The sequence below is a fragment of the Phyllostomus hastatus genome, unplaced genomic scaffold (genome assembly GCF_019186645.2).
Source record: "Phyllostomus hastatus isolate PE091 unplaced genomic scaffold, TTU_PhHast_1.1 phas_scaffold_21, whole genome shotgun sequence".
In the NCBI taxonomy this organism is placed as follows: domain Eukaryota; kingdom Metazoa; phylum Chordata; class Mammalia; order Chiroptera; family Phyllostomidae; genus Phyllostomus; species Phyllostomus hastatus.
The window spans coordinates 587,427-659,515 of NW_025334017.1; positions in this window are offsets into that span (position 1 = coordinate 587,427).

The following is a 72,089-nucleotide window of genomic DNA, read 5'->3' on the forward strand; positions in this document are numbered from 1 at the left end:
CATTATCTCACTATATCATAATTGTCTCCAAGCACTAAAAATCATGAAGAAAAGGAAAAATGCTTAATCCAAAGGAATACCCATGCCCAGAAGCTTCCCAGGATCATCATTTATCAACATATTTTAAGGCCAAGACTTCCTCTTTTCCTCTATGTCTTCCTTCCCTTTGGACAAAATGCAGCTGTGCTAATGTGCCATATTTCAGGTATCAGTGCTCCTGGTAATAGCCCCTGCTCCTGGCCTCTTTGCTGTAGCCCAGCCATGCAAATGCAGGCATAGTCATAAGATGAAAGTCTCTCTCCTGTCCACAGAGAGCCATGGGGTCAAATTGAACTGCTTATCTTGCACATTTCTCACACTGTGATTTGCATTTCCAGGAGTATATTATATTACAGCAGAAATGGGAAAAGAACTTTCTTCTTGGAACTGACCTCACTGGAGACCTCTGAGAATTAAGGGAAAAGAGGGTGATTGCCAGGTCTGGACAGTTTCAGGATATCCTGAGGGAAAGTTGAGGAAGAGCCTTCATGAATGCTGCATTTTTTGTCTTCTCCTGAGTTTTTAATATGTATCTGATCCAGGCCCCAATGACGACAGGATGTGCATGCTCTCAGCCAAGAAGGGCCTTTTTCATGCTTATTAGACCTACCATGATGACACATCTCAGTAAACACTAACCTGAGATATGGGTGGGAAACATGTAGAAGCTGGGATTGTCCAAGTCATTTTTTCATAAGCTCTCATTGTTCATAAGCTCAGGGCCAGTTTCTTTTAGAAGAATAGAACATCTATGAGCTATATATTATCCTCATTTTGATGATGTGAAGCTCAGAGGAGTTAAATATATTGCTCCTATGTCTCAGGCTTCAAGGGAAGTATTTACAAGGCTTTGGTCACAAATAGAGCAGTATAGCATCTTCCTTCAGTTGGGTCACAAACAGACATTTGAGGCATTGACAGTCTATCCCTGTCCTCTGCTCAGAGCCACCAAGTGCCTGCTGTACAAGTGTTTATACTTGAGGAACATGAGGAACATGAAGCTCACAAAGGAGTGTCAGGGAAGACTTCACAAGAGCATGGCTGTTTGTGCTAGACCTCCAAAGATGACGAGGAATGGACCACAGAGACTGAGAGGGAGGATGAGCTCATTGGCCAGTTGCAAGCCTCCTAAGAAGTAGCTAAGTCACCAATAATAATAGCAACAATAATATATTACATCATTTACTAAGCACTATATACCATTAATTTTAAATCTGTGACCTCATTTAGTTCTTACTAAATGGTTACTAAATAAATACTAAATTTTTACAAAACCATCTTCATTTCAGATACAACACAACTATAGTACCTTACTAAGTTACCAATTGCCCACATAGGCAGCTTGCTGGTGGCAAAGCCAGGATTTGAAGCTACATCTCTTCATCTAATGTTCATATCCTTCCTCTGAGCCAGGCTGCCTTCCCTTCTACTCCTCAGCCAATGGGGCCCCACCTGGCCTGGCCTCGGCATGCAGTGAGGCACAGCCACCAGGCGCATGATACGCATTTACAGTAGCCTCAAACATAGAGACCACCTGTTGAATCACTGATGATTGTTTTTTGGCATTATGTTTTATTTACAACCCTATAAGGTAACTATTATTATTCCCATTTAATAGGCAATTAAACTAAGATTTGGTAAGTTTAGTGAAAGGACAAGTTCCAACCGACTTTTAGCCACTATCCAAGTCTGTTTTGGAAAAAGTAGGTCTCACCTGCAGCTAGCTCATTTCATTCATTAGAATTTGTCCTTGTACACAATTCAAAACTTCCTAACATTCTGTTATTTGATTTAAAGTGTGCTCATGTTTTTCTTTCCAAAAAAGAAAACTACCTAGTCAACATTTTTTTTCTACTTCTCCCCTTCCCAGAAGCTGACCTAATTCTAAATTCTTGAGAATTTTAAATTGTTTTTACCTCTCAGTTCACCCTCAAAAACTTCCACTGAAGCAGTTGGTGAAGAAAGAGTTGGAACAAATGAAATAAACTTCCAAATTCTTTAATCCCATACTTCTGTTCTTGATTTGCTTCAAGGTCAAAGTGGTTATGACTGCCCACCAAAGCTATTCACAGGCCCACATGGCACAAGGGACTATGTGGGGGTCTCTTCAAAGGATGCAGGGGAGTACTGAAGACTTGGAATACATATGAAAGGATATCACAGTCAAACTTTTTTATACAGAATGTAAAATTGTTACTATTTTGTTTCATATTCCACTATTTCTTTTAAACTCTTACTTTCTGGTTTGTTGTTTCTGATCTTTTTTCAGTAAGCTGTTTTAGTTCAATAATTCACTGGACTTAAAAGTGATGTAATAGCCTCAATGTATTGATGAAAGAGAGATATGGTGTTATTACTAATAATGAAAAACTCATCCCATTATAATTCAACTTTGCCTTTCTTCAAGTGAATTGAAAACAGTGTATATTCATTTTTTTTGGTTTGTTCCCAGAGAGCTAAAGGATTACACAAGCATGTTTCTTATTGTTAGTTTATTTTTTTTGTCTCTTGCTCCCTTCCCCAATTTAATTCACTTTTTTTTTTTGGTGGTGGTGGGGGATGGGATTTGTATAAACATAGAGACAAGGTGGAAAAAATAAATGTTACATTTCAATGAAAAATGATGCATTGTTTATAGCACACTCTTCCAGATGGTCTGATTTTTACCTTGTTCATCATCAACCTATTTTGTGCCTCTTTGTAAATAACAAGAAAGAATAAATGTACAGATTTGTCTTATAGTATACTTCACTGTTCCTATGGAAAAGCCAGTTTTGCCTCCATTTGCATTTAATTCATTTACTCCATATAATTTTTTTTTTTATTTCATTTGGTTTGGTTTTAACATCTTTCTGGTTCCCTCACTGATTAAGTAGTAAAATAAAATTTTCAACATGCATTTATTTTTATATGTCTATAAGAATTATACTTTTACCTTTTCTGAAAAATTATCTTTTGACAGAGATATCCCCAGAAAGTGATCCATCTGATTGCTTTGTCTTTGCACAGTTTCCTAATGTGAAAATCTAACATGATGTTGCCAGTCACCAGTCTGGCTTCACAAACTCTTAGCGCCTTTTCATATAACCTAACTAAGACTCTCATAACATTCAACCCTCATGTCATTTAATGTCTCTTTGTAAGTGACTTTTCTTGATAATATTCTGCACTTCTGAGATTAATTACTCTGTGTTGGCAACATTAAGATGGAATGTGCTGGAGGACACTGGCCTGCAAGTATTCTTTGAATGAAAGAACTATAGGATCAATGGCTTTTTTTCTTAGTTAAAAAAAAAGACAGGTAAGAAAATAATATAAAATATTTTAGAGTTATTTGGAAAGTTATCTAGATTAGTGATATAGTTCAAGCAGTAGGTTTCAAGAAATGTCCTATTCTCAATGTCCTTTCAATAATAACACCAAAACTCCACTGGTGAAAAAAATCAATTGGTAGTGTTTTTTTAAAGAAAACACATTTATAGAGATAAGGTATGAAGCCCTTAATGAATACATTTGGGACATCATATTATTTATTAAAGGGTTTTGGAGCAAAATCAGTATCTCACTTGAGTACAAAGTAACAGAAAGCAATTTTAAGTCTGATAAATCAGAGGAGAACTAATTGAATTAAATACTCATCTCTAGATTAAATGGAAAATGGTACTGAAATAACTAAAGAAATAAGAAAAAAAATTAGTTGACACATCGATTCCCGCATTGGTTAGCCAAGAATTTTTTTATTAAAAATTAATACTAAAATAAAAATTGGAAAAATTATATTCCTAAAATAAAAATTGGAAAAATTATATTCTAAAAACTTTATAGCAGATACCAGAAAAAAGTAGTTCTTAAAATAACAACAATTTTTCTTCAGTGCATTTACTGAATGGTAAAGAAGACTTTTATCATCAACTTTATTAAAAACAATTTTATTAAAAAAAAAAAAAAAAAGCCCTGGCTGGCGTAGCTCAGTGGATTGAATGCGGGCTGCAAACTAAAGTGTCGCAGGTTCGATTCCCAGCCAGGGAACATGCCAGGGTTGCAGGCCACGACCCCCAGCAACCGCACATTCCTGTTTCTCTCTCTCTCTTTCTCCCTCCCTTCTCTCTCTAAAAATAAATAAATCTTAAAAAAATAATAATAATAATTTTATTTTTAAATTGCAGTTGACATACAATATTAATTTAAGTGTATAAGTCAGTGATTAGACATTTATATAACTTACAAAGTAATCATCTGGATAAATCTAGTGCCTATCTGACAACACACATAGTTATTACAATATTATTGACTGAATTCCTTTTGCTGTACTTTGTATCCCCATGACTATTCTGTAACTACCAATCTGTACTTCTTAATCCCTTCACCTTTTTCACCCATTCCTTCAAACCCTTTCCCATCTGGTCACTGTTAAAAGGTTCTCTATATCTATGAGTCTGTTTCTGTTCTGCATGTTTACTTTTTTGTTTGCTTTTTAGGTTCCACATATATGTGAAATCATATAGCATTTGTCTTTCCCTATCTGACCTATTTCATTCAGTGCAATACCTTTTAGGTCCATCCTTGCTGTTGTAAATGGATTTACAGAAGAATCCACATTGAGACTGGTAGGAAGGGCAGAGATGAACGGGCTGGTCCCACACCCATGTGTGGCAGTCAAAAATCAGGAGGGATACCTCAGTTGCTGAGGTCCTGCTTGAGGAGTGAGGGATCCCAGACGCACACCAAGCTCCTCAGCCCAGTCTTTCAGTGCCAGGAATAGAAGTCCCCATACATCCTGGCTATGAAAACCAGTGGAGATTGTGACTGAGTGATATAGACAGATTCTGAAGCCCAGGTGTTCCCAGATTTTAGGTGGCTCTGCATGATGGTTGTTCTGTAGTTCAGTTGTAAGTTTGTTGTGGTTGTCCATGATCAACTTTTTAAAATAGTATGCAGTAAACATGAACCTTGATAGAAACTAATGGTAAGTTTCCAGTAAATCTCCAAATATCCATACTTTTGGGAAATACAAATACAAACATCTTCACATAACTTCCATTGGCCCTTTTTAGCATGTCATTAAATTAACACAAAAATGTAATCAAGAAGCAAAGGAAAGCACACTAAAATGTTTCTGCTACTATTAAAATGACTGGATACTGGCTGGTGTGGCTCAGTGGATTGAATGTTGGCCTGTGAACCAAAGGGTCACTGATTCAATTCCCAGTCAGAGCACATGCCTGGTTTGTGGGCCAGATCCCCATTAGGGGGTGTGTGAGAGGCAACCACACATTGATGTTTCTCTCTCTCTCCTTCTCCCTCCCTTCCCCACTCTAAAACTAACTAAATAAAATCTTTTAAGAAATAAAATAAAATGTCTGGTTGCTAATTAAGCCAGCAACAGAACAAAATTCAAATTTTGCAAAAAGGAAACATTCAGAAATTGATTCATAACATGAAATCTTTTTTTCCAAACTACCTACTTCCAAGAACAGAGATGTAACTTGTTACTAAATTTGTTATAAAATATTATATAGCCTTAGAAAATATCACATATAAAACAAGATACAGCCTCCTATATTATCTCTCTTGTGTTTCTTCCTCATAACTCAACTCCTTCCCTCTCCACAATTAGTATACCAGGTTTTTCCCAACTCTCTCCAACATCCAGTTTCCTAAACTGAATTCTAGACTGAGGGTAAAGTGCCCCTGCTCTCTTCTCATCCAAGTGGCCCCTGAGGAAAAAGGCAGCCCCAGGAACAATAAATATGGTATGAAGTTAATGAAGAGAAATATCAAAACCAGAATACTGTGTTATCATGTTGTGCCATGATTCTCAGTTAAAAGTGACTCAGCCTTCCTGCATCTGTGTATCTACTTACTCACTGTCTGACCATCTCACCAGTGAATGTCAGACTCCCAGTTCTTACTCTTCAGGCTGGCTGGCACATGGATTTCTTCATGTAGGAAAATGAGTACCAGGGGTGCACCAAACAGTTCCCTTGACTCAAGTATGGAACGAAAGATGAGAACTTTCATTTACATTTATGTTTACTAAAATAGGGAAATAGAGATTTCTTAATAGTTAGTAACAGTTTAAATATAGGACATATATAACATAGTATATTATAGTTTTAAAGAAAAAACATACAATCATAGGTGACATTCATTGAGGTCTTACAATGTGCCAAGTGTTAGCTCTTTGATCCCTCATAACAGCATACCCATACCAAAGCCCTTTGGGGAGTTGAAGGGCACTGTTAACAATTGCACCAAGGCAGCAGCTATAAATCTGGACCAGCCCAGGGCATAGACATGTAGGGCACACTACCCCTGGTAGCAGTGTCCAAGCCCAAGAAATTATCATTCAGGGTCATGCCCACAGACCAATGGAGCCCCAGTCCTAGGCTGGGCTCTCAACCATACTGCTGCACTGCATGACAGAGACTCAAATCACCAAATTATTTTACTAATGAGCAGCTAGGATAAAAGTCATATGGAGGGATAAATGGAATAGACACATCCTCCCTGTCCCCCTACTAAGCACAGCTATGAACACTGGAATACTGTGCAAGGAAACATCAGAAAAACTTTGGAAAGAGGTACAAGAAAGGCATGTATGCCTACAGCCCAGAGCCATAGGAGTAGCACAGTGCCTGGACTCTGTCCCCACTCAGCTGGGTTCCTCCAACAACCAGCTGCTGATCTACCAACAGGTGCCCATTAGAGCCCCAACAGAAATCAGTGGCCAGAGAGCTCTCCTTTCTATTGGGCCTGAAAAGTCCTTTCCCTGCTTAAACACACCGAGTCACTTTTAACTGAGAATCATGGCACAACGTGAAGGAGTAGAACCAGAGAAGGGACACAGCACAGTAAGATTGGTAGGGATACCGTACCACAGAGGGTCTGGGGCTCTTCTGCCTGTCCAGACTCACCTGGGAAGCCTGGGACACAGGTACAAGGACCTCACCACAGTTATCTCCCCCACTGATAGACACCTGGCAGCCAGCCTGAAAAAACCCTTCTGCTCTTCAGGCTGCACCAGCAGGGACCAGAGGAAGCACCAGGGAACCAGAAAAACCCAACAGACCAAAACAACACTGTAAAGATTCTGAAAATTAAATTTCTATTAGAACCACAGTCCACAAAATAGTTCAAGACTCACACATTAAATCTAAACAAGATGGCTATCTGCTAAAATATAAGAATCTGAATAGGGCCCAGAGACCCCTGATATAATAGAATAAAGGTCCAGGATAAAACTGAAATTTACTTGTCATACCAATAACTAGAAAAATCATAATTTGGATGAAAAAAGACAATGAGCTGATGTCAACAATAATATTAATATAATGTTGGAATTATCTGACAAGGATTTTAAAGCAATAGTCCTAAAATTGTTCCAGTAATCAATTACAAGTTTTCTTGAAACAAATAAATAAATCACAGAAAATAGAAGTTTAAGAAGGAAGTGGAAATTATAGATCTGAAAAACAAAATAATAAAAATGAAAATTGACTAGACAAGGTTAATAGTAGAGCAGAGATGAAGAGGATTGAATCAGAGTCCTTTAGGATATAACAACATATATTCACCCAATAAAAGAACAGAGAGAAAATAGTTTTAAAAAGTTAACAGAGTCCCATACCCTGGAAGACAAAAGATTCAACATTTACATCACTAGAGTCCCAAAAGGAAAAGAGATGGCAAGAGTGGATGGCTGAAAGTATACTTAAAGAAATAATAGCTATAAGCTTTACAAATCTGTCAAAAATACAAACCTACAGATTCAAAAGGCTGAACAACCTCAAATAATATTTTTAAGTGCTGACATTCAAGAAATGTGAGCCATGAATTCTAGATCCAGCAAAACTTTCTTTCAGGAATAGAGGGGAAATAAATAACTTTCAAATGAAGAAAAACTAAATAACTTGTGATTAGCAGGGCTATCCTTAAAGACTGGCTTAAAAATTACTTGAAATAGAAAGAAAAAAATAGAAAAAATAGAAGAAAATAAATCAGGAAAGAAGAAACAACAGAAAGAATAGACGTGGGTACATTCAATACACTGTCCTTTTCCTTATGAACATTATAAAGTATATTTGCTAATTGAAACAAAAATCATAACACCTTCACATTCAAAAGACAATGACACTTAAAAGCGGCTAAATACAACTGAACTACTTGCAACTACTGATACAACTAAAAGCAAAGAAGATAAACAGAAAAGTGGAAGTGAGGTTTCAACACTTTACTGAAAATAATAAAATACTGATACCAGTCAACTGTTAAAGTCACATATGTATATGTTAATACCCAGTGCAACCACTACTAAAGCTATATAAGCAGATACACTAAAATAATAGACAAATCAAGTCAGAATCCTAAAATATGTCCAAGGAACACAGAAAAAAAGAAGAAAGAAACATAGAGGACAGATAATGAAATGGCACACTAACATAGTAATAATCACCTTAATTGTAAGTTGTCTAAATATACTAATCAAAACAAGGAGATTAATAGAGTGGATAAATAAACGTAATCCAACTATATGCTGCTAACAAAGGTAGATGGAAAGCAAAAGTACAGAAATAGACATCATATAAACATTTTATTTTTTAAAGATTTTATTTATTGATTTTTAGACAGAGGGGAAGGGAGGGAGAGAGGGAAAGAAACATCAATATGTGGTTTCCTCTTGTGGACCCCCTACTGGGCACCTGGTCTGCAACCCAGGCATATGCTCTGACTGGGAATTGAACCACCAACCCTTTGGTTCTTAGTTTGGCACTCAATCCACTGAGCCACACCAGCCAGGGCATGAAAACATTATTTTTAAATACAGCAGTAGTTCTATTACTATCTAATACACTTCAGAGCAACAAAAATTACTAAAGACCAAAATATAGGTATATATATACTGATGCATTGATAAAAAGATCAGTCCATTGGGAAGAAATAATGATCCTAATTGTGTATGCAGCAAACAACAGAATATCAAAGTATATGAAACTACTGATACAACTGAAAGGAGAAATACACAAAACCACAAATATAGTTAATGGTTTCAACAGCCCTTCTCAGTAACTGATAGTACCTCTAGGCAAAAACTCAGCAAGGATACAGAGGATCTGAAAAATAAGTCCATGAAAGGGATCTAATTGACTTATAGAAAACATAATATATAACAACAGTAGAAAACAAATTTTGTCAAATGTGCATGGATGATTATCCAAGACAATCCATGCATAGGGCAGTAAAACAAATTTAAAAGAATTAAAATCATACAGTACTGTTGTCTCACTGTAATAGAATCAAACTAGAGATCCATAACTAAAAGACAAAGGAAAATTTCTAAACAAACTTCTAAATAAGTCCATGGGTAAAAAAGAAAGTCTCAAAATAATTTATTTTTAAATACATAAAATACCATGAAAACAAAAATGTAATATATCAAAATAGGACACAAAGTGGTGACAAGAGGGAGATTTATAGCACTAAGTGCCTACATTAGTGTATTCTTTTTTAAAAAGATTGTATTTATTTATTTTTAGAGAGGGAAGGGTGGGAGGGAGGGAGAGAGAGAAAGAGAGAGAGAGACACATCAATGTGCAGTTGCTGGGGGCCGTGGTCTGCAACCCAGGTATGTGCCCTGACTGGGAATCATTACTGTATTCTTAATTAGAAACAAGGAAAGGTCTAATTAGTTTCCTATCTCAAGGAACTAACAAACGAGAACAAAATAAATCTAAAGCAGCCAGAAGAAAAGATATAATACAAAAAAGAAATCAATTAAATGAAAATAGGAAAGCAATATAGAAAATGAATAAAACATGGGGAGGGGAGAGGGGAAATGCAGAAAATTGTACCTGAACAAAAATTTTAAAAATGTTAAAAAATAAAAATAAAATATTTTTATTTTAAAATATTTTTATTTTAAAATATTTTTTATTTTAAAAAATAAAATATTTTTATTTTTTAAAAAGAAAATGAATAAAACACACAACTAGTTCAATGAAGAAACTTATAAAATTGACAAACCCGTAGCAAAAATGACAAAAAAGAATGAAGATACAAATCACAAACAGAATTATTGCCACAGGTTATACAGTCATTAAAAGATAAGAGAACACCATAAACAAATTTATATTCATAAATTCTACAACTTAGAAGAAATGGGCCAATTACTTGAAAACCACAAACCACCAAAATTCATCAAAGACAAAATAGACAATCTGAATAGTTTCATAACTATTAAGGCCAATTAAAAGCTGCAAAAAAAAAAGAATAAGGCTATCTCTAGCACAGATGGTTTCATAACAGGAGAATTCCACCAAACATTAAAAAAAAAAAAAAAGCTAATCTTACACAATCTCTTCCAGATAATGAAATAGAAGAGAATACTTTCCAACTCAATTTATCATGCTAGTATTATCCTGAAATCAAAACCAGACAGAGACAGTGGAAAAAAATAAAGCTGTAGTAGATCAATATACCTAATGAACTTAGCCGCAAAAATCCTCAATACAATGTCAGCAAATTAAATCCAATAATGTTTAAAAAGAATGATATAAATTGACTACATTGGATTCTTTCAGGTATTCAGGACTTGTTCAGTTTCTGAAAATCAATCAATACACTCCATTTCAACAAGTAAAGACAAAAAAATTATATCAGTTCATGCAGAGAACGCATCTGACTAAATACTATACTCATTCATAATAAAAATAGAACGAAATTAGAAACAAAGGGAATTATCTCAGCCTAACAAAGAACATCTAGCACCTACACAAACCCCTTAAACAAACATCATACTTAACGATGAAAGACTGAATGCTTCTCCCTAAGATTTGGAAAAGATGAGGCTCTGCTACTCTTATTCGACATAGTATTAGAAGTTCTAGCTAATGCAATAGCAAGAAGAAAAAAAAGACATACAGTTTAGAAAGGAGAAGATTAAATTCTCTGTATTTGTAAATGACATGATTGTCTACATAGAAATCCCAAAGATTTACCAAAAAAAAAAAAAAATCCTAGAGTAATATGTAAGTTAAGTAAGGTCACAGGATACAAGATTAGTCCACAAAAACAATTCACATTTCTGTGTATTAATAATGAACATTTATAACTGAAATAAAAACAAAGTACCATTTATAATTGCTCCAAAAATGAAAATTTAAATATATACTTCCAGCATGTACAGGAACTATGTGCTGAAAATTTTAAAGTGCTAAAATAAATGAAGATAATGAAATGAATGAAAATAAAGTGCTAAATTAAAAGAAGATGTAAATAAATGGGGACATATACTATGTTCATGAATTGGAAAATTCAACAGAAGACGTCAATTTTTTCCAAGTGAATCCATAGGCTTAATACAATTTCTATCCAAATCTAGCAAGTCTTTCTGTAGATAGACAAGCATATTCAAAAATTTTTAAAGAAAGGGACAGGCATAGCTAAAATAGTCTTGAAAAAGAATAAAACAGAGCCCTGGCTGGCGTAGCTCAGTGGATTGAGTGCAGGCTGTGAACCAAAGTGTTGCAGGTTCGATTCCCAACCAGGGCACATGCCTGGGTTGCAGGCCACGACCCCCAGCAACCACACACTGATGTTTCTCTCTCTCTCTCTATCTCCCTCCCTTCCCTCTCTAAAAATAAATAAATAAAATCTTAAAAAAAATAAAACGGGAGGATGCACTGTGTCTCCTATCAAGTCTTATAGCTACAGTAACAAGACAGTGTGGGACTGGCAGAGGGACAAACATTAGATTAATGGAAGGAAGCAGAGAACACAGGAATAAAACTAGATGAATATTTTCAATGGATCATTGACAGAGGTGAAAGGTAATTCAATGAAGGAATGTAAAGATACTTTTCAAGAAATGGTCCTGATGAAATTGAATGTTGGAGCAGGGGAGGGAATGAACCTCAAACTATACCTCTTCTACAGAAATTAATTCAAACTAGGTCATAGACTTAAGTGTGAAATGCACAGTTATACAACATTTAGAAAAAGACATAGAGAAATCTTCAAGATCTAAGGTTAGGCAGATAGACTTGACACCAAAAGCACATCTATAAAATGAAATACTGATAAATTGGGCCTTGTCAAAATTAAAAGCTTTTGCTCTGTAAAAGTTGCTGAGAAGAAAAGGAAAAGACCAGCTACATACAGGGATGTTGGCACACCACACATCTGACTAAAGATTAGCATCCAGAATATATATAGAGTTCTCAAAACTCAACAGTAATAATACCAATGATGATAATAATAATTCAATTAGAAAATCAGCAAAAAGCGTGAAGAAACAGCCTCTAAGGGGATATCCATATGGCAAATAAGCACATGAAAAGACAGTCAACATCATTAGGGAAATGGAAATTTGAACCACAATCAGATCACTACATACTTATCAGAATGGCCACCAAAGTAAATAAATAAATAAATAAATAATACCACCAAATCACCAAAGGTTGGTGAGGATGTAGGGTCACTCATACATTGCTGTGGGAATGTAAAATGGTATAGCCATTTCTGAAAACAATCTGGCAGTTTTTTAAGTGAAATTATACATTAATCTACCATATGACCTAGAAATGGTACTTTTGGACATTTATCCTAGAAAAATGAAAACTTATTTTCACACAAAAACCTATACACAGATGTCATGGCATATTAATTTGTAATAGCCCAAAACTAGAGTCAGCCCAAATATCCTTCAGCAAGTGAATGAATTAAAAATCTGTGCTACAGCAATACCATGAAATATTATCCAGCAATCAAATGGAACAAACTATTGATATATGCAACAACTTGAATGAATCTCCAAGAAACTATGCTAAGTGAAAAAAGCAATTCAGAAAGATTCATGCTGTGTGGTTCTGTTTATACAACATTTTGGTATGGCAAAATTTTAGAACTAGAGGACAAATTAGTGCTTGCCAAGGATAGGAACAGGAGGGAGAGGGAGGGCAAGGATGAAAGGGAAGTGGGCAACAGGAGGGATTCTTGTGGTAGTGGAACTGCTCAGTGTCTGGACTATGGTGGTGTGCATAGGAATCATCCATGTGACAAAACTGTATGGAGCAAGTAAGTATACCACAAATGAATGCAAATAAAACTGAATAAGGTAGGTGAACTGAGTCAATATCAAAATCATAGCTGAGATGTTGTGCTACAGTTTTGCAAATGCTTTGGGAAAAAACTGGATAAAGAGTGCATGGGATCTCTCACACTTTTTCTTTGGACTACATGTGAATCTACAACTATCTCAATAAAAATTTCAATTAATGTAAAATGATATGGCTATGACTGGCTCATTCGTGTTTGGTCCAGAGACACCTCCATGTCACCCCATACCAATACATACACACACAGGGGTTTCTGCTGGCCCAGGTGCAAAACAGGAGGATTTGATTAGCATGGCACCTTGGCCTCAGTGAGGATCTACTGCCACATCAGCTCTTGTTGATCTGCACAGATGAAGTTATATTTAGAGTGAACTTATTGTCCAGACTTAAAAAATTAAGATATGTGGCCTTACACAGAGTTTAGAACTAAGGAGCTTCTAGAAAATGCAAGATGTATGTTTGGAATGGATTTTGAAGAAATCTCATTAAGGACCAGCGTTCAAAATGTCTTCATATTCCTTTCATCTCTAATAGATGGGAAGTAAAAATACAAAAAGAAAAATCAAACTGTGAGATAAAAAACCTTCCACTGCAAACATTTTTCTATTAACTCTTCTGTAAGAGGCACTGATCTAAATTAGATAATATACATGATCTACTTTAACTTCTAGTAACCTGGAGAAGTAGGTATTGTTAGAGAAGAGAAAACAGGTTGGTGTAGTGAAGTGACCACGTAACCGTAACCATGTTTGTCTCTCCTGCAGCAAATTGAGAATTATATATTTAGAACCTGTTGCCTATTCACATAGCACTTATATAAAAATCCAATAATGTGTAAAGGTAAAGACAATTGTTTTGAAGTAAAGACTCCTGCATTCCTTGACAGCTCTCTGTGAGCTAGGACACTAGCGGTAATTGACAGCCATGGAGGATTCCTATTTCTTAGCATTTTAACATGTAAAGGGAGCACAGGAGTGGGAAAAATAGTACATTTGCCTTTGGAGGTAATTGCTTGAAACAAACCTCTTTTTAAGTATGGGTTTTAGCTTCATCTCCTTATCAAACCACTGGGCAATGTTGCTCACAGCCAATTTGCCAAATTAGACCTTGGTTCTGTCCCTAAGTCTCTGCCCAACTTCTGACAAATTGACCCAAATAAAGTCTGTGGGAAGAAAAGGAGTTCCCTAAAACCCATACAAAGTACATTGATGTACCCAGGGTTCTTTCAACATACAAGTGCTCCTGAAGTCCAAGCAGTGTTTGTGTCAGATGACTCAAAGGTTCTGACAGATCTTCACATGAAGCTGCATTACTGAAATCTTACCCCAGCGGCCTAGAGCTTCTCCCAAGCCTGCTTAAATCCTGCATATTGGCCAAATTCTGCCCTCAGATATGCACCATGGCTCCTTCTGATTTCCATTTAAAGACTTTTGCAAAGCTAGTCCCTGCTGAGGGTTAGGGAAGCTCTGCCAGTGTCTGAGAATGACTCTGGCCAGTTGAAATTTTCTAGACCCAATTGTTTAAGAGGCTTGTGACTGAACTAGAAATACATCTACATTTTATTTTAATTATTGGTGATGACAGCACAAGCTCTGCCATCATTTTGTATTTTCCCTCTCTACCATGATTTCAAAATGACTTTGTCATAGTTTATAGTTGGCTGGGCCTTAACATCTCATCCCCTGCCAGAGGTGAGAAGTGAAGCGACATGATTAAATGAGGAAAGGCAACAGCCCCAGCCAGACACACTAGGGCAGACAGCTAGGTAAGTAAGAATAGTTCCCATTCCTTGGAAAATGGGCAAGGAAGCACATCCCATGATGCAGAATAGAAAACCAGTCCTTTGAGCCCCAGGAGCTGAGCCGCTCTGGAAACTCAGGAAGGAAATACATTCTTGGTTGGGTCTCAGTGACAGAAAGCAACATACTTCTTTCAGAACCAGAGCAGTGGACTGCCCTCCAGGAAAATCAAAGTCTCTACACTTTTTGCTGACCGGTGAGGGGCTGCAGGGCCCTGAGAGCTGTAGGGCAGTTGGAACTTTCAACCCACTGCAAGAAACTCGCACATGCCTTTAGCACCATTGACAGAAACAGCACCTTGTTTCAAATTTGGCTGTAGATAATGAAATTAGTCTCCAAATTAGCATAAAGTGGAACAAGTAAACACAAAAGCAGGAGCTAAAGTTTTCAGGCATTCCTCCTCCCCTGTTACAGACTAGTAATGTCTATGGCTATTAGCTGTTTAAATTCAAAGCAAAGCTTCTGTTTTTCTAAGTCGCTATTTTGACCCCAAGCAGATAAAGAACACTAAATGACACATTCAGCAGAGTTGCTATGTTCTTGCAGGGCTGCTCTGTTTACATCAGGAAATCCAGCGGGGAGCAGACGGGGGTGGGGGGGGTGGGGGGGGGGCAGGGGGCGGCGGAGGCGGCCGGGCGCCGGCCTCCCTCGCGCTTGCCGCCGCGCTCTGCTGGCTCCGCCGCGCTGGCCCCTGGCGCTCAGCCGTTGACTCCATCCAGATGTGTGGTGGCTCCAGAGTGGCTGCCGGGCGCAGTAAATGGGCATCGGAGGCTCGTCAATCTGGGCCAGAGCAATTGCGGGCTCGGGGGCGGCCCCACTGGCACGCAGAAATGTACGTGCGGGAGGGAACCATGCGGGGTGATCCCTGGGCTCAGGGAGGCAAGCGCTAATGACCGACCCGGGAAATGTTCCTGATACATTAGTACATTTCCTTGTAAATGTTTTACACTTTAAAAGAAAGGGGAATGCTGTATATCATTTGGAAATGTTGGCTGTCTATAGATCCCTATGGATATTACTGGGTTAGTACGACTTGTAACCAGAGCAAGAGGAACATAAAAAAGCTGGGAAACGCTGCCAATTAGTCATTACAGGGAGATTGTAAAAACAAGAGAAAGAGGAGGGAACAGAAGGAATAAAGAGAATAAAATGACTCAGGAAATAAAAATTAAAGAAACTAGATGCCATTTTTTGTAGTGTTCCCAGAATAGAATGGGGAAGCAGGACAGCTGTCAGCCTTCTAACCAGGGGTGACCTGGGAACCAGCAAATTCCCAGTGCAGCCCAGGAAGGACCCCTGAGATTTCCCCAACTATACCGTGTTGCGCTCCCTGTAAAATTCAAGCTGGGTCAGTGGGCAGACTATGTGCTTTGAAGCAAGACCCGATTGTGCAAAAGCCAAGTTAGACATTTATTTCTGATCACTTGCCACCTAGTTGCTTGCTGAGTTATTAAAAAGACAGGAACCATTTCTTTAACAATCACCAGCAGCAGACTTCAAGCAGACTGAGGCCATGCTGGCTGAAAATTGTTTTTAACATTATGATAATTGTTACTGAAATCTCCCCCCTGTCCCCGCTTTTTGCCGTATTCCAGAATCAAGAACCTGTAACATCATAAACTGAAATGAATCTGGGTGAACCTCGCAGTCCTTCTGCAGTAACTTTACTGACCCTGTTCAGAACTTGATAGTCAGTGAAGGGATACGGCCTGGCCGCCTGTTAAAGACCCGCAGTGCTTCTTCAGGGAGGAGCTGTGAGAGCTCATGAGCCTCCAGGAAGTGGGATGCTGAGGAGGGGGTACTGGAAAGGAAGCTGGGGCCTATTCACCAGGGAATTGGGGGGGAGAGGGGATGAGAAATCTTGCTGGTGGGAGAGGAACTGCTTATCTCAGCAGTATGAGGAGTCCACCTCCAGCCAGACTTCTTCAGCCCACAGTATTTTAGTCCCCACCTCCTCTGAGTCATGAGGACAACCACATGTGCCACAGATCCAACCCCTGGCTAGGGTACAACTTTGTCAATCAGCTAAGGTCCTTCTTGGTATCTGGCCACAAATCAGCAGACACACAGGTCAGCTTTACCAGTACAAAATAACTTGCATAAGATCTGTTTTAAAAACAATTATGTGAGCAAATTAATTTGGTTTCTAGCCACAGGTTTTTTTTAAATCTAGTAGCAAGATCTCAAAAATGATTAAACCACACATTATTTTAAAATAACATTAACTTAAATAAGAAATGAAGAATTCTTATAGAGTCATCAAACATCCTCACGTTGGGAACTCCTGAATGCCCACTGTCCCTAAAGTTAAAAAGAGTGAATTAATTATATCTGAGGCTTCTTCAGAGACGGAAACTAAAATAGTAAAAATTCTTCATCTCAAAAGATTCTTTATAAAGAATTTATAAAGGTAAAAATTCTTTATCTCAAAGGATTTTACCTTTATAACATAGAGTTTTGAAGTCCTTAGATGAAAAGGTTATAATCAGACTAATTGGAAGAGCCTTATGAACTGGGTCCATTCACATTGATAGGTTAATTTTGCCAATGGCTAATAAAGGATTAATTATGTCTTCTCTGAACTAAGGACTCAGAAATGATATAATAGTTTTGCCAGCAAACCTGTTTCAGCTACCATTATTTCTCTGTAGCCTCTCTCTGAATGACTCTTGACCTGCCCCCATCTCTGTCTCTGCCCAACATCACCCTTCCTGATAGGTTCATCTCAATCCTTGAATACTTCCATTTCTCACCTTCTGCCTGACTGTGGTTGGACCCCATGGCTGAAATCTTGGCTTTCTGCTATTCTCCATACATATGTTTTCTTCCATAATTGCCTCATACTAGCAGTTTATACTAATGACTTCAAAAATTAAAGCTGCACTCTTGACATTTCCTTCGGGTTCTAGGTGCATTCTTCTAAATGCAAATACATATTTTCATTTAACCTTCACATCATCCTTTGAATTTCACCATGAAGAACAAATGCATTATCTTCCCAAATTCAACTAATTCAGCCTTCCTGACTCTTCAATTTGTACCAAAGATAGTATCACTCTCCAAGTAACATAGGCCCATAACCTCAGTTTCTCTTTAACTCCTCTCTCTTCCTCTCTCTCTCTCTCTTTCCCATTATTCCATTCTAATTTTTCTATGAGACCTCTGGGTGTCAGGCCCTGCCCCATGCTGGAGATACAAAAGTGAAAAATATATTTAGCATCTCTCCACTCATAGCCCGCTAAGCACATGAAAGTCATGTGGGTCACACACAACCTTGTAGAATAATTTGCTCAAATCCTTGCAGTCATCATCTTTTCTTTATATGAAGAAGCTCATGTTCATTAACCTTAAATTTTCAATCAGAGCTGAGCTGTTCTTCCACTGAGATTTTCAATTCCCTCAGAAACATGCCCTGGGGAGAGACTCTTGTCCTCCTATGGCCTACCTGCTGAAGCAGCCCTACTGCCCACCTTCTGGAAAGCCATCTTTCTACATGTATTGAATTCTAGAAGGAGGCTTATGTTTTTCCCCCCTTTCCAGTAGAGTAAATTCTAGGCAAACCTTAAAATCAAAATCAAGCCTGCAGTCCTGCAAAGGAACCCCATGTGCCCAGTGGGGCATTATCCACAGCCTACTTTACAGATAACTGACTTATCTCCAGCACTACCTCTTTGTTTCCCAGTTTTAAGCCCCTACTTCCAGGTCTGTCTAGTATCTCCACTAGATGTCTCATAGCACTTGAAACTCAAAGGCACTAAAACAAATTACTCCATCTTTATCCTCAAAATCTTTTCATTCTTTCTCCGTTAATTTTGGTAATGGTAGATTTATCTCTTATTTAAATTTAAAAAAAAATCTTAGGAATCCTTCCAGATTCCTCTCTTTCCTCTAGTCTGAAGTCCAGTCATTCAAGTTCCACTTCCTATAGCTCAGGACTGCATTGGGAAGTTTGTGTTTCCAGGATAGTCACCTCTACTGCCTTCACCAAAGTGCCCTTCACACCGACTTCTCAGCCTTCCCCACTGCACTGTGTGTGGACATGCCTGTCCAGGAAGGAGTACAGCCACAGGTTGAGTGACAAGGCAAACCCCTATCTCCTCTGCCCCACCATTCACCCCAGACCCTGTGCCATTCTTTGCTGCTTTGCCTAAACCCACCCACAACTTTGTACATAGTCCCTTCATTAAACTATCCTCAAATTACCTAATTTGAGAGTAATTTCTGACAGGAAAACTGAACTACCAATTCATATACATAACCCTGTCTGTTATATAACTTTATCATCTCAGGCCCAACACAACTCCTAACACACAGCAGGTAACTGATAATAGTTTACCAAGTGAATGAGTGAACTACTTAGTACAGGGGTGTCAAACTAATTTTGACCTGGGGCCACATCAGCCTCCACGTTGCCTTCAAAGGGCTGAAATAATTTTAGGACTGTATAAATGTAACTACTCCTTAACTGTTAAGGAGTTGAAATTACATTCTGCCCTTTGAAGGCAACCCTGAGGCTGATGCGGCCCCAGGTCAAAATGAGTTTGACACCCCTGACTTAGTGACTACACATTGTTTGATATGTAAGTCTCTAGTGTAATTTTTATAACAATTTGGTTGTAAGTTTAGGGGCATCTCACAGAGCATCTAACCATATGCTTATATATAATAGGTGCATTATTTATTAAATAAAGCTGAGTAATTGAAAGATTGAGTGCAGTCTCTAGCAGGAAGTAGCTAAAAACAGGAACACGTTTTTTAAAAAGGGAGATGAAGAGGAAAAGGAGGAGGAAGGAGAAAGAGAAGCAAAAAAAATTCATTCTGGGTTAAATAATAGCATAATCACTTCATTTATATTATTCCTCCCATCCGTCTGTGTTGGGATGTCTGACCTCTCTCTGGTTTATCACACTACAGCATTTTCAAACTGAGAATCTAATGAAAGATCAGAAAGGTGTCTCACTTATACTCATTTATCCCTTAATTATTTTTCTCAATAAACTTTTATTGGCACATTTATTAAGTCAATTATCTATCAGTATGCTGAATATAGAAGGAATTCCTAAGAACTTATATCTTGTCTGCAGAAGCTAAATGTGACATTGGAAGGAGAGCATGGACATAAACACAAAAGGGTAAGCACTGGCAAAAGAGTTAACACCCTGACACAGTAGCACAGAAAAAGGCATATACAATTCTCTAAAAACAAAGGAAGACCTTATCCAGCTGATGACATCTGAACAGTGAATTGCCCCCTAGCAATTCAGGGAGAGTGAATGAATCTTTGGCAGTCCTAGGAATTTAGCTCATCAGATGTCTACACAGAGAAACAATCATTAAGTAGGTCTGACTCCTAAGCCATTCTAGTCATTAATTGGATCACTAAGATTCCATTCCCCGTGTCTGATAGTTTGAACTAACACACTTACACTTTGGTACCATTCAGGAATTACATCAGGAGGAGGTGGATTTTGTTTTCTCCAGCTAGAAAGCACTGAGCACAGGAAATAAGATGTGATTCTAGTTCTAACGCAGCCCTGAGAAAATGGGCATCGTTCCTACCATGGACATTGGTCAGGGTTAGATAGGCAGTGTTGGGGTGACTGCATAATATTCCTAGTTCTGTAGCTACAGAGAGGTGAACTGCATGTGCATGCCCTGTACGTCTCTGTCCCTCTGTATCCTTGGGGTTCAACACTCCTCTTTTAATACAATTGCCTAAGGCTGAGTGCACATCCTTTCTCTTAAAGTATATCCCTTCCTTAAGTTATCCCTGCTGACAATATTGGTTTACTATTGTAAAATCCAGTTCCACCACACAGTGATGAAAAGAATGAGGTGTGCTGTCTGCCATGTGGTCAGGCAATGTTAGTGTCACATCACAGGGACTGCACAACAGTAAGAGCCACCACAAAGTGAACTTCCTTGTGAATTGAGAAAGCTTTCTCAACTCAAAGAGCTTTACAACAAAAGTAAGTGAACCTGGTTACAAATAAATTCTTATTTTTCTCCTGCCCTAGACAACATTGGAGTCTACACAATTAGAAGGATATATTCCTTTTTTAATATTAAAATAAATTAGTAATGTAAGTGTAGAGAACTAGTAGCACAAATGGCATGCCTTGGGCACAGAGGCTGTAAAGAAATATCAGCAACTGAAAGTGAGGCTTAGTAGAGCCCAAAGTCTTGGCTCACAAAGCATAAAAAAAGAAGACTGGTGAGTGGGGGAGTTTCCTGAAGCCATGAGTAAATTCTGGCAGAAATACAGCCTGTTTTTGGTTCCAATCCACATGACATCACAATCTATGAATTTTGCTTCAGACTGGATTTGAATGAACTTGTAGATTCAAAACAAAACCCATTTGAAACAAGCTGCACAAAGCTGCTCTATCTTCCCAGCAGCAGTTAACTACATTTCCTAATAGTCCTTTTCTGTTCTAGATTTAAAGGGTATTGGAAGGCAGGCTCAGGACTAACAGACCAAAGTCCAAACCAAATACACATATACATGCATGTATATAAACACATATACACACACAAGCACACACAGAGACAGACACACATTCATACACATAGAGAGAGACAAGCACACACGCACACACACAGAAACACATACCCAGAGACACAGCGGCAGTGGATGGAAGAGATACGGGGACACTGGCTGGCACTTTGAATCTTCCATGGATAGCCTGCTCCTCTCTTTTTCTTCTTTCTTCGTTTTATTCCTATTGTTTTAATACTGCCCAGCAGGGGTAAAGAAAAAGACTCACTCCAGCCTGCAAATATGATCTGGGCTTTGAAGAAACCAGGGCAGAAAAAATGGACAAAAATGGACACCACTCAACCGTCCTGGTATGGCAGTTAACATATTCTATCTATCCCAACATTTCCTTTTGTTTTGTGGAACTTATTTTCTAAAGAAGTGGGGGTAATATATGTAAGGATCAGATATGTTTACACATAACAGGTTTTTTTAACACTGAAAAACAAAACCCAACATGCTTGTGGATATATGGGATCATTACACAACAACTAAATTAACCAATTAAAAATGCCGGTTGTCCAGATACGCCTCACAGTGAATAACTGTACAACCAATATAGCCATCATATTTACTATGTGTTTTAATATCCAAATAATCCTATTAGTGAACACCTGTCTTCTTCTGTACTCCATGTATATCCAGGCTAGGTGCTAAAATCCCATCTTTGATCACCATGTAGCAGGCAAGAATGTCACACTTTTCACATGGTGGATGATTTTTGTTAAACATCCCCCTCCTGTACCCAGGGGATGTTTAACAATGTTTGGTGACATTTTTAGTTGTCATTACTGGGGGATGAAGGTGCTACTGGCATCTTGTAGGCAGAGACTAGAGATGCTGTTAAACATTCTACAGTGCACAAGATAGTCCCGCTTCTCCCAACTACAGAATGATCTGGTTCAAAATGTCAGTAGTGTTGAGGGTGAGAAATCCTGATTTAACACATAAGCCTACCTTCTTCCCCTACCAAGAAATCATCTCCACACGGCTCTCCCATTATGTTTCTTATTTCTCATCCTCTTCTGTCATGTTCTCTTAGCTACCAAGGTAAGAGGTCCCGTAGCTACCAAGGCATAAAATTCACAACTGCTGGGCTAAGAAACTTAGCAATTTGTTTCGTTAAACAGAACTAGAAGTTAGTGTAGTGTGCACTACACATGCAAGCAAGAGTGATGGCCCAAACCCCTTGCAAAGATAAGTTGAAATACAAATAATGTTACCTCAGACCATGGTCACTGTCTACTAAAGAAGTTACTGAGAATCACAGTCATATGATTTTAAGAAAAATATTTTATCTTGGTAAGTTTTACAAGAGAAAAAAGAAAACATCTTACCCATTTAGTACTACTCATTTGAGGTCTGTATTTGATTTCTTTGAGTGAAATGCAAAGACTTCATAACTAATGTCAGAATAAATGGTAGCTTTTGAAATGGCAACCATCAGAATTTTCCAAGTCTAGAATTATGTCCAGAATTTTCCTTGGACATAAGCTTGCAGAGGTCCTACATAAGCAAAAGAGGACAAAATTCCATCCTCAGCAGAAGACAGGGACTTTCTGTAGTGTTGTCCTCTGTTATAGATTTTGTTTGAAGTTTTGGACAAAGTATGTGTTTAAGACACTGGTAGGCTGGCTGCCTAATTGTGTCATTTTGAGTAAATCATTTCACTTCCTGAACCTCAGTTTTCTCACCTGTAGGATGGGATTTAATATCAATACAACAGTTAACAGTGACTAAGTTATTACTATGCTGAGTATTTTTCAGGTGGCTTTCCTATATCACCTCTAATTTAAATATCACTGTAGCCCTGTGGTGACCGGGCATGTTACAAATGAAGAAACTGAGGCTCACAATGGTTAAATAGCTGCCCAGATCACAGAGATGGGAGGAGATAAGGTTTCAGTGTAGGCCCTTGTCTCTTAGCAATCATGCTCAAGTGGGTTCCTGGAGGAGGAAATGAGATGATGCTTATAGTAACCCTTGGTATGGTTTTTAATGAATGGCAGTTATAGTATAATTACATCAAAAATTTACTTTTCTGTTTCCCCCTCGGTAAATGCTGCTGAAAGAATCATTTAAGAGGGAAGCTGGGTCTATTTTCATATCATTGTAGAAAATAGTGGTTCCTACTCTTAAATCTTCTGTCAAATCAGGATTCTATGCTCCCTGAGATTGTACATTAAGCTTTGGGTTGATGAAATCCTGATGAAACTCTAACAAGGATCAGTCATTTTAGTTCAGTCTTTTTTTCTTTAAGGAGAATCCTTCAGTCTCATTCTCACTGGAAAAGTGGTAAGAATTCTTCAACATCACTGTTATTTGAGAGAGAGGAGACCTAAATTTTGCCATTCTTAGATGAAGAGTATGTTTATAGTGTTCGGAAGGAATAGTCCTGGTATTGCGCCTTTTCTAATTTTATACCTTATTGCCTATGTTGTGTTGAGTAATGGAGAAGGATTCATATGGGAACTGGGAGATACAAGTTTCAAATTCACCTTCCCACTAGTTGACCTCGGAATTGAGATTCCTCATCTTTAAAACAGGGGTACCTCATGCTGATAGGACAATTGAATCAGAGGTGAGGAAGTGCTTTGAGTAAAAATTCAAAGAACAATATATGAATATGAATTATTCTCATATGGGTAGCACCAATAATTTCAAACCCTATGCTTACTTACTAGTTTTTTGATATCTACTCTAACAGAAAGTTATCCTGCCAGTGTCTCCCTCCAACATCATTCATGTTTACTCCTGATATGGTATTCATTTGAAAACCAGACAACTTGGTTTAAGACCTTTATTCTACCAGAAGTCTGTGCAGCCAACCATCAAGGCTGAAAGAGTCACTTCTAGGTTCAACAATATTTTCCAGGGGATTCATGTTGCCCAAAGTTAGACCTCTAGAAATTAAAGTATTTCTGGTTTTCACATCTATGTACCTATTGATCGTCATAAGCCACAAACAAATTCAGCAAATATTTATGGAGTGCCTACTTTGGGTCAGGTACATTTCTGAGCATTGAATAAGACAGAAAAATGTCTCATTGTATGGGACAAAACTTGCATTCCCAAGAGAGGGAGAAAGAGGTAATAAACAAGTAAGTACATACATAATAAATTGTATGGATAGGAGAAGTGCCAAAAATGACATAAATAGGAAGATATGATACAGTTTTTAGTGTGGCAAGAATGGAGCTTGTGATATTTGAACAAAGCTCTGAATAATGTAGAAGCAGCACAACAATGAGAAGGGGTTTTGCAGCTCCCTCTAGCTTACCTAAGTCTTTTACTCAGATAATGTTTTATAAACACCAAATCTGTGCCTAGCACTGTGTTGAATGCTAGGGTTGCAAAAGTATGTACTTGTGTGTTGGCCCTTCCATTCCAGTTGGAGGAAAAGAACAGCCAGCCTCCCCACATTCTGCTCCACTCCCTGGGCTATGATTGAGAGAGACTGTGGTGCAACTGAGACAGTAAATGGGAGCAGGCCAGCACCGTCAGGAAGGAGGCTACACTTGAGGGTCAGCCATCTGGTCACTGCAAAATATCTTGCAGCCGAGATAAAATCTTCATACGGTGTGATGGTGTGGTATTGATAACCTCTTTACTAGTTGAAAAGAACATCACTCAAACCATTTCTGAACAAACTTCTCAGGCCACATTTAAAAGAGAAACATGCTCCCAGGGTGAGTCTGTACCAATGATGTCACTATAATGTAAGGGCAACCAAGAACTGTGTTATATCTAAGTCTTAAGATTACAAACTAAGAATGAAGCTTCCTCTTAGAGTTTCTAGGTATCAGGAAGGAAAGCTGAAAGAGCACAAACAACATAGTGTACCCACATCTTCCACTCTTCCCCTCCTAATCCTTGGGTCTTCACTGTAGCTGGGATCCAAGGAAGGTCCCAGCTACACTGTCAGCGTTAACTGCATTATGCCCTAAGCTCAACATATTACTGCCAAGTGTGTGCCTCCTTAGAAAAGTCTCCAAATAGGTCCCAAGAACCACATCTGGCCTTCCAGCGTTAACAGATCAGAGCTAGAAGGGTCACTGGCTGGCCATGTTGGTCCTGATTTACCAGCCATACTGAACAGTAGTTCCCAAGTCCCTAGAACAAGCACCAAGCACTTCGCAGGCCCAATCCCCAAGCACTGGGAAGGAACCAATATTCACAGGACAATTGTTACATGCTAAAAAACAAGGCTTTCCCTATATATATTTCATTTTCAGAGCAACCTGTGTTGTTGGCATTGTTATCCCCTTGATGAGAACAATGAGAGGTTGACTCTCTGTGACAAGTACTAGATTTAAAGTAGAGTCTATTCCTTGCCAAAGTCCAAAGCCCAAACTCTTTCTAAAATGCCATACTGTTTCCCATCAGCCCACTGCCCCTCCCCCCACCTCCCCCAGAAACTAGAACTTGAACTGTGAATTAGAGATTCAGGGTCAATATCCAGTGTCTGGAGCAACCCCTGGCTTCTCAAGAATGCCCCCTTGAGGCCAGGCCTACCCATCCACTATCCTGTGCACTACTTAGGACAAGTTGGCTGTGGGGCCTGCTGAAACCTGGCCTGCTGGGACTTAAGCTTTTCTAGACATCAGCCTAGCCCTCATCAACTCTTGTAGCAACCTCTTTGAGAGAAAGGGGCTTTGTGTGTCTAAACCCAGCTCCTTATTTTACACATCAGGAGATAAAGGCTGAGACCGGTAAAAAGAGAAGCCTAGCATTATAATTATGCTAATGGAAGAGGTGCCCTAGGGCCAAGTCCCTACTCCCAAGTATCCTACATAGTGTGCCTGGTGCACTCAAACTTCTGGAGCTCCTCCCAAAATTGCATTTATGATGTCATAGCCTCCCAGGGCTATCCTGATGACACACTGTGTTTCCATAATTGACAAAATGATCGCTTCCTGAAAACACTGACCACTTTAACCGTAGAGGTATGGGCATATGTATACAAGCTTGATGTCAGCCTGAGCTTACAGTCATGGAACATATGTACAGCTGTGTCATTGCAGATAATTAGGTATAAAGGATGCCATATAATAAAAAATCAGGCTTCTTGTCAACAATACATTTTTGTTTCAAATACAAGCAAAAACTTACTTATATAGTCTCAGAGGTAGAAGTGAGCCATAGAATAAGTGGGCTCAACAAGGAATACGTGCCTAAGAAAGGGGGTGGAGAAAGGAGTGGTGTACCATCTAGAGAGAGCCACCACAAATACTTTTTTAAAATCCTCACCTGAAGATATGCTTATTAATTTTAGAGAGAGGGGAAAGGAGAGAAAGAGAGAGAGAGAGAGAAACATCGATGTGAGAGAGAAACATGGATTGGTTGCCCCTTGCATGAGCCTGGATTGGGGACTGAACCAGCAGCCCACGCATGTGCCTTGACTGAGAATTGAACCCGTTCGAAGGTGGACAGGGCAACCACCACCAAAACTTTTAGAAACAAATACCATCCACTGATCATTAGTGTATATTATCTGGTAACAAAAATACAGAAATCAAAAACTTAAAAACTCTAAAGAATTTTACTTATAAACAAACCTTATTTTACACAAATCATCTGTATGAGGTATAAAGCAAAGCTGAGGGAATTTTGGCTTTCTTTCAGCTTGCTGAAATATGTAAAATAAAATAGTATGTTCTAGTGGCAAAGTTCCATTCTCAAGTCCAATTATGTGACTTCAGGTAAATCTTTTCAGTCTTCCTCTAACCCACTACCACATTTATAATAACAAAGTCATAATAATGCTGCTTGCTACCTAAATTTCAGGAAGCTTGAGATGATCAGTTGAAGTAAGGTTGAACAACATAAAAACTTTCCAAAGTTATAATAATGTCATATATTTTTCTTTTGGTTCAATATGGTACTTCTAAGCACTTTAAAATTGTGGTAAACCAAGACAAACTAAGTGAATTCCTGAGAGTTATGCATTAATCACCACCCTTTGGGAGAGAGAAGTAATATTTTTAAAAGTGCAGTAGAGGACTTGCTTGTTTATAACCAGCTTTGTGGAGAATCTAATCCTTTCATTGTTAATTGAGAACATATATGTTGAATTTGAGGCTTAGAATTATATTCAAACATACTTCATTTTCAAGGACCACAAAATGACTATATTTAATGTGGAAGAAATTGCTTTATGAGCTATTAACAAAAGCTCCTATACTCATTGCATGTTACAGATTGGCAGCCATCACATTGTGGGAGCCCTGTAGCTTTGAGACTGGAGTTTTCTACGTTCCTCCAGTCTTCATAGAGAAAGCTGATACCTGGCCAAAATAAATATGGGATAAAGTGGGCTCAGCACTCTCATTAACTCTGGTGTTTTCCTTTAATGGGACTTGAGAATGGAGCTTTTCCACTAGAATTTCCTGTTTCATTTTCCTTTCATCTCTATCTCCTTTATGTCTTTCATTTATATTTTGATGTTATTCTTCCATGAAGTTTAGTTTTTATATCTTCCATGAGGGCCATGGAATTGAGAGTGTGATTTAAAAAAAATCTCCAAGCAGATTATACACTTCACATTTTCTTATCATTTACTAAACTTATCACAAAGTTCTGAAACCTGGACCCCAGGACTGGTGGAAAGGCATATTTTTAAGGAGTATCCAAAATAAAATTTTTCTTTATGTATTCATAAAATTTCTCCTTAAAAAATAATTGGATTGTTTAACAGGTGGGGAGGAGATGAAGAGAAAAACTTGCTCTGAAATCTGTCTTCATACATTTTAATTAAGAAAAACATCTCTGCTCTACATTAACACAACTTTTAAATCTTACTCAGCTGGGTGCTTTTTCTCTTCCAACAGAAACACTAAAAAGGTCCGTTTGCTCTCGAGTTTTGACTTATAATACATATGCTTATGGTTGATCTCAGAAAAAGAAAAAACTAAAATAAAAAAGTAATGTGTTGGTACTGATTTTCCCCTAGGGGCAAAAAATATTTATAGTTTTGTTTTCTGGGATCTTGTGCTCTTTAAGTACCATATGATTCAAAGGTTTTTTTCTTTTTCTTTTTTCTTTTCTTTTCTTTTCTAACCTGGTAGAAGGATTAATGGCACCTTATTAGGCTGCACAAATTAATAACAAACTTCATTAGATTCCTTAAGGAATCAGAGAACTCTGTGTACAAACCCCTTTCACAGAACATTTGATCCTCTCTAAATCAAATGATGCACACCTCGCAGACAAATGCTGCTTGATGTCTTGGGAGCCAGGACTGCTTTCATGTTTCACCTGGGACTGGCTCTCTGAAACTAGGTCACTCCTAGAAGTCACAGGGTATCTTGTAAACAGTGCGCCCAGCCACTTGTGGCCTGATATAGAACAGAAGCACAATTAAAGGGAACTCCTGAGGAATTTCTTCTGCTCTGGAGGAAGCTGACTGGACATGTGACCTTCTGGAAAGAGAGCAAAAAGACGCTCCGTTCAAAAGACAACGGAAATATCTTCCTTGAAAGGCATTCTTCAGGTATGGCCTGGCCTCACTGGCCCGTTGCTGCAGACACAGCCTGGCTGGGTGACTGATTTCATGGGGCGGAGCTGCTGCTCCCAGTGCTTTCTCAGGGGCAGAAGGGAACCACTAAGAACCTTGGAAGCTGGTTAAAGACACTACCCACTTTGAAATATTGCGAAGCTTCTCAGAGTCTAGTTTACATTTATTAATACAAACCTCTCTCCCTCTCCATTCTACTATAAATTTAGCAACTCTTGAAGAATGCACATAGAGAAAAAAGCAAGGCCATGTGCTTCCTTTCTCAGCAATGCACATGTTCTGTGTCAGCAAGAGCTTCAGGGCGTCTGCAGAAACTTCTGTGTGAATCTCAGGCTAAATCTGCTGACCCCATACCCTGATGACTGTTCCTGTTGGGACAGGGAAACCTTAAAAGTGATATGGTTACTTTGTTTTTCAAAAAAATTATGATAGATTCTAAGCATCACCTTATTTTATAGAGTTACATGATGAATTGACAGGGACAAGAAGAGGATGAAGGTATGGGCTGTTTTGAATTTGGAATGCTTTTTCTCCCTTTTTTTTTTTGTTTCTCTCTTTCTTTCATCTTTCAACTGTAAGATGGTTCCACATCTGTATAATACAAAGTAAAAAGGACACAATCCGATTGACATAGAATTTCTCTGATGAGGCAAGCCAGACTTGATAACACAACCCAGAAAGACACAAGGAAACAGCTGGTTAGCTGCTTCACTTTTTGACTAACTCAAGACGGATATGAAAAAATAAATTCTGTAAATATCTGTGTGAAAATTAAAAGAACAGAATGTTTATCTCCTTTCTGAATTAAAAAAAGGGTGGGGGGGTGGTGGAATAAAAAGAATCCTGACTGGCATGATGGCCAAGTTGAAGACGGGGATGGGCTGGTGTGGAGGCTAAGAACAAAGCGGTGGGGGAGCAGTGTGGACAAGGGAGTGGAGCTGGACAGACCACAGGCACCCCTAGACACGAGCTCGGTAGGGGCTCACTCTGTACACCCACCTTGGGGACCCAAGCATGCCATTTCACTCACACAATGAACATTATTATGTGCTAACTACTTTTCTTTGCTCCATGCATACTATAGTGACTAAGACCAAAAAGAAAGAAATGTTACAAAGTGAATTGAATTAACTATTGTGATAGGGAGTGATGGGAGAACTACTCTAAATGAGCTTGTCAGGGATGAACTCTCTGAGGAGGGGGCATTGGACCTGAAACTATAATGAGAAGGATCCAACCAGGCCAAGTTAAAGATCATCCAGACAGCAAGAACAGACTGTGCAAAGGCCCTGAGGTGAGAAAGGAACAGACAGCAGTTCACCAATGGCCAGATGTTTGTGCAAGTGAGAAAGCACAGCCAAATGGAATGCAAGGGGAAAGTGGCATGAAGGTGTGTGTGGGGGGTAGGGGTGATGGTCCAGGAGAGGAGCTTTGTGAAAATTGCTGTGCCTGGTTTTCTATTCTCAGTCTCTTGAACAATTGTCATATCCTATCAATTAGCAGAAGACAGTAGGAGTATGGCCATGGAAAAGACAATGGCAAGGTCAACCTGGGCAATTTCAGAGTCACAACTTCCACCTTCTATAGGATTCTTGGAAACTCCCCATGGTGGCCCCTCCTCCTCCACAGAGTACAGTCCGCTCTGCAGAGACACCCAGTCCCCATGGTGCTCTGGGTCCAGCAGGAGCCTGTCCTCTCAACCTCACACCCATCCTCAGGGGTCTGAGTCTTCCCTCACTCCTTCCTGTGTAGAGGGAGATGGGCCTGGTTCTTCTTTCCCAGCCTCTCCTTACTCCAGGTATTCTTACCTTCAATACAAACACAAGTGAAAAAGAGCAAACATTGTGGGGAAACTTCCATGTGTCCTGCAATGTGCTCTTTAGATGTCCTTCAACAGATGACAGGCAAGCCCAGAGAGAGTGAACTGCTCCAAGTGCTAAGCCACTCCACCTCAGAGCTTGCATATGGGACTCCCTAGGGCTCAGCACTCACAGGCTGTGCTTTGCCTCTCCTCAAAGTAAGCAATGTCTTTTCTTTTCCTTGCAGTGCCCCTGGAAACCACTAAGAAATATTTTTGATTACTTGTTTTCTTACTAAGGCTTTCAGAAATTCCACTTCAGTTGACTCTTTTTGGTTTTCTTCCTGCTTGATTTCTTTGCAGCATCTAATACTAATAGGCAATTCAACTGTTCACAAGACTCTCATCCTCATTGTAGAATATCACTGGTCCTTATTCTTCTCTTGTCTCTGCTTTTCCATTTCCCAGTAACCTTGTGTGTTCTATCTCCTCTCCCTTCTCTCGTTTTCTCTCCCCTAGCTTCCAGTCCTTTCCTAATTTCTCTCCTCCCCCTCTTTTCTCCTGTGTCCCTGTTTCTCTCCACATCACTTCACTGAGTGCTCCCATCAGTTTCCCAGTTGCAAGTCCCATTAGTTCACTCTATACACAAATGATTCCCACACCGGTTCTCCAGTTCCCATCCTTTCAATTTTCATAATTATAAAATTCCACCTGCTTCTTGGATGTTCTATAAGCACTCAAACTAAATGGTTTTAAAACTAAAACCATTATTTTTTGAAAAAATAAATTTTCTCCTCCTGTATTCATAAACTGTAACTGGCTTCATGCTTTACCCACCTATCAAATTCAGCTTATCTTTCAAAACCTAGCCTAAGTGCCACTTCCTCATGAAGTGTTCTCTCAAAGCTAAGCCACCCTTTTCTTTGTGCCCCTTACTCTTCTAGTTATATATATATAATATTATACTAATTTATTTGTATATTTACCTTCACACTTAAGAAAAAAAATCTCTGTCTTGTTAATTAATTTCTGCCAAAAAGGACAGGACACTGCATGAATGTATCATAAACAGTTATATTAATAAACTCTGGACATTTTAATTTTCTCAATATTAATTCATACTTGTGCTTCCCAAGTGACAAATCCCCAAGGCTAGCACAAGAAGCTACTATAGATGGTTTAGAGGTGCAGTCCTAAGTTCAAGAACTAAACAAAATAATGTCTTAAATTACTTTTCGGTTTGTAGCTTTTAGTCCCTAAATTTTGCTTTAGTCCTCAGAATATTTCATTGGATTAATGTTATGAAACTTTTTTCTCTCATAGCCTCCCAATCTCTGAGCTGTGAGTTGTGCTTCAAATAGCTCCTAGCTATACTGTGTTGTCAGTCCCTACCAGGCCTTGGGGAAGCATGGCAAGCCAAACACTGTGCAGCAGCAGAGACAAGTGGGAACCAAAGTGCCCAAAACAGCTGAGACCAAAACAAGCTGCAAATCAGCCCCAACATCCACTGCTTAGAATTTGATTATACAAAAAGGCTCACATGAGAAATAAAAAGTTTATGATGGTGCTTTGCATGGTTTAATATTCTCATAGTTAAGGAACCCTTGCGGGCCTGGAAAAGCAAGCATAAATCTGTTCTAAGGGGCACATTCTTTCAATCAAGACCACATCAGATCGCAGGAGAAAATAATATCTCTCACAAGAGCATCTCATAATCAAAATTTTATAACACACAAGAATGAATCAGCAGATGTAGCAAAACACAAGAACCTGAAATAATAGAAAAATATTGTCAAGTAAGTTATAGAGTAAATAATTTTAAATTATTAAAAATATAAAGGAAAGAATAAGATCCATACAGAAATAAGATATTTTAAACAAGATATCTATTAGAATTCTTAGGAAAAAATAGTCATTAAAATTGAAAATTCATAATTGGTTTGAATACCATATTAGACATAGGTGAAGAAAGAAATAGTGAACCAAAATGTATATCTGAAGAAGTCACCCAGAATCTAAAGACAAAAAGAGATAAAGAGAAGATACCATAAAAGTTGCACTGGCAGACATGAGATGGAGTACAAAACCCCAACACACTTCTGGGCAGATCCTCTTATGTTGTATACAATTTCATTCTTCTGTCATTACTCAAAGATCTCTAATTTGTTTGGGATGTTAATATGCCCAGCTAGAAAAAATATATCTCCCAGCCCCTCATCCTGTCTAAGCAAAGGGGTAACCAAATGACCCAATGAAATAGAAGCAAAAGATTCCAAGTGAAGTTCCTGAGGGTGCTCTTTAAAAGCTTATCCTTTCTTCTTTAACATTTTTTCTATGTGAACACTAATAGTATGCTAAAGTGGAACAGTGATCTTGAAATACATAAAGAATGATGAAACGAAAAACTAAAAGGACTTAAGTCTGCTTACCTCTAGACATCTAGTCATATTGTAAGTGGACAACATGGGGTCTAGTTGCTTATTGCCATGTATACAATAACACAAATTTTTGTATGGAAGGAAATAGGTTTTTATTAACAGGGTTCCCCTTTTGGGGGATGGGTCTGGGAACATTCCTGCTCTGAACATTTGCATAGAACCTTTCTTTCTCCCCAAAAGATTGCACACCAAATCCATGCTCAGAAGTTCCCCATTATTTCTTAGCTGTCCTTTTGGAGCTTAAGCTGGCCACGCAAACATGTCTCTAACCTCTCTGGGGTGTGCATCTGTGGGTTGCCATCTCGCAACAGCTTTCTTTCACTAGGTTTGGGCTGCACTGCTAGATTGCTCTGGCTGGTTGGGAAGGGGAAGCTCCATCCACAAGGAGCCTCTGTGTGCAACTCTCCAGGAGTGACAGTGGAAGCAGTTCAGGATCCACGTGCTGTCCTGCAATGGGCCATAGTGTCTCAGAGGCTGGAGCTTGCTAAGGCATGCATTCCAGTGTGGGACTCTGCTTCGAGGTAGCTGGCTTCCAACCATGTGGTGCCTAAGCCCCAAGTGGTCCCAGTGTCTGCCACTCCCACCAACAGATCTGCAACTTCAGTGGGCTCTGGCTGGAGGACTGTACAGGCGGTGGGAGGGTAAGTGTGGTGGCTTCCAGGCAGTGGGCCATGGCACTGGAGCTACCACTGATGGGGGCCCTCACTGGAGGAGGCAACAGGTGACAGGTGGGCAGGTAGCTACTATGGCAGCTTTCCACAGCTTACCACTCAGAGAGATACAAGGCTTGTCCCCAAGCCAAGCTCCCCAAGCCCTCTAGCCCAAGCCTTATTCCCTCCCCTCTTACCAGAGCCTACTGCACTCCAGGCAGGCCCTGGAGTACTCAGGGAGGGACCTTGGGAATGCTCCTTGACCACCAAGTCCCCAAGGCCCAGCACCCAGGAACTCCAGGACCCAGCAGCAAGGCAATAGGGGAGAATCCAAGAAACTGGTGTTTCCATGCATTCTCCTTTTAAAGACTCCCCCAATATCCCCTGGGTGGCCAGCATGCATTGCCCTGGTGGCCAGCATGCGTCACCTTTGTTGCCAGGGTGACATACGTTGGTTCAGAAGCCATAGTGTGGCTGCTACTCATAAGCCATCCCAGGAACCTTATAACACCTCCCCCATATCCAGGATGAGGGGGTCCCTCCCATTACAACTTTTCCCTTTAACACTTTGGATATTTATAATTTTATATGGGCAAATGGACGATGGTCTCATTCTTCTGTAAGTACTTCCTGATGACCAAGATGTAGTCCTACCTAACCCCTGGTCCAGAGGTCCTTAATGTAAGGTGGTCTGGAGTGGAGGGGAGCCTTCACAAGAGGAAAAAGGATCTTGCAAGGTCAAGGTCAGTTGATTGTCCATGGAAAGCAGCATATGCAATGTTCCAAAGATGGCTTGTTGGACAAGTTGTCATCCTTGTTGTATTTTCACCAACTCAACCATTTAGTCCAGTTAAACTATTGAGTTCCAAGAGGAGGTGATGCAGGTGGGCTTCTTACGTGAGGCCTACACCATTTCTGAGTCCACAAGACTGTCTTTCAAGAAGATGTCCAGTTGGAAGGCCTTTGCTGATATGATACCAAGCAGTGACATTGTGATATCATCAGGTAAAACCAGTTCAACTATCAAATGAAAACAAACTTTGAAGATAGTTAGCTGTACTAGAGTCCAATGTTTATGACTGAGCATTGTAATTTTCCTTAAAACCTGATTTCTCTCCTTAATATTATCCTCACTGTAATAAAAAAGACTGCCAGTTTTCAATGTTGCCTCATTGTTAGTGTAAAAACAATAAGAGCAGCAATTGGTCACATAGACTGTTTAAATCTGCTTTGCTGGAATTTATACAAGGAAGTTTATATGGACCCTTAGTCAACCCTTCAGTGCACAAAAGCCAAGCCCCACTCTTACCATCCAGCTCTGCCTGCAGTACCTATATTTCTCAAGTCCTCGAGTTTCCCATGTTTTAAGGTTCCTCATTGCTGTCTTTCAGGAAAGCAACCTTTGTTTCTTCCCTAGCAAGACTGCCATGAACCAAACAAGGCACCAGGCCATTTCTCCAGTGGGCTTCTTTTAGCTTCCAAAGTCAATCTTAGTTCCTCAAGCCTTTTTGGGAATGACCATAACACAAGCATACCTCATTTAGGCATGAGATTTCAGTCAGAGTCTTGGTCATTAGAACTATAATTTGAAAACAGTCTTACTGGTTTCATGCAAAGGAAATTTTGTCATTACTCACTCATTGTGAACACTAAATTCTAGAGGGATCAGGTAGGAAGAAAAATATGAAACAATAAGGAAAATCCTTGTCCTTCCAATATCCACCAAAATTGTATTTCCATGTTTTATATCTTTCATTATTTTACTTCCTCACCTAATATGAGGTTTAACCCTTAGTAATCTCAATTTATTTTTAAAACAGAAACAAAATAAAAATATAAAGCAAATATAGAGTTCAAAAAATAGAAAATGGGGGACTAAAACTAGTATTAGAATCTTGTCTCATACCAACTGGTCACACTAATTGGTCACACAGATGACCTCTCTGAGGGTTAAATGGCATGAAGCTCCAATGGCAGAGACATTCTCTCACCTACCAATATATCCAATGGTCTTCGGGAGGAGACATGACCTCTCACCTATGCTGGACAATAACCAGCTCCAATGGCATAAGGCCCCATAGTAGAAGCATTCTCTTATCATGGCCAGACTCTAAGCAGCAACCAGTGACCTTCCTTAGGTCCCAATGGCAGAGACATGACATCTCACCTTAGCCAGACTCTGACTGGCACTGATGGCACAAGGCCCATCATGGTAGAGACATAGGATCCCCAATTTACACAAAACAGCAAAGTTCCCCAAGTCTGCCAAAAGTCAGAAAGCAGAAAACAAAACAAAACCTACAGCAAAGAATAACTGAAGCCAAGTACCAAAGTTCCTTTCCCTTCAAAACAGAAAAACTTACAATTTGCTATACTCATTCTGAAATAACCATAACTCACTTTTAATACTTGTTGTTTTTAACCATGGGAAGGGCTATACCCTAAATCAGTATCAAACAGCCAAAAGTCCCTGATTTTGCAAACACATAAATAAATAAATAAAGGAACATTGTCATTTTGCACTGAGGCCTGCTGTCTCCTTCCAAAAGAGACATTTCAGATTTCCTTCTGGAGTACAGGTCCCACTTTCCTTTTCCTGTACATCTATTGGGATGCAGAAAAAGGCATCCTTCAAGTCTAAGATGAAAAATCATTGGTTATCTCCAGGCACCATGGTCATCAGTGTAGGGACTGGACACTGTAGGGTGAATATCCTGAACAATGTCATTTATTGCTCTAAGATCCAGCACAAATTGATATCATTAGTGTGAGTCTTTTTGATAGGCAAAATGAAAGTGTTATAGGGAGACTGGCATGACCAAATTAGTCCTGATTTTAAGAACTTCTGCACCATTGGCTGTATCTTTTTTAAAAGCCTCCTTTTGAGGGGATTCTGTTTCTTCTGTGGAATCCACACCCATGATTTAAGTTGACTTTTATGGGTTGCACATTAACTGCTTTAACTGCAGTTCCATCAGCCTAAACAGTTAGATCAACCTGTTCATAGATCTCAGGTAGGAAGAGCTCACTTCTGGAACCATCTGGGCAAGTCAGGAGTACCTGGGCTGGAGAGCATGTTCCAGTGGGAATTCTATACATAGTTGCTGCTTTTCAGGAGAAAAAGTTATTTGTGTCTGCAATTTGCAAAGTAAATCTCAGCCCAGCAGCAGAATAGGGCAGTCTGGCATGCAGGGAAAACTAAGTACAGTCTTTTGCTCCCCAAGCTGGAATTCTAGGGGTTGAAGGAATACTTGTTTTTGTAATTGTCCAATCATTGCAGTAATTGTTACTGCATCCAAACCTTCCTTGGCTACTTTTGTATTCAGCACTGAGTATGTAGCTCCCATATCTACAAGAAAATAAATTGGCTTGTTTTCCATCTTCAGCTGTACCTGGGGTCTTGTGGGGGAACAGTAATATGTAGGGAGATGTCCAAGGGAGCCCCTAGGTTTCCTTATTCATCATCAGACTCTCCTCTCCTTTTTAGCATTTCCTGGCAATTGTTTCCATCACTACTTTCCCTTTTGAACTTTGGGCACTCCTTTCTCCAATGGCCCTCCTCCTTTCAATAGTACTATTGATTGGTGCCTAGTGGGCTTCTCTTTTTCCCTTTAGGGTCCTGCCTCTTCTGGTCTCACCTTGCTGTTTCTAAGAACACCGTGGCCTGCTTTATCATCCTTACTTCCCAGGCATTGTAGACTTTAAAGATTATGTCTACTAGCTGAGAGGGACTCATTCACAATGCCCCATCTAAAATTTGGAGTACCTTTCTGATATCTGGGGAATTTTTCCCAATGAACATCATGTTCACCATCTGCACATTCTCAGGTACTTGCAGATCAGCATCAGTACACTTTCTATAAGCCTAATAGATCCTCTCTAAAAATTCAGAAGTGTCTTCATCTAGTTTTTGCTGGAGGGTCTGTATCATATTCAGGCTCTTTTGTCTAGGTACCCCTTTCTTAAGCCCTTCCAGTATGCACTTTCTGTAATGTTCCAGGAAGGCTAGACTCCCACCATTTGGGTTCCAGTCAGGCTTTGTTAAGGGAATTGCCCCAGCTGGGTTGGTATCCCATTGGGATTTTCATGGTGGAGATGTTGGTCCTCTCCATTTGCCTTATTTATAACCAGCCAGCTCAAAAAGGAAAAAGGACTCATGGCCATGGACAACAGTGTGGCAATTACAGGAGGAGGGGAGTATAAGAGGACTAAATGGTAATGGAAAAAATAGAATGCAAATATTTTTAACTAAAAAATATAACCAGCCATCTTTCATCTGTGGTTAACAAGATGTTAAGGAGCAGCCTGTACGTTTGCCCAGTTAGGATGTTGAAGTGGCAAACCTGGAGGTGATAAGATCTGCCCTTCTCTGAGGATTATCTCTAGATGAGGGGTTGTAATTCTTACAATTCAGTAAGTCTGAAGTGGAGAATGAAGTATGGGCCCAATAATAGTCAGTGGGCTGGCCTTTCTGAGTTATTCCACCTACAGGGTACTGCTTCAAAGGAAACTGCCTTGCTCTGGATAGGGAGGCTCCCTGGCCAAATTGGGTGCCCCGATGGGTCTTCGAGGGAGAGAGCCATCCCTTGTCATACAGGGGTGGGGCCATTGGTTCCATAAGCACTACTTCAGGGGTAGCTAACCATGGGGGTGGTGATGGAGGAGGTCCCCCTGCCTCTGACCTTGTGTCCCTAGGGTTCAAGGCATTAATAAGGCAAATTTTCATATTCTCCTTTTTTTTCATGTATACCCTCAGGAAGAGGTTTCAAGGCCTCTTGCCTTCTCTGCACTACCAAGTGGGCCTCTGTCCCTGGTGAAATCCTATTATGCAAGGACATAAATGCCTTGACATAATGGATTTCATTCTATTTGTGTAACTGTTGGCAATACTGTTCCAGTTGCATAATAGTCCAGTAATCCAGGGGACCATCCATGGGTCATGTTTCCCCACAATCCAAAATGTACACAGGCCACACTGTATTACAATACTAAACCAATACCGTGTTGGACACTGGATAATGGAAGTATGTGTTCCAGTGTGCTAAAATTCTACCCAGTGGACTCCCTCCAGGAGCCAACACAGGACAACCCCTACTGGCCCAGACATACAGGCCTGAAGTTATGACTGAAAGAATACAGGCAAATTGTGAACATATAAGCAAAATCTGAACCCACAACTCCATTATTCCAAGAGACTGCTTACAAGCAAGCTGTCTACCAACTGATCTTGCAAACAGTGCCCCCCATAAAACTCAGCCAGTTCTCAGCCTGTTTTCAGCCCCAAAACTCAGATGATTCTTCCTCCTTCCTAGAGTCTACACCTTTTACAAACCCATTTTCTTTCCACCTACCAGGCATGTTTAAGTGACCAACACCTCTAGCGTGTATGCAGAGAAATTCCCAGTAACTAGGAAACCACACAGTCCCACTCCTTGAGTGCGATGACCTGCCAGGAGTGGCTAGGGCCCCATGCTGGGCATGAGTATTGTTAACCGGCAGCCTTGTGCTGTTCCAGAACAGTCACTGGAATCTTACCACTTACCCCGCCTAGGCAAAAACTCTGGAGACAGAGTCCAATGGAAAGGAAAAGGAATCTTTTATTTAAAGTATATACAGCTTGAAATAATGGCAAGTTTCTGCTTCAAAGCCCCTCTTTTAAAAGCCCTCAAAGAAAATCACCCTTCTACCTTCTGCCAGCTCAGTTCAAAGTTGCACCAGGAACCTCTCCTCCCACCCAAAATGCCATTCTTTTCACCCTTTGGAGTCCGGGGATCAAGGCGTCCTACTCACAGTGCCCTGTCCTCTTCCTCCAGCTGCTATCCTCCCGTGGTCTGCAAAGCCCCATCTCACATATGAGCATGGTGGATCCAAGGCCCTGTGTCAGCAGGAGCAGGCTGAGTGGCAGCAATGGCAGGGATTGCTGTTGTCAGGGTCACTGCTAGAGGAGAGCCTGGGTGGCAGGCAGATGACTACCTCAGCAGCTTCTTGATGATATGAGCTGCAGTACTGGAGCTGCCACTGATGGGCCCCCACTGTAGGAGCCTATGGGGGACGGGGAAGTGGGCAGCAGCTTCCCTCGTGGAGGAGAGGTGCAAGGCTTGTCTTCAGGCAGTGCAGAGCTGCCATGGACAAGTCCATGCCCACCACCAGCGGGACACGGCAGGCACCATGGATTCCTGCATAGGGAAGTGACGGGCCTGCAGTCCAGCTATGCTCCCCAAGCCCACCAGCCCAAGCCTTTTCCCCTCCCCTCTCGCTGGATCCCACTGCACTCCAGACCAGCCCTGGAGCACTCAGGGAGGAGCGTCAGACATTCCCAGGCCACCTGGTCCCCAAGGCCATGTCAGAACCCCAGCCCCTAGTTGGGAGAGATGAGAGACTCCAAGAGAGTTGCAGTTCTACGTGCTCTCCTTTTAAAGGCTCCCCCAATCACCTACAGGGTCAGCATGCATCGCTCTGGTTGCCAGGGTGACACTGCTGGTTCCACTCACGGAGTAGCTGCCACTCAGGTGCCTTACTGGGAGCCTTCTAACCCTCTTCCATATCTAGGGTGTTACAATATGAGGAAAAAATACCTCTAGTGTATTCAACCCCCCAGCAAGTTGTGTTTTCTATCGATATATCTCAATATAATCCCTCTAGTTGATTAAATGAGATAAGAGAGGTCTAGAAGGAAAGCCTAGAAAGAATAAAAGTATTTTAAATAGAAATTCCCTGAGAAATTTTCCCATTCAAAGGAAAATGCTCAGAATGAAGAACCTTACCGAGTTCCAGTTAGAAAGTTTAAAAAAAAGTCCATGCCTAGACTTGTTCAAAACACTGAGGGAAAGAAAATGTTAGAGTAACCAAAAAGAAAAGACATTTATATTGAGAGCATATTCCTCAAAAGATGACAGACGACAATGAAAAATATCTTCAAAGTGTTGAGAAAAAATTATTGACCTGAATTCTATACTAAATTAAACTGTTATTCAAGAGTGATAGCAAAACAAAAACTTTTTCAGATAATGAAGAGTTGATCAGTAACAGAACTTCACTGAAATAATTGTTAAGAATACCTGTTAAAAGGGTGGAAAATAAAGCCAGAAGAAAGATGCAAGAAGCATTAGTGAGTCAAGACACTGATAATGTATGTAAATGATACAGTCATGAGCTGCATAATGGTGTTTTGGTCAGTGGCTGGCTGCATTTATGGTGTTGGTCCTATAAGAATTCCTGCCACTTAGTGATGTTGTAGCCACCTTAGCACAATGAATTACTCACATGCTCATTGTGATGGTGGAATAAACAAGCCTGAGATGCTATTTTTGTAAAAGTGTAGCACATACAATTATGTTTAGTACATAATACTTGATAATGATAATAAATGACTATGATACTGGTTTATGTATTTACCATGCTATACATTTTATCATTATTTTAAAGTATAGTTTACTCTTTCTACTTAAAAAAAAGTTTGCTGTAAAATAGTATGCCATGTTATGCCAGAAGCAATTTCATACATGTCTTGCTTACTGGGTCTCTTGATTGCGTCGTTTTCTGTTGTGCTTGATTTATTCTCATGTTATTCTGCCTGTCACGGCCCTTAACTTTACAAAATCCCTTGCTAAAGTTGCTAGTAAGAGGTCCCATCTAGTGATTGACCTGGAAATGAAGTTAAAAGTGATTAAAGACTATAAAGGTGGAAAATAAGTGATGGTTATGGTTATAGTCTTAAATAACAAGAACAAAGTAATGAAAGCTATTAAAAGATCTGCTTCATTGAAGATAGCCAGACTACCAAAAATTAAATAAGAGCCTCTATCAGACATGGAGAAATGTTTAATAACATGACTGAAGACCAGGTGCAGAAGTGTATCCTTCTCAGCACCAGGATGATGATAGCCAAAGCAAAACATTTGTTTTGTGGTATTGAAAGAAAAGACCGAACCCAACTACCATGTTGAGTTTACTGCTGGTTCTGGGTGGTTTAAAGAATTCAAGAACTATTATTCATTAAATGATGTAAATGTGAATGGTAAGTCTGCTAATGCTGAAGAATTTTTGGAAATGCTAGATAAGCTGATTGTGGAGGAAAATTACTTGCCAGGGAAAATAATCAATATAATTGAAACCTCCCAATTGTGGAACCAGATGCCTAAAGGGATGTTCATGCATAAGAAGGCCAAGTCAATGCCAGGTTTCAAAGCTCTTAATAACAGAATAGCAGTTTTATTTGGGGCAATGTTGCAGGCTACAAACTGAAACCCTTTGTGATCTGTCAGTGTGAGAACCCAAGAGCCTTCAAACGTATCAGTAAGCACACACTGCCAGTGTACTACAGAAGCAATAAGAAATCATGATGTCTCAGCTCTTCCTCCAAGATGCCCTCCTGAGTTACTATTCCAGCAAAGTAGAGAAGCACTGTTTGGAGAATACCATACATTTCAAGATTTCACTTATTGTTGATAATGCTCCAGGACATCCTCCTTTTATTGGTGATCTTCACCCCACTAAAGAAGTAGTGTTTCTCCCTATAGACACCACCTCTTTTATACAACCAGTGGATCAAAGAGTTACAGCAGGCTTTAAGGACTACTATCTGAGGAAGACCTTTGCTCAAGCCGCAAATGAGGAAGACACTGAGAAGTCAATGATGCACAGCTGGAAGAATTACCACATCTATGACAGCATTAAGAACTTAACCTTAAGCTGAGGTGATGTCACCAAGGAGTGTGTGAATGGCATGGGGAAGAAGACACTCAAAAGTTTTGTCCATGATTTCAAAGGATTTGCCAAGGATGAGATCATTTCAAAAGTCAAGGAGACTGTGGTTGAGAAGGCAAACAAACTTAACATGGGTGTGAATGAGAATGACATTGACGAACTCCTAAAGGTGGTTCCAGAGGAATTGACTAATAAAGAGTTATTGAAACTGGAACAGGAATGCATAGCTGAAAAAAGAGGTGAGAAAAAAAGTTGAACTGCTGGAGTAGAAAAAAAGAACCCCCATTAAAATTCATGGTGAAGGGTTTAGCACAAGCTTTTTCAGATTTCAATAAGCTCCTTAAAAACTTAAAAACATGGACCCAACACCAAAAGATTTCATTAATAGAGAGAAATGTTCAAGATGCATTATCTACTTATAGTCTGATTTTTTAAAAACAAGAAACAAACCAAGCAAACCACCATGCACATATTTCTGAAAAGAGTGATACTTCATCAACAAGAGCCTCAGGATGGTCTTTCAGAGGTGTTCCAGAAGAAGTCACTGTTATCATAGGAGGTGATAACTCGAGTTATTACCCTTGAAATCCTCCTAGTGGAACAAGATGTGGAAGTGGAAGACAGTGATATTGTTAATCCTGACCCTGTGTACGCCTAGGCTAATGTATGTGTTTGTGTCTTAGTTTTCTTTTTTGTTTTAATTGTTGTTCAAGTACAGTTTTCTGCCTTTCACCCCCATCCCAGCCCACCCCCACCAGCCCTCCCCACCTCCCTACCATTTCCACCCACCCTTGTTATTGTCCAGGTGACCTTTATACTTGTTCCTGCAAACCATTCACCCTTTTCCCCTGAAATTCCCTCCCCTATCCCCTCTGGTCAATGTCAACCTGTTCTCAATTTCGGTGTCTTTGGTTACACTTTGCTTGTTTGCTTGTTTTGTTGATTAGGTTCCTGTTAAAGGTGAGATGATGTGGAACTTGTCTTTTACTGCCTGGCTTATTTCGCTTAGCATAATGCTTTTCAGTTGCATCCATGCTGTTGAAAAGTGTAGGAGCTCCTTCTTTCTTTCTGCTGCATAGAATTCCATTGTGTAAATGTACCATAGTTTTTTTGATCCACTCATTTATGATGGGCACATAGGTTGTTTCCAGCACTTGGTTATTGTAAGTTGTGCTGCTATGAACGTTGGGGTGCATAGGTTCTTTTGGAATGGTGTTTCAGGTTTCTTAGGATATAATCTTAGAAGTGGAATTGCTGGGTCAAAAAGCAGATCCATTTTTAGTTTTTTGAGAATATTCATACTGCTTTCCATAGTGGTGGTACCAGTCTGCAATCCCACCAACAGTGCACTAGGGTTCCTTTTTCTCCACAACCTTTCCAACACTTGTTGTTTGTTGCTTTGTTTATGATGGCCATTCTCAATGGTGTGAGGTGGTATCTCATTGTGGTTTTAATTTGCACCTCTCTGATAGCTAGCAATACTGAGCATCTTCTCATGTGTCTCTGGACCCTCTGTATGTCCTCCTTGGAGAAGTGTCTGTTCAACTCCTTCGCCCATTTTTTTAATTGGGTTGTTTGTCTTCTTAGAGTGGAGTCATGTGAGTTCTTCATGTATTTTGGAGATTAAACCCTTATCTGAGGTATCATTGACAAATATGTTTTCCCATATGGTTGGTTCTCTTTTTCTTTTAATACTGTTTTCTTTAGCTGTGCAGAAGCTTTTTCTTTTGATGAGATCCCATTTGTTTATTCTTTCCTTTATGTCCCTTGCTCTAGGGGACATATCAGTGAAAATATTGCTGCATGAAATATCTGAGATTTTCCTATTTTCTCCTTTAGGACTTTAATGGTATCATGGCTTATATTTAAATGTTTCGTCCACCTTGAATTTATTTTTGTGTATGGTGTAAATTGGTGCTCAAGTTTCATTTTTTGCATGTAGCTGTCTAGTTCTCCCAACACCATTTGTTGAAAAGCTTATTTTTACTCCATTTTATATTGCTGCCCCCTTTGTCAAATATTAATTGACCATAGAGACTTGGGTTTATTTCTGGGCTCTCTGTTCTGTTCCATTGGTCTGTCTGTTTATATGCCAGTACAAGGCTGTTTTGATTATAGTGGCCTTCTAATACAGTTTAGTATCAGGTATTGTGATCCCTCCTACTTTGCTCTTCTTTCTCAAAATTGCAGCAGCTATTCAGGGTCATTTCTGGTTCCATATAAATTTTTGAAGTGTTTGTTCTATATCTGTGAAATATGCCATTGGTGCCTTAATAGGTATTGCATTGAATCTGTAAATTGTTTTGGGTAGTATGGACAGTTTGATGATGTTAATTATTCTGATCCATGAACATAGTATATGTTTCCATTTGTTTGTGTCTTCCTTGATTTCTTTCTTCAGTGTTGTGTAGTTTTCTGAGTACAGGTCTTTTACCTCCTTGGTTAGATAGGTTTATTCCTAGGTATTTTATTTTTCCTGTTGCTACATCACATGGGATTTTTTTTCTTGATTTCTGCTTCTGCTGTTTCATTGTTGGTTTACAGAAATGCCTTTGATTTCTGGATATTGACCTTGTATCCTGCTGTTTTGCCAAGTTCATTTATTAGGTTGAGCAGTTTTTTCGTGGAGTCTATAGGATTTTCTATGTACACTATCATGTCATCTGCAAACAATGACAGTTTTGTTTCCACCTTTCCAAGTTGGATGCCTTTTATTTCCTTCTCTTCTCTGATTACTGTGACCAAAACTTCTAAAACTATGTTGAATAGAAGTGGTAAAAGTGGACAACCTTGTCTTGTTCCTGATCTTAGTGGAAAAGATTTTAGTTTTTGCCCATTGAGTATGATGTTGGGAGTAGATCTCTCATATATGGCCTTTATTATGTTGAGGAATGCTCCATCTATTCCTACTTTGCTGACTGTTTTTATCATAAATGGATTCTCTACCTTATGAAGTGCTTTTTCTACATCTGTTGATATGATCATGTCATGTGATTTTTATCTTTGCTTTTGTTTATGTATTACATTTTTTGCTTTGCAAATATTGTACCATCCTTGCATCCCTGGAATGAATCCCACTTGGTCATGGTGTATGATCTTTTTAATGTGTTGTTGGATGTGGTTTGCCAATATTTTGTTGAGTGTCTATGTAGATTTTAGTGTTCATCAGCAATATTAGCCTGAAGTTCTCTTTCTTTGCTGTGTCTTTATCTGGTTTTGGGATTAGGATGATGCTGGCTTCATACAAAAAAGTTTGGGAGTTTTTCATCATTTTGAACCTTTTAGAATAGTCTATGAAGGATAAGGATTACCTTTTCCTTCAATGCTTTGTAGAATTCTTTTGTGAAACCATCTGGTCCAGGGATTTTGTGTGTTGGGAGTTTTTTGATTACTGCTTCAATTTCACCTGCCATTATTGGTCTGTTCAGGCCTTCTGCTTCTTCCTCATTGAGTATTGGAAGATCATATTTTTCTAGAAATTTGTCCATTTCACCTGGATTTTCAAATTTCTTGGCATACAGTTTGTCATAGGAATTTCTTTTTGTTGATTATGTTATTATATTTAAAATATAATATATTTTATTGATTATGCTATTACAGTTGTCCCATTCCCCACCTTCACTCCCTTCCACCCTGCACACCACCTCCCATCCACATTACCCCACTTTAGTTCATGTCCATGTGTCATAAGTTCTTTAGCTTCTACATTTCCCATACTATTCTTGCCCTCGCCCTATTTTCTACCTACCATCTATGCTACTTATTCTCTGTACCTTTTCCTTCTCTCTCCTCCTCCCACTCCACTGTTGTCAACCCTCCATGTGATCTACATTTCTGTGGTTCTATTCCCGTTCTAGTTGTTTGCTTACTTTGTTTTTGTTTTTGTTTTAGGCATGGCATTAATATTTGTGAGTTTGCTGTGATTTTACTATACATGTTTTTTATCTTCTTTTTCTTAGATAAGTCCCTTTAACATTTCATATAATAAGGGCTTGATGGTGATGAACTCCTTTATCTTGTCTTTTTCTGAGAAGCACTTTGTATGCCCTTCCATTCTAAATGAAAGCTTTGCTAGATAGAGCAATCTTGGATGTAGGTCCTTGCCTTTCATGACTTGGAATACTTCTTTCCAGACCTTTCTTGCCTGCAAGGTTTCTTTTGAGAAATCAGCTGACAGTCTGATGGGAACTCCATTGTAGGTAACTGTCTCCTTATCTCTTGCTGCTTCTAGGATTCTCTCCTTCATTTTAATCCTGGGTAATGTAATTATGATGTGTCTTGGTGTGTTCCTCCTTGGGTCCAACTTCTTTGGGACACTCTGAGCTTCTTGGACTTCCTGGAAGTCTATTTCCTTTGCCAGATTGGGGAAGTTCTCCTTTATTATTTGTTCAAATAACTTTTCCACTTGTTGCTCTTCCCCTTCCCCTTCTGGTATCCCTACTATTCAGATGTTGGAATGTTTAAAGAAGTCCTGGATCTTCCTAAGCTTCTCCTCATTTTTTTGAATTCTTATTTCTTCATTCTTTTCTGTTTGGTTGTTTCTTTCTTCTTTCTGGTCCACTCCATTGATTTGAGTCCCAGTTTTCTTCCCATCACTATTGGTTTCCTGTACATTTTCCTTTATTTCACCTAGCATAGCCTTCAGTTTTTCATCTAATTTGCGACCAAATTCAACCAATTCTGTTAGCAACCTAATCACGAGTGCTTTGAATGGTGCATCTGGTAGGTTGGCTATCTCTTTGTCACTTTGTTGTATTTGTTCTGAGGCTTTGATCTGTTCTTCCTTTGGGCCATTTTTTTTTTTTTGTCTTTTTGTACCTGTCATATAGTGAGAGGCGGAGCCTTAGATGTTCACCAGGGTGGAGCAACCCAGTTGCTGGGTTGTGATGCTGTATGTGGGGGAGAGGTCCAAGAGGGAACAATAGCGCTTGCTCCACTTTCTGTCAAATTTCAGTCCCTTCTGCTGCTTCCCCCAAGCAAACTGGGCCCTTCCAGCACTTATTCCTGTGTGGGTTGGCTTGTGTATGTTCTAGGACCCCGTGGGCCTCTCCAGTGAACTCTCCTGTGAGGCTGGGAGTGTTTCCCAGCACCTCACCTCCCACAGGTGTTTTCAATCAGTGTTTTAAGGCTTTAATTCCTAGCACTGGGACCCTGGGTTGCCCGGTCTGTCTCACTCCCCAATTTCACCTTGTTTATCTGCGTGCGAATGTGTGACTACCTGGTCAGCCAGCTGCCTTACAGGCCTCACTGGGTCCACCCACTGCCACCCCATGCCCAGGGTCTGTCAGCTCCTCCCTTGTGCACCTGGGGTCTGCAAGCTACTGCCTTTTTTTTTTTTTGCCGAGACCCCTCTCCACCCAGCCACCCAACTCTGCCCCACCTACTGGTCTGCATGAATGTGTCTATTTTAACTCCTTGGTTGTCGGACTTCCATACAGTTCAATTGTCTGTAAATTCTGGTTGTTTTTTATTTCTAAATTTTTGCTGTCCTTATTTTGGTTGTGTGAGGAGGCACACTGTGTCTACCTACACCTCCATCTTGGCCAGAAGTTCTTCATAGTAATTTCTTACAATCCTTTGCATTTCTATGGTATCAGTTGTAATCTCTCCTCTTTCATTTCTGATTGTGTTTATTTGGGTCCTCTCTCTTTTTTTCTTGATAAGCCTACTTAAAGGCTTGTCAATTTTGTTTATCTTTTCAAAGAACATGCTCCTGGATTCATTGATACTTTTGAATTGTGCTTTTAGTCTCTATGTCATTTAATTCTTATCTGATCTTTGTTATTTCTTTCCTTCTACTTGCTCTGGACTGTGTTTGCTGTTGTTCCTCGAGTTCTTGTAGGTGTAGGGTTATGAAATATTTCTATCTTTTTTAGGTAGGCCTGTATTTCTATGAACTTCCCTCTCAACTGCCTTTGCTGTGTCCCATAAGTTTTGTGTTCTTGTGAGTTCATTTTCATTTGTTTCCAGAAACTTTTTGATTTCTTCCCTAATTTCATTCTTGACCCATTCATTGTTTAATAGAGCGCTATTCAATCTCCATGATTTTGAGTGTTTTGGGTTTTTTCCTTTGGGGTTGGTGTTTAGTTTCAGTCCCTTGTGATCATAGAAAATGCTTGGTATGATTTCAATTTTCTTGAATTTGTTGAGGCTTGCTTTGCGTCCTATCATGTGGTCTATCTTTGAGAATGTTCCATGTGCATTTGAAAAGAATGTGTATTTAGCTTCTTTGGGATGAAGGGCTCTATATATATATCAGTTAAGTTCATTTCATTTAGGGCATTGTTCAATGCCACAATATCTTTGTTGATATTTTGTTTGGAAGATCTGTCCACTTTTGACAGTGGGGTGTTAAAATCCCGTACTATAATTGTGTTGCTGTCAAGATCTTTCTTGAAGTCCTCTAAGATTTTCTTTATGTATTTGGGTGCTCCTATGTTGGGTGCATATATGTTTACAATATTTATGTCTTCTTCTTGATGGATTCTTCCCTTGAGTATTATGAAGAGACCTTCTGGGTATCTCTTTATGGCCCTTTTTATTTTAAGTCTATTTTGTCTAATATGAGTATTGGTACCTTGGCTTTTTTTTTTCCTGTCCATTTGCTTTGAAAATTTGTTTCCAGCTCTTCACTTTCAGTCTGTGTATGTCTTTTGTTATGAGGTGGGTCTCTTGTAGGCAGCATATGTGTGGATCACTCTTTCTTATCCATCCAGCTCTTCTATGTCTTTTGATTGAGGCATTTAATCCATTTACATTTAAGGTTGTTATTGATAGGTACTTATCCATTGCCATTTTTTTCATACCTGTGTTCCTTCCTCTCTCTCTCTTTTCCTTGCTTTCTTTAAAGCAGTCCCTTTAGCATCTCTTGCATGGCTGGTTTGGTGGAGGTGTATTCTTTTAGACTGCTTTTGTCTGGGAAGCTCATTATTTGGCCTTCTCTCTTGATTGAGAGCCTCACTGGATAAAGTAGCCTTGGCTGCGGACCTCTGGTTCTCATTTCTTGGAACATTTCTTGCCATTCCCTTCTGACTTGGAGCGTTTCCATTGAAAAGTCAGCTGTTGACCTCATTGGGGCTCCCTTGTATGTTACTTCCTGTTTCTCCATTGCTGCCTTTAGGATTCTCTCTTTGTCTTGGAATTTTGCCATTTTAATTATGATGTGGCTTGAAGTGGAACTCTTTGGATTCCTCTTGATTGGGACTCTCTGTGTTTCCTGGATTGTTGTGACTTTTTCACTCATCAAATTAGGGAAGTTTTCCATCATTACTTTTTTTCAAACAGGTTTTCTATCCCTTGCTCTTCTTCTTCTCCTTCCAGTATCCCTATTATACAGAAATTATTATGTGTCATGTTGTCCTGCATTTCCCTTAATCCCTCTTCATTCTTTCTGAGCCTTTTTTCCTTTTCTTGCTCTTTCTGGGTGTTTGTTTTATTTTTTTACCTTGTCCTCCAGCTCACTGATCCGATCTTCTGTTTCATCTAGCCTGATTTTGATTCCTTCTACTGTGTTCTTCAGTTCAGAAATTGTATTGCTCATTGCTTCTTGGCCCTTGTTGATAGTTTCTATTTCCTTTTTCATGTTGATATAGTTTTCAGTGAGTTCATTGTAGTTTCCTTGTAGTTTCTGGTGATTCTCTGTGAGTTCATTGACCTTCCTTATAACTATTGCTTTGAAGTCAATATCTGATAGTTGAGTTGCCTCTGTTTCATTCAGCATTATTTCTGAGGCTTCCTCCTTTCCTTTCATTTGAGGATTCTTTCTTTGTCTTCCCATTGTTTTTGAGACTCTTCTTGTTAGCCTCTGCTTCTTAAATTGATCTATTCTGACTCCCTGGGTTTCTGATTTGAACTTCTATGATAGAATATCTACAAGATTCAGCAGTGCAGTCTCCTTAATCTCCTGAGCTTGCTGGTCCTGGGCTGTCATTTATGTTGGCTCTCTGTATGTATTTGGGTTTTGATTGTTGTTGGGTCTTTCTTTGTTGAGTCCTTCCCTCCAGCTGCTAAATAGAGGATCACTCCATTCATCATATCTTGTATTCTGTTGTGCAGGTGTGGACAGGTTTTGTTGAAGCTGTTCTGTGTGTACAAGGTTTTGAGGCTTCTCCCTCATTCTTGTTCAGTTGTTTGTTGTGGGTAATTTCCCCACCTTTTAGTTGTATTTTAAGATCGGTCCTGGATTGAGGATAGTGTGGCTTCCACTCCCTCCTTCACTTCTTCTGTTGTTATCTGTTGGTGGTTCCTTGGCTGGTGGGTTTCCTCTTCCAGCCAGTGTACTGGTGTTCACCGCTCCCACCTTTCTGGAGTAGTAAAGTGAAATTTATTTCACTGTCTCTGTTTTTGGGATGACCCTTGTTTGAGTCTAACTCTGGTCTTTTTTCCACTCCAGGTATTATTGTCTTACCTGCTAGAAACTCCTCCCCTGTAGAGAACGGTACTTCCTAAGGGGTGGGGGAAGGGGAGCTGGCAGAGAAACTCAGTCCAGTCTGGCAAAGAGGGCTATCTTCCTTTGGAGTGTCTCTTAGGCTGGGAATCTGTGTCTTAGTTTTTAACAAAAAAAATTAAACAGCAAATAAATAAATAGATAACCAAATACTAAAATGCTCATAGGAAAAGAATAAAAATAAATAAAATATTTTTGTACAGCTGTACAATGTATTTGTGTTTTAAATGGTTATTACAATAGTCAAAAAGTTAAATTTTTAAAAAGTTTATAACAAGAAAAAATAAGCTAAGATTAACTTATTAATGTAAAAAATCATACACAGTGTAGCCTAAGTGTGCAGTGTTTATAAAGTGTACAGTATTGCACAGTAATGCCCTGTACCTTCACATTCACTGACTACTCACTGAATCACACAGAGCACCTTCCAGCTCCAATCATGGTAAAATTACCGTATAAGTTACACCATTTTTTTAACTGTTTATACTGTATTTTTACTGTCTTTTTTCTATATTTACAGATGTTTATATACACAAATACTTACCATAGTGTTTTAATTGCCTACAGTATTAAGTACAGTTGTACATTGTACAGATTTGTAGCCTAGAAGCAGTAGGCTATTCTGTATAGCTTAGGTGTATAGTAGGCTAGACCATCTAAGTTTGTGTAAGTACACTCTATGATGTTCCCACAATGACAAAATCACCTAAGGACACATTTCTTAGAATGTATCCTTGTCATTCAGTGATGGGTGACTATAATAAACTCTAAAAAGTATATATGAAAACCTATGTGAAACTTAACAAAAGCTTATGATTAAAGAAAGTGTTGAGGTAAGAAGCACAAGCAGTTACTTCTCTGCTATAGTTTTTCTAGCAAATACTGGATTCAATTACTCTACAGATTTCCTTGTCTGTTTGCATTCATTTCTCTGAGAAGCAGACAATAAAATTAAAATACCTACCACAGGGAGTACTTTAGGTACTAAAGGGACTTTCTCCATATTTTCTGGTGCTATGTAGAAATCTTGGAAAACCAACAAAATTTCAGTCTGCAGATTTTAATCAGGGAGGACATAAGTTTTAATTGTATACTATATAAGAAAATTAAATAGTTTTCCCCAAAAACCTGTGTTATATCTGACCATTGAATATTGAATATTGCCCCTTGAATATATTACTCCCACCATCTAATCTCCCCTTTTAATCAACTTTACCATATATACTTACACAATTAAATAAAAGTGATACAAAGTCAAAGGGTCAAGTCACTAAGGATATTCTGCATGTAGTAAGAAACCCCTTCGTGGCCAAACAGTTTTATGGTATCACCTGCTGGTGATGTGGGATGATGTATAATAATTTGTTGGGTCTTCTTGCTTTGTGTTGATATTTGTTTTACTTTTTAAAAATAGAGTAAACCTTTCATGCAAAATCATATAATATTTAAAACCACAATGAAATACCATTTCACACTGGTGAAGATGGCCATCATAAACAAATCAACAAACAGAAAGTGTTGGAGAGGTTGTGGAGAAAAGGGAACCCAGTGCACTGTTGGTGGGAATGCAGACTGGGGCAGCCACTGTGGAAAACAGTATGGAATTTTCTCAGAAAACTAAAAATGGCATTGCCTTTTGACCCAACAATTTCACTGTTGGGATTATGGCTTAAGAATCCCGAAACACCAATTCAAAAGAACATATGCACCCCAATGTTCATAGCAGCACAATTTACAATAGCCAAGTGCTGGAAGCAACCTAAGTGCACATCAGTAAAGGAGTGAATCAAAAAACTGTGGTACATTTACACAATGGAATACTATGCAGAAGAAAGAAGGAGCTCCTACACTCCATGACAGCATGGATGGAAATGGAAAGCATTATACTAACTGAAACAAGCTAGGCAGTGAAAGAGAAATACCATGTGACCTCACCTATTAATGGAACCTAATCAATAAAACAAATAAGCAAGCAAAATACAACCAGAGACATTGAAATAAAGAACAATCTGACCGTAACCAGAGAGGAGAGGGAAGAGACATAATAGGGGATAATATGTGTGCCATCAAGGAACATGTATGGAGGACACATGGACAAAGCCAAAGAGGGTGGGTGGGGCAGGGGGGCATGGTGGGGTAAAAATGGAGACTCCTGAACTTGAACAGCAACAACAGAAAAAATCATATAACATTGGGTTGACCAAAAAGTTCATTTTTTTCCCATAAGATGTCTCTAGTGGTGCTTAGTAGCCTATAACTTCATTCAAACAATTTTGTTAGATTTTATTGTGACAGCTGTCATATCAGCATTCATTTAAAAAAAAAAGTTTATCAAATGAGTGGATCAAAAAACTGTCCTACATTTACACAATGGAATACTACTCAGCAGAAAGAAAGAACTCCTACCTTTCATGACAGCATGGATAGAACTGGAGAGTATTATGCTAAATGAAATAAGCCAAATGGTGAAAGATAAATACCATATGATCTCATCTTTAACAGGGACATAATGAACAAAACAAACAAACAAGCAAAATAGAACCAGAGGCATGGAAATAAGGAACAGACAGACAATGACAGAGGGCATGGGGCGGGGGGGAGAGGAAGGGAAAAGAAGGGGAAAGGTCTAGTCAGGGAACATGTATAAATGACCCATGGACATGGACAACAGGGTAGAGATCGACTGTGGGAACAGGGGGCTGGGTGGGGCAGTGGAGAGCAACAGGGGAAAAATTGGGACAACTATAAAGAATCATAAAAAATAAAAAGTGAAAAAACATCAAAACTGGTGAATTTTTCTTTAGTCATTTTAATATTGAAAATGGAAGAAAATAAGCAACATTTTCAGCATGTTATGCTTTTTTATTTCAAGAAGCACAACAAACACAAAAAAATATTTGTGTATGGAGAAGGTGCTGTGACTGATCAAAAGTGTCAAAACTGGTTTGCAAAATTTCATGCTGGAGATTTCTTGTTGGTTAATGCTCCATGATTGAGCAGATCAGTTGAAGTTTATAGTGATCAAATTGAGAACAATCAACATCATACCATGTGAAAGATAGACGGTCTACTCAAAATATCCAAATCAATAAAGTGATTGGTAAAAATGAAAAAAAAAATGTCTTTTGTTTTATGGAAAAAACTAAACAGACTATCTGTCCAGCCTAATATTTAGCTGTGGCCATGTGGCTTGGTTGGAGCATCGCCGTACACCAAAGTGTTGTTGGTTCTATCTCTGGTCACAGCGTAAAGGTACGTTGCGGGTCTGATTCCTGGTCAGGATGCATACACAAGGCAGCTGATCAATGTTTCTCCTTTTGACATTTCTCTCTCTCTTTCTCTCTCTCTCTCTCCCCCGCCCCATATTTCTCTCTTCCTTCCCTTCCCTTCCTCTCTCTCTAAATTTATTTTAAAATAATATCCTCAGTTAAGGATTAAAAAAATCATATATTTAAAATCCCTACCTTGTTTTCAAAAAGTTGATTATTCTTTTTCTTTATCCTTCCTATCCTTTTTTTTCCATTGAATTTTAAAACAAGAGATTATTATCCACCATTATTAGAGTTAATTTCCTTTGGAATAGTTATTTCCAAATGAAGTTACAGAAATTACCTGTTCGATTCCTATGGATTTTTCTGACACTTGTCAAAAATCTCTTGACCTAAAGATCACACCAGCTCTAGCCACTATGAGACATAATTTGATACGTTTGTCATCTCAAGTTCCATTTCCACTCATCCCCAGATTAGAGACTTTGAATCCTTTGATTCATTAGAGACTCTGAATCCTTTTAAATATGCTGGGGGTTGACAACGTATTCTCAGGAGAAAAAAAAATCATTGCTCGTCTCTCTTACTCACAAACACAACATGGAAACAGGACCTAAACCCCAACGTATTAGCCCTGCATGGTCACATTCCATTCCCAGGCCTGACTGATGAGGTGGTCTGGGAAGCATTCTGGCTGGGAGAGATCACATTGCTAAATGGGGATGTGAAAAGTAATGTGGTTTCCTGAAAGTTTCCAGCAAGTACATGGGAATGGAGCTCTTGAAAGAGCATGGAGCTGGAAGCACTTCCCTTCTGAGAAACACTTCCAATCCCCCCACAGAGCCAAGTGTAATAACAGTCCTGACATTATTATTACAAAGGGGAAAAAATCATTCATGCAGACTTGCTGCTATAATTTGGGTGTTTATAAGCTACACCCACTTCACAACCTTAAAGCCATGTGGCTTAAAAGGGAGCCCACACAAAAGAGGGGGTTGTTAGTCAAAGCCAAAGGGCAATTTCTGCCCAATGTTTCTGAAAGTGACAGGGATAGCTATTTTTTAAGTTATTTGAGACATTAAAAAAAATTGGTCTCTTTCTCTCTATGCAATATGTATCCTCAAAGATTTAAAAAAATTTTCCTTCTTTTTTTTTTTTTTGACCACAAGATAGAGTTCCAGACATGGGCAAAGGATTCATGTAATAAGAGCTCATGGTTCAGGGGAACTTAATACAATAATCATGTGTTCAGGAAAATTTTCTGCAGTTGCAGCTCATTTTTTTTCCTTTACTGAATCTGCTTTATTTAGAATGAACCAATGGCTCCCAGAAGTCACTGTGGCCTCCCACAATGCACATGTGTCATCAGTTACATTTGGACCAGCTTCCACAGTGGTCATGAGTAGAACACTACTTTAAGAGATGTAACATCACACATTGATTTTGTGGTTCCTGTGCAGTGACAAGATGATTTCTTTCTTTTTTAAATTAAATTTATTGAAATGACATTTGTTAATAATAAATGTCTATAATATATCTGTATATTGCCTTGTGTGCTCACCACCCATAGTCTACTTTTCCACCATTACCATATAATTGACCCTCTTTACCATTTACTACCCCCAGCCCTCTTCCCCTCTGGTAACCACCATACTATTGTCTGTATCAATGAGTTTATTTCCTTTGTTTGTTCATCTGTTGCTTTCTGTTTTACATCCCACATATAAGTGAAATCATAAGGTTCTCGTCCTTTTGCATCTGATATTTTTCTTAGAAGGATGCTCTCAAGATCCATATACATTATTACAAATGGCAGTATGATATTTCATCCTTTCTTATGAATAACTAGTATTTCATTGTATATATGTTCCACATTTTCTTCATCCAATAATCCATCAAAGGACACTTTGGTTGTTTCCACATCTTGGCTACTGTGAATAGTGTTGCAATGAACATAGAGGAACATAAATCTTTACAAATGAATGTTTTCAATTTGTTTTGGGTAGATACCCCAAAGAGGGATTGTTGGGTCATATGGTAGCTCTATTTTTTTTTTCTGAATCCTCACCTGAGGACATTCTCATCTATTAGAGAGAGAGAGAGAGAGAGAGAGAGAGAGAGAGAGAGAGAGAGAGGTTGAGAGGGAGGGAGAGAGAGAGAGAGAAACATCAATGTGAGAGAGAAATATCAATTGGTTGCCTACCGTACATGCGCCAACCAGGGATCAAACTTGAAACCTAGGTAGGTGCCCTGACTTAGAATTGAACCCACAACTTTTTTGGTATATGGGACAACTCTCCAATCAACTGAGCCACCTGGATAGGGTGGTAGCTCTATTTTTAATTTTTTGAGGAATCCCCAACTCTTCGCAGTGACTGTACCAGTTTACATTCCCATCACTATGAGGGTTCCCTTTTCACCACAATCTCTCCAAAACTTATTACTTATCTTGTTGATAAGAACCATTTTAACAATTGTGAGGCAGTATCTCCTTGTGGTTTTTATTTGCGTTTCCCTTATAGCTAGTGAAGTTGAACATGGTTTCCATATACCTGTTGGCCATTTGTATGTCTTCTTGGGAAGTGTCTGCTCAGGTCTCCTGTACATTTTTTAATAGAAATATTTGCATTTTTGTTGTTGAGTTGTGTGAGTGCTTTATATAAGCATATTTTGGGTATTAACCCCTTATGCAGGTATGTTTTGCAAATATCTCCTCCCATTCGACTGATGGTCTTTTTGCTTTGTTGAGGCTTCTTTTGCTGTGCATAAGCTTTTTCACTTGATGTAGTCCCATTCATTTATTTTTGCTTTTACTTTCCTTGCCTCTGGGGTCAAGTTTATAAAAGCTTCTGTTAGACCAAGATTCACAACTTTAGTACCAATGTTTTCTTCTATGTATTTTATTATTTCAGGTCTTATATTTAAGTCTTTTAGTCCATTTTGAGTTAATTTTTTGTATGGTGTCAAACAGCAATCTAGTATTATTCTTTTGCATGTGACTTTCTAAGTTTTTCCCAACATCATTTATTTAAAAGGCTTTCCTTTCTTCATTGTATGTTCTTGGCTCATTGTCAAAAATTATTTGCCCATGCACATGTGGGTTTATTTTGGGACTCTCAATTCTGTTCCATTGATTCTGTGTGTCTCTTTTTCTGCCACTACCATACTGTTTTGATTATTGTAAATTTGTAGTATAATTTGAAGTTAAGAAGTGTCATAACATTGATTTTGTTCTTTTTCTCAGGATTGCTTTCACTGTTTAGAGCCTTTTGTGGTTCCATACAAATTTGAGGATTATTTTTTGTTCTCTATTTTTAAAATTCCAATGGGGTTTTGATGAAGATTGCATTTAATCTGTATATTACTTTGAGTAATATTGTCATTTTAATTATGTTGATTCTTCTGATCTGTTATCACAAAACATCTTTTAATTTTTTTGTTTTCTTCAATTTATTTCAGCAATGTCCTATAGTTTTCCATGTATAGGTCCTTGACTTTCTTTAAGTTTATGTCTAGATATTTTATTCTTTTTGTTGCAATTGCAAATGGAATTGTTTTCTTCACTTCTTTTTCTGATAGATCATTGTTAATGTATAGGAACACAATCAATTTTTGTATCTTGATTTTGTATCCTATAATTTTACTGTATTTCTTTATTGTTTCTAACAGTATTTAGGTGGAGTCTCTAGGGATGTGTGTGTGTGTGTGTGTGTGTGTGTGTACACACTCTGAATTCAGTGATCTGAGTTCAAATCTTGGTAGGATTTGACTCTGATTTTTTTTTCTAATTGTGGTAAATATACATAAAATTTAGCATTTTAGCAATTTTAGTTGTAAAGTTTAGGGGCATTAAATACAGTCACATTTTGTGCAACCATTACTGCTATTCATTTTCGAGATTTTTTCATCTCCCTTAACAGAAGCTCTGTCCCCATTTAACAATAACTCCTCATTCTCCCCTCCTTCCAGCCCAATTTTACTTTTTGTCTCTGTGAGTTTGCCTATTCTAGATATTTCATCTACATGAAATCATAAAACGCTGTTAATATTTATGTTTAGCTTATTTCACTCAACATGTCTTCAAGTTTTATTCATGCTATAGCACATATCAGAATTTAATTCTTTTTTAAGGCTTAATAATATTCCATTGAATGTATGTACCACATTTTGTTTATCCATTCTACAAAGTCATTGGAATTCTCATAGATATAGCATTGTATGTCTTGGAATGAATGATATACTTCATTCAATTTATTAAGAATAAACTTTTACTTTGGTAATATTTTCTTCTAACCCATAAACATAAGATGACTTGCTATTTATTTCTGACTTCTTTTTTTAACAATATTTGTAGTTTTCAGTGTACAAGCCTTTCACCTACTTGATTAAGTTTTTTCTAAGTCATTTTATTTTTTGATGCTATTATAAATGGAATTGTTTTTTATTTTACTTTTTAGATTGTTAGTGTATAGAGACACAAATGATGTTTTGTGTGTTGAAGATTGTTTAAGTGTTACAAAGTTAGGTATCACCAGGAATTAAAAGAAACAAAATTACAAAACATTATTTGTTTTCACTTATATTTGTTTTTTTAAAACAAAACAAATGGAACAGCAACACAAAACAGAAACAAATTCATAGATACAAAGAACAAGCTGATGGTTGCCAGAGGGGAGGAGGGTTGGGGGTAGGTAGAAAAAGAGAAGGGAATTCAGAGGCACAAACTTCCAGTTACAAAATGAGTTTTGGGGATACAATGTACAGCATAGGGAATATAGTCAATCATATTGTAATAACTACATATGGTGAAAGATAGGTTCAAAGCATCATAATGATCACTTTGTAAGGTTTATAAATGTTTAATTACTATGTTGTACACATGAAACTAAAATAATATTGTATGTCAACTATAATTAAAAATAAATTGAATATAGCAAAATTTTAAAAACATTATTATACTTAACTGCCTTTTTCCAGACATACAGATAGCCAATAGACATATGAAAAGATTCTCAATGTTTCTGATCACTAAATATCAGAGAAGTGCACATTAAAAGCACAATTAGATATCATCTCATACCTGTCAGTATGGCTATCATCAATAAATCCACAAATAACCAGTACTAGTGAGGATGTGGAGAAAGGGGAACCCTTGTGCACTGTTGGTAGGAATGCAGACAGGTGCTGTCACAGTAGGAAGCAGCACAGAGGTACATCTAAAAATTAAAAAGGGAACAGCCTTATGACCCAGCTGTCCCACTTCTGAGAATATATCTGAAGGAACCCAAAATACTAATTCGAAAGAACACAAGCATCCCTGTGTTCATTGCAGTGTTATTTACAATTGCCAAGATATGCAAGCAGCCAAGTGTCCATCAGTAGAGAAGTGGATAAAACAACTATGGGACATTTACGCAATGGAATACTACTTGACTGTAAAAGAGAAGAAAATTTTACTTTTTGCAATAGAATGGATGGACCTGGAGAACATTACACTAAGTGAGACAGTCAGAGAAAGGCAAATGCCATATGAGTGAAATCTAATGAACAAACTGAACTAACAAGCAAAATAGAGACAGATTCATAGATGGAGAGCAGGATGACAGCTGGGAGTGGGGTGCAGATTAGGGGGTGGAGGAATTGAGCAAAAAGGAAAAAGGAGTCATGGACATGGACAACAGTGTGGTGATTGCTGGGGGGAGGAGAATATGGGGGAGGCTAAATGGTAATGGAAAAAATACAATGGAGATTAAATATAAATAAATAAATAAATAAAAGTAAAAAATAACATTTTATACTTACCTTCCTTTTTCCAGTTTTATTAAGATAGAATTGACACACAGCACTATAAAGTTTAAGATATACAGAATAATGATTTGACTAACACATATTGTGAAATAATTACCACATTAAGTTTAGTTAACATGCATCATATCTTATAGATACAAAAAAAGAAAAAAATATTTTTTTCTTGTGAGGAGAACTCTTTGGATTTACTTTCTTAACAACTTCCATATATCCCATAAAGCAGCGTTAACTATAGTCATCATGTTGTAAATTACATTCCTATTACTTAACTCATAATTGAAAGTTTGTACCTTTAGGTACCTTACTCCATTTCCTCCTCTCACTACTTCCTCTCTAATAACCACAAATCTGATATCTTTTTTATGAATTTGGTTTTATTATTATTGTTATTGTTGTTCTTATTGTTTTCAGATTCTGCATACAAGTGTGATTATATAACACTTTTCTTCCTCTGACATATTTCATTTGGTTGATGCCCTCATTATCACAGTAAAAGAATTTCCTTCATTTTTGACTGGACAATATTTCATTGTATACATATACCCCATCTTTTTTATGCATTTATCCATTGATGAACTATAAGTTCATTTCTATGTCTTAGCTATTTTAAATAGTACTGCTGTGAGCATGGGGGTACAGATATCCCTTTGACATGGTATTTTCATTTTCTTTGGATATATTCCCAGAAGTAGAATTGCTGGATCATATGATAGTACTATTTTTAACTTTTTGAGGAATTGCCATACTGTTTTCTACAGTGTCTGTACTTATTTACAACCCCACCAACAGTGCACAAAGATTTCCTTTCCTCCATGCCCTTGCCAAAATTTGTTATTGTTTGTCTTTTTGGTTCTGGAAGCTCTCATCAAAGACCTATTAGAATGCCAATGACAGGGAAGAGATGAAAGATTCATGCTACATAAGAAGCTGATCTTTCAAAAATATAAAACAAAATAACCAAGTAAAATATATAGTATGTCTAATTATGATACATGCTATGAAAATAAAGCAACAAGAGGACAGAGGGGGATAGTCAGGGGGAAATTCAGCTTTTTAATGGCACAGTAAGAGGTGACTCAATGAGAAAGTAACCCTATGGTAGAGATCTGAAAAAGGTGGAGTTCAAGCATAGAGTCTGGAAGGATCCCAGAACAGCAGCATGGGAAGCAGTGCCCCATGGTCACAGTGGGGGCTGATGGAGATCTTGGTGCTCTCAGTCTTGGGATGATTGAGCACCAACAATCAGCTACCTGCTTTGTGTATGATCGCTCTATCTATGTTAGTCAGGGTTCTTCAGGAAAATAGAAACAATAGGATATGTATATTGGCAGTGGGAGATTCATTGTAAGGAATTGATTCATATGATTATGGAGGCTGGGCAGTTCAAAATCAACAGGATAGGCTGGCTGGCTGAAGGTCCAACCCAGGAGATTGATGTTTTAGTTCAAATATGAAGGCTGTAGATCTCTTTGGGGAATGCTGGAGAAATATTAACAGAATAAAATTTGAGCAGTGCACCAGGGTCCTTCCTGGAGGGGACTCCACCTCCTCTTCATTTAGAGGGTTCTGTGTCTGTAAACTGGCTTCAGTCTAAGAATCAATTGAGGGGCCATGATTCTCTGATTTTAAGATTCACATTAGACTTTTATTCTCTTGACCTAGAACTTTTCTTCTTGTATAAATCAAATAAAAATTTAATAGGCTTCCTATATATTTCACTTCCAGAAACACCAATGATCAACTATACAATGCCATAGGTCTGCATAAGTCAAACATTCTGGTTGCTTCTTTGATTCTGCTGTCTATTATGGAACCACATCCACCTTGCCTTTGATAGTTGAACATCACCTCTTGGCCCCTGTTGCCTAGGACCCAATTACTCCCATAGATACAGAGAACAAACTGGAGGTTGCCATTGCTTTTAGGTTTTCCAACTGTTCCCATTATGAGGTCTAGCCTACAGTAAAAAGTAAACACAGAGCTTTTCAACAGTGTTGGGCTCCCATCATAAATCATTTAGGCCTATCCTCTGGGCCCTCCCAGCATGGATGAGTAGATCTTAAATGGCATTTCCATTCCAACATTCAAGTCTCACCAAGCCTTTGAATCCCTTACTCTACATAAAATAAAAGTTATTCAGCATTTGCAGTTTGCTCATTGTTGTCTATCTTTTGGTCCATGTTTCAGTCAACCAACCAAACTGTTTGAACCCTCTTTGCTCACCAAGTAGTAACATTAAATGCACAATCTCTGCTTAATGAGCTCATGTCAATAAATTTGGCCTGATTCAACTTTCTTTCTATCATTATTCCACACCCATACTCTCCAACATGTCCACATTCTCCTCCTCTTTCTTAGGGAAAAAATATCCACCAACTGTGAACACATTGGAGATTTTACATACACACACACATACACATATATATGTATATACACACATATATATCATAAATATATATATGTTATATCATATTAAATTTAGTACATCACACGGAGGGAAGAAAGGAACAGAACAAAATATGGTACAACCAGTCATATTTGACTTCACTGGGAACCTATTCTAAGCCAAGTTCTGGTGCTATAAACACAGTTCTGTGACATAGATGCCCATTTGCTTCATGTTACCAAAGAAGACACAAGGATAAGAAAGGAACTTGCTCAGTAACATAAGTAGAAGGTGGCAACAGTGGGCTTCAAGTCCAAGTCTGACTGGCTCCAAAACTTTTTAAAATAATACATTGGATTAAAATTTGCATTCTTTTGATGCTAAATGCTTAATAATGCCTCGTGGGTTTCCTTGTGACCCAAAAGTTTTACATTTAGGCACATTCTCCTTTGTGCCAAATCTGAGACTGAAATGTTATGGAAATAAGATTAAAAGGAAATAAATAGTCTCCAATTTTATTTTAGAGCTCAGAAAATGTTCATTATGTATGGTCAGGCCAACCAAAATCAACATTGTTAAATTAAATCATGACTTTTGCAAAATTACTGATTCACATTGATACCACATGTCTTCAGAGAAAACATGTGAATTTTAGGGAAACCAGTCTGCCTCTCACAGGGAGAGATTCTGCTGTACAAATTCTGGTTCAGACTTGCCTCTGGGCATTTTGAGATGCCAGAATCTGGGAGGTCAGAGTAGCCATTTCACACAACCCTTTTTCATAAAGTATGATGTATTATGTTTGAAAAACAAATAGAAGCTCCAAATCAGAGGCTGAAAGGCCAGTCAGTTTTAAAAAGACCTACAATTAAGGTTTTTTAGGAGAAATTAATTATGGTTGTATGATTTATTAAGGTCTTTTTGGCTTTCTAATTCAAGTTACACACTCAAAAATTTATTATGCAAGTTCATTTTGGACCAAAAAGAAAGAATATTCTGTGGCTGAACCCCAAATGGACATCATTGGTCTTTGTCTTGACCAGAGTCACATACCCAGAACCTCTGCAGCATGTGGTAGGCACACAATGGGTTTACCAAATGTTTTATCACCATGTCAAAGGGAAGTTTCTCAACACTGACTATGCATGAGATTAGGTCAAGAATCTAGGATTAGACACTGAGCCCACAAACTATGCATCAGTCATGTTATTAACATTAAATAAGGAAAATTCTTCATAAACAAAGAAGACATAGAATAAATGGTTCATGATAAAGACAATTATTGATATGTTGTGAAATGTCTGAACTTAGTCCCCTGAGAATAAGTCATCTCAATGTATGTCTTTAGCTTAGCTGAGAAAAATTCAACAATAATAAACATGAAATGCCTGCACTTTTCATACACCAAAAGAAAAAAAGTAAGAACCCCACTCTGGCTGTCTCAGCAGCAGGCCCATGTGTGATGGGTAAACAAACTAAAGCTTTAGAAAGCATGTGAAGGGTGAGAGCTTTTCACAGATCTCAGGGGTTGCCCACCCATCCATGTAAACCTGGAGCAGTGTAGGAATTAAAGGGCAATAGGCAAAGTCTGAGTCCATTTTTTTATCCAGAGACTCAAAACTTGAGAATGCTTAAGTGGAAAAGGACTTAGAACACCATGTGTACTACTCTGCTCTCAGAAACAGGGCATGAACATGGCTGAGCACTGAGCAGGTACTTAGAAAGCTACGGTGCTAGATCTTCCCTCACACCCTCTGCACAAATGCCCTAGCATACTGAAGTTTGGTTGGTGGGTTTAACCTAGCTTCCCCAGACTTCTTGGAAGAAAAGGGAGACTAGCTAATATAAAAATAAATTCAAACTTCTAAAACGCTACTTAGAAAAATAATACAATGTTTAAAAATAATCCACAGTTTATTTATTTTTAATCACTGCCCCAATATACTTTTACCGAGTGAGAGAGACAGACAGACAGACAGACAGAGAGAAACAGAGAGAGAGACAGAGAGGGAAGAAACATCCATCAGTTGCCTCCTATGCACTCAGACCTGGGACCAAACCGGTAACCTATATATGTGTCCTGACTGGAAATCAAACCCACAGCCTTTCTTTGGTGCACAGGATGGCACTCCAACTAATGAAGCCACATTGACCAGGGCATAATCCACAGTTTAAGACAGGAACCCAGAGGAAGGACTGGGATTTCTGGGAGACCTGCTCTCAGGATTGCTATCTGAGCATGTTTAGTTGATGGGCTATAGAGAGTGACCTAGAATATATTTAATTAGTACAGTGTTTGGGAGACATGAAAAAAAAAGAAGAAGAAAGAAAAAGAGGAAGGAAGGAAGGAAGGAAGGAAGGAAGGAAGGAAGGAAGGAAGGAAGGAAAGGAAAAGAGGGAAAGAAACCAGCACCTAAGATCAACTGCAGAGACTGGAGTTATTGGAAACCAGGACTCACCTTATGGAGTCTTGGTTGCCTGCCCATCCATGTAAATTGAAGTAACATTCAAATCTCTACAGAAACCAATGCCCACAGAGAAAGCAAATGTGAGGACACCTCAGACAAACTTGCAGAGAGGTTCAAATGCGTGAATATTTTTTAAATATATGTTCTACTGGATAGTTGTGTCCACACTAACAAAAAACAAAACTTTTATTTTCACTACTAATCATTAAACAAAGATATAAAAATAATCATTTTGTGAGTCATTTTGCTCACTAAAGTGCTCTGCAAAGCTTGAGGACCAAATCAAACAGAATAATGCTACACATTCTGAACATATTTCTCTCATGGCAGTTGGATGAAGGATACACTTTATTCAGATCATTTATAAAGCACTTGGTGTTGATTCCATTAGGCCAACAGAGGCCTCACTACCTGTCAACCTCCCAGGAACATTTCCTCTGCTCTGAGGTGAGTGGTCAACACCTCCAGACAGTAGCCAAGTCTAGGACAATCAGGATAATTCCTTGAGTGCAGTCACAAAGCAGGGATGATCCTCTCACATCTCCCACAATGGGCTGAGCCTGGATTCCAGCCACTTCTGGTCACTGCCACCTAGAACCCTGACCTTAAGGAGTCTGTAACTTCCCCCACTTACCCATTCCAGACTCTAACCAATTCTAGCAAAAGAACACTATTTACTGGAGATAGCTATCATTCATACCTCTGACATCCATTCATCAGACAGTATTCAGTGCTTCCACTGGTGTCTAAGAATTCTGAAAAATAATGGCTTTTGCTCGTAAATGCTCACAAACCCATAACGTGTTAGAGAATCTCTGTACCTAACACGTGCCTCTGTCCCAGCACCACTTGGTCCTTTGTGCCTTCTCAGTCAGTCTGTCCCCAAATTCTTCACTGCAAACTGCCATTAATTTTCATGTGGAAATAACTGGAAATCTGCTGCCCTGGGTGCAGCCAGGCCAAAGGGCAGCAGAACACCAATAATAGTCAACATGGAATATTGAGCAGCCAGGTGACAGCTAATTAGGTAGGGCTTGGGTAATTAACTACTCAGGCTTTGATCTTTTCTTCAAATATTTCCAAATGTTCCATATCATTTGACTTTAGATATCATAACACTTCTCCACAATTAGCAGATGTCTCTGCTTGACCTTCTCTCCATAGCCAAGGGAGCCAGGAATACAGATAGGCAATCATCCCCCACAGGATGTGGGTAAAGCCTCTTGTCTCTGAATTGAAGCAGGAGCCCAACCCGCTTGGCCTGGCAAATCACCTGAGGGGCACCACTCCCCAGGTTTCCCCAGACAGCTTGGCTCTCACATCAGATGGAACAGGTTTCCCTATGTGCCAGGAGAGGCGTGGACTCTGCCACCCGCCCTTCACAGCAATGCCTCCTGGACCCAGAGCACAGTGCTTGCCAAGTACAAGACCCACCCCAGGAACTGAATCATCAGGCCCACATTAGGAGCTTCCTCCAAGGACACCTTACTCTACACCATTTCCTGTCCCTAAAAGGACAAGACAGGAAAGCCCACAAGGGTGGGTTTTGTGGTCCAACATGGATTCTGTGGAAAATACTTCCCAAGTTGCTTTGTATGTGTAATAGAAAGGGGATACTGAGAAAATTCAGGAAATTACCGGAAGAGTGGCTTGCCAGTCCTTCTCCATTTTGAAAATCAGATGGTCAGGAGAAGAAACTGGTAAAGAAAGCAAATTTGCAACAATGTTTTGGATCCATTACCAAGGAATAAAGCATCACACTTCTCACCCAAACAAATTATACTGACAGCATACTCAGACTAGGAACTGTCATGCAGAACATCTTGTTTCTTCAGGCTTGCTACCTCCCTAAAAGAGGCTGCTCCATGGATATCATCTTAGAGAACAGAGATGCCAAACATAATGGTGTGTCTCTTCCTAGTGAGGAAAATCATCCAGTTTTGCTGCCAACCACTAAGTAGTTGTTCATTTGTTTCTGCTGCAAGGAAAAACCTAATCCAGTCCCTTATGTAATACTCAAGAGTGTGTGATCTGGAAAAAGCCTGGGACCCCACTAGCCCAAGAGTGTAACACCTACCCAGCTTGACAGTGGCTCTGACAGATGAAGCACCATCTCCCTCTGTGCTGCCTGGAGGTACTGAATTTCCCAAGAAATCAACTCATATTGAGATTCACTGAGCAGCCTGGCCATGCTATCAGCTCCTGGAAACACAGGTCTCCAGTACAAATCTATACAGTCCTGTCACTGCTTCTCTGACTACGAATAAAAATAACCACTTACAGGGAAAAGGCTGGATATTGGCAAACATTCTGAGTAAAATGAGAACCCACTTCCCACACTGAGTCTGCAGACTTCCCCAACCATACAGGAGCCTAAATGTCTGAACTTCTCTGTTACTTCATCTCTGTAAACCATAGACATCAAATAAGCACAATCTCTTAATATAAAACAATAGAAAGTGAGAAGGCTGTTTCATTACTTTTCCATCTTTGGCTCAGACATGGAAAGGCTATTCTGGGCTGATTCTTATAGGAAGTATCAAAAACCTAAAGAGAAGTAGAGTTTGTGCAAGATTTCCAGCCCAACTTATTGTTTGAGACTGTTTGAGACATTTCGTACAGGTTTCTACTGAAGATCCATATATGTGGATGCTGACATGAACTAAACCCACACTGTTGGAATTTTATACCTCACCCCTGAAAATATCTCTGCGTGCTTCAACTTGCAGCTCCCAAGGCGCTGTCTGCTGCTGAGAGTAAGAGTCACCTTTCCATACACCTGTTCTGCCCATTGTGGTTGGGAAGCCAACAGCAGCCACGTGGTGCTTCTTCCGACTTTGTGTGTAATTCTCATACTCCTTCTATATGGTCTGTGCAACCACTGAGTTTTAAAAGCAACCCCATTGGAACGCTTCATAGTTGCATGATCATAGGAGGGCTTTATAATAAATCCACTTAAAGCAACTCAGAGCAGGTATCTGCTAGAAGGACAATTATAGTGCAGGGTATGCCAAGAAACTGTGCCAGTTTTTACCTGTTGGAGCAATTGGGAAATAGACCTGTACTTGCTGAAAAATTTACTTGTACATACACGTATGATGAGGGAGGGTGAGCAGGTGTTTGTAAACCACAGTTACATTCTTAACAGTGATTCCTGAATCATTAAAAAAGAATGCTTGGGGCTCAAACTCTTACCATAGTGGGGAAAATGCCCTGTGGAGCTTGAAACCCTGCTCAGGTGGTCAACATTTCAATGCAGAAGCAAGTGCTTACTATTGAGCATAAATTTTTACCCTACATATTTGGGATTCTTTATTTGAAAGCAAACAGTTCAAAATTTTTATTCTTAACTCTTCTTTGCTGCTGAACAGTAAAAGAATTAGACCCATGGTACATGGACACCATCAGCCACTTCCAGGTCCTCCGGCTTTAATTTGCCTAAGAGCAGCACTTCTCCTGTGCTAAGGGGACAAAGAGACAATAAAGTAATTCACTGAGCAATCCTGCTGAGAAATGAATCCTCCTTTCAGGTCAAATCTAATTGCACAGAGACACTAAATTAGTCAGTGATAATGGATAAGGAATGCTTTCATAATGCCATAAGTGTAAGTGAAACTCTTCTCAAGAGTGTGCAAAGCACACTGTATATGTAAATAAGGAGTTGCATTTGTATTCTATATACTAATTTATTATTAAAATGGAGTGTAAGTCAGACAAGTTTTCATGATGAAAAAATAATTTGAGGTTTCTTTATATCTTCTGTAGCTGCCTACTCTTTTTCTGGGTTAGAAGCTATACAGTGTGGTTTCTTCTTTCCTGTCATCTGTGAACAGCTGTTTCTGAGAGAAATCTGAAACCTAGGTGTTGGCACACTGCAATCTTCAGCATCCTGTACAAGCAAAATCCCAGGTGAATCTTGCACTTTTGTTCATAGCTGCCACATCCATGGCCCCAGCAAACAAAGCTATTGTATTCAGGAAGCAGTTGCCTGTTTATTCTTGGTCTGTGGTCTGTGGTCTGTGGTCCAGCCCATTCTGGTCAATACTGTGGTTTCCTCCTCGATGTTTATTCCATGAAGGTACCATCTTTAATGTTGCCAATTTATTGTCACCTTTTCTCTTCCCCCAAAAGAATTTTCTATAGCACATTCCTAACCATTGACTACTTATAAACATAGGTCAGGAAACTTTTTTCCTTCTAGCATGGGTGTTCAGAGGCTCACAGCCTACTTCTTGTACTCACAATGCTGCAGAGGATTTCATTTCACCAGGCTGATGATGCTCAGAGTTATAGAAACAAGTAGCAGAAAAACAGGAAATCCAGACTCTCAGACAGACCAAATCCATGAGTCATCTACCAAAATGGATGGATGTGGACTCTGTGCATGTGAGCACAGGTGGGCTGCCCACTGGATTTACAAAACAGAAAATATTCAACTTAGTCAACCAATTTCTTCCTGCACTACTTCACAATTTTACATGCTATTGGTTGTCAGTAAAGCTGTATAACTGAGGCTCCCATCCATCTGCCTCTCACAGCAGCTTTGATTGAAATGGGAAAAAAAATGCATGCATATTTAAAAAAGAACCCCAGGGAGGGCCCTGCAGCTGGGAAATGCAAATCTGAACACAGGTACCTAGGATAACCAGCAGACAGACACATTTTATCTTATAGCTTCAGACTCAAACAAATTTGCTTATAAAAGCTTAATTAGGTCTTAAAATTGTTACAGCACTGTTATAAGAGGGCATGGTGTGTACAATAAAGTGTCCATTCCTTAATGGTACATTTATCTTAATCTAACTCCACTTGGGAAAGCAATGCCCACCACCCAACAGCCATCTCACTCTGTGAGCAGCTGCCAGGGCAGAATAAAGAACATTGGTTTTCTCTGTTTATATCCGCATCTCCCACATCTCCATGTTACAGCTGATGTGCAGAAATCCCCCTTCCCAAGTGAGCTAAAATGTTTAGGGTCATTTAAAACCACTAGAATTGCTGGCTTGATTTCAGGTAAGCACTATAAATAAACTCCAGCTCAGAGTGGAAAATGTTTTCAAAGTCAGCTTTTCTAACTCATCAAAGCCAGTCTGCAGACCTTTCCTCATGTTTTCCATTGTTTTTTTCCCAGACACATCCTGAATCCTGAGCCTTTCACATTTGTGTTTCTAACAAGCCATTTGCAAATAATCTTGAGACATTTCAGAAGGTTTCAGAAAACTTTAAAGTTCTCCATCTTTGAAGCAGACAGATCCATTCATTGCAAGACAGACTACCTGCAACTCAGCCATTCAGACGACCTCTTCTTGAGAGTACATTGCTGTCTCATTGTTACTAGCTCATTATTGGCATTTATTGCAGGCCTTATGGGATCCTAGGGAGTTTGCAGGTGTTACCTCCTAAAGGTACCTTTACAGGATGCTATTAGGTAAATGATATTATTACTCCCAACATTGCAGATGAGGAAGCTGAGACTGAGCATTAAAGCTGCTTTCACAGGACACATAGCAAGGAAATAGCACATCTGATACTTCAATCAGGTCATCCATCTCAAAAGTCCAAGTGCTCAACCACAGCTGGGCCCACAGGATATGGGGTAAACAAAATATCACAAGCTGCCACCCTGGTGGATCTTACAAGGGACAACACAGAGATTAAACAGATACTCATCATATGCTAAATAATTGCAGGAGAAATAGAAAGTACAGATTATTATAAAAACATGTAACAGTGGCACCTTGAAAACCATGTAGTGTCCTTATATAGAAACACACATCACCTAACAGACAAAAGAAGCACACATCCCATTTCACTCCTCTAGATCTTGATCTCTGGCTGCAGCAGGTTGCATATTTAATATGTTGAAAAAAAGATATAAAATACCTATAATCTTTCATTGTTAATTTGCTCTCACCTAAAAACCTAAGAAAATTGTTAACACACACAAATACAACCTTATGAAAAATTCTGCAAATTGACATCATTTACATTTTTCCCAAGACAGTATACATTCATTTCAGTTAAAAATAATTATTTTCCCTGAGATTTGGAAACCAAAGTGTAATTGAATAAATGCTGCTTTCTGTGTACATTTTTCATTAAAATTTTATTTTCAGAGAAAACTCAGCTTTCAGCTAATGTTTTCTCTCCTATGAAATGGGGATGGTACAAGGTGTCAATATTAAAGCAGGAAAGTAAACCAAGGAGAGGATGTAGGAGGGTCTAGCCAGGGGGCCCCCAAAAGGAAGATTTGTAATGGGGTCCAGGATTCAAGGTGTCCAGGAAATACTAGAAAGATACATGGGATGTCCTCACCCTCCACCACAGGTGTGAGTTGGGGAGGAGACACCTGGAGCAGGGCCATTGAGAGCTGTTTTGCATAGCAACAGCTTTGCAGCTAACCTCTGGTGTGGTCATTTAACATATCTATAACCTTTAACTGGTTGCATAGATATGTTAAATAGCTGTGGCCATGCTCTGAGCCAGGGGGATGGAAGGAACTTCCCCCCAAGATGTAACTGGGAGGCAACTCCCCCTAGTTACAGCGCCTGCATGAGAGCTTGGAGATGATTGGCTCCACAACATGGGGCCACCCCTGCACAGACATGATGGCAGCCCAGTAAAGCTGGAAGGGTATTTAAACCCAGACTTGGCAGCCATTGAAGAGGGAGCTATGCAGCTGTGGCAGTAAAGCAAGAACCACACTGCTGCAGCCAGGTAAGGAGGACCACACACCTTTGGCCAGAGTGGGGGGGGGGGCAGCCCAGGGGGTGGCCCATCCCACCCCCGCAGCCATGAGAAGAACCACCACACTGCTTTAGCAGGAGATCCCAGCAACACAGCTGATGATGCTGGGAACCAAGGGAGGCCTACCAGCCGAGCATGGATTACTGGGAAGAACCAAGGGCTGCCTGAAGCATGGACTTCTATTTCTTTCCCTGAGATACAGTACCCCAAACTGGGCAAAAGAGGGAAGGAAGGACTGTGTGTGTGTTTGTGGGTGTTTTAAGGGACTTTGGGATTTTGACAAAGATACTGAGTCATTACTCTTAAGTTTGTATAACTTGAATAAATAACTCCTTTCCTTTTGGTCAAGATGGGCAGGGTAGGACA